This window comes from Musa acuminata, chromosome BXJ3-5, assembly GCF_036884655.1.
Source record: "Musa acuminata AAA Group cultivar baxijiao chromosome BXJ3-5, Cavendish_Baxijiao_AAA, whole genome shotgun sequence".
Taxonomy (NCBI): Eukaryota; Viridiplantae; Streptophyta; class Magnoliopsida; order Zingiberales; family Musaceae; genus Musa; species Musa acuminata.
The window spans coordinates 33,073,237-33,145,325 of record NC_088353.1 but is presented as its reverse complement, the minus strand read 5'-3'; the positions used below and the strand labels follow the sequence as shown (position 1 = coordinate 33,145,325).

Genomic DNA, 72,089 nt, shown 5'->3' with positions numbered 1-72,089 from the left:
GGTTTCTTCAAATGAAATGCAATTCAATGAAGTGTCATATTGATATCTTGAAACTTGGAATATTTTAAAATGTGATCTTTGATAAGAATGTTTCAAGTTGCTCTTTGTACTATATCTTTTCAAATGAATCATGAGCCTTGATATCATATATCTCATAATACAAGATTTCTTTGCCTTATACTTATCTTAATTTGGCATATAAAGACTAAGGCATGCTTAGATGAAAAAGAATCTTTTAAAAAAATGCTTTTCCCATTTGATCGAGATTAATGATTTCATGATATTTTATGAATCTCGAAATTAATTTTAATGACTTGATTATGAACTTCAAGTTAATGATTTAATTTGAATAAGTTTTATCTAAATCATAATCTTGATCTTGCAAAATTGAAGTCACAAATAATATCTTGTGGTAGTCATGAATTGATACTCACAATATGAAAACATTAATATTCATGACTTAAATTGGATTGAAACATTGTATGCTTAAATTAATCATTCTCCTATGTTTCAAAAATTTCTTGAATGCCTTATGTGATGATTGAAAACTAACTTGCTTTATGATGAATCACGAATCATGACTTGATCTATGATGTAAATGCCTTGAAATGATTGAAATATTTAACACTTTTATGCTCTTCCCCCTACTTTCTTCTTGTTTTCAATGATAAAATGGGGAGAAGTTTTGGTCATGCATGGTAGGATATAATTTGACAAAATTGATACCATCATGATATGAAACATTTATGATGTGCAATTATGCATGCAATACTTGTGCTTTCTAATTATGATGTGATGTATTGCATATAATGTAAATCATGATTTAAAATGCTATGAGTGCCAAGTTACACATTTTGAGAAGAAATTGTTATATTGAAACATTAATGTAATTATGAATGGTGATATGATATCATGCATGTAATACTTCAATAATGATGCATGCAATGATAAAACATTCATGATGAAAAATTGTCTTGACATTCATAACTTAATTATTCATCATTTGTCATGATTTTGAAATCGTTGTAAAAGGAAAAGAGACCTACAAAACTGTATTCTCTCTTTCTTTTTTACAATGACAAAGGGGGAGATAGCTAGCTTGTACAAGCCAAGAAGATGCAAAAACTTGATTGCTAGCTTACCTATTTTAAGAAGCAAAGATTGCTAACTTGCTTATTTCAAGAAGAAAAATTGTCTTCTTGAACATCACTATCTTGAATATCTCAAGAAGCAAAACTTGCAATTTGCACATTGCAATAGGAAGAAAGAATCATGAGCTTACACAAGAAATTTATCTTGCATTTGCTTTCAAAATTTTTGCTAGCTTATATATTGTGAAACTTGTATATCATAAAAATTGCTAGCTTGTTGGTCTAAAGAGAAGCAAAAAGTTGCTATCTCAAAAGAAGCAAATGTGCTATCTTGCCTATCTCAAGAGGCAAAAATGCTAACTTGCGCATCTAGCAAAGTGAGCAAAATTTTCAAGAAGCAAGAGTTGCCTTCTTGAACATCTCTAATTTGCTAGCTTGCATGATATAGAACTTGCTATCTTGAACATTACCAAAAGTGCTATCTTATATGTTATAAAACTTGAATATCTAAAACTTGATGGCATGAATGTTCTAAGCATGATATAACACTTGCTAAATCTTCTAGCTCCAAGATTGCATGATGATAAAACTTGATACTATGTTTTTCATGCAATGAGTTGAATCAATATCACAAACACTTGATTGTGATACTTCTTCTTTTTGTTGATGACAAAGGGGGAGAAGTATGTTGATGAAAGTATGTTGATGACATGACATGTGATGCATAAGTTTATGCATATGTTCATGTTGACGTGTTGCAAGTATTCATGATGAATATTGCAATAACTTGAATTCAGTTTGAATTCAAGGTTCTATCAATATGGCATATTGATAGGGGGAGTTTGTTTAAACTCCGGGAGTTAAGTTTAACTCCGTCATCAAGTGGTTGTCATCATCAAAAAGGGGGAGATTGTTGAATCTCGTATTTTGATGATGAAACCACTTGATATATGTTTATGATTTAATCTGCGTTTTGAGTGACGCAGGATGCTTCGATCAGGATGAGACAATTAAAGCAGGAAAATCATGTTGTGCCGAAGGAACATGTCAGAAGATTGGACGTCGGGCCGGTGGATCGGTCGACGTATCGACAGAAGGCTTCGGGCCGTGGACTCGGGCATCGGGCCAAGAAGAGCGGGTATTGTGCCAAGGATATCGGAGTTGCAGAGTCAACTGGCCGATTGGGCAATAGGCTGCAGAAGAGGACGATGCGCCGAAGAATCGGACGAAGCGTCGAGGGACCAATGACATGTCGGACAACTTGGTTAATTGCTTAGGATTAATTGTCTCGATCGAAGTTTTGATTTATTGTGCAGGATTAACTACGATGAGAGTAAGACAAGCAGCAGGTGTTGCGCCGGAGTCAAGATCATGATCACGTTGGGAGTTCGAGAGTTCGACGGAAGTTCGGACGGTCGTCGGAGGTTCAGCGAGAACAGATCCGAGAAGTCCAGAAGCTTGCCAAGCGAAGCTCGTCGGAACTCGCCAAGTGGATCGTCGCAAAGTCCAGGAGTATGCCGGATGTCCGCAGAAGGATCACCGAGGGTTTATCGGATGATCGACGGAAGTTGGCCGAAAACTCGCCGGAAGAAGCGATTGACGCATCGGAGCAAAGCTGCAGAAGTTGTCTTAGAGTTAATCGTAGTTAGCATGATGATTAAGCTTGAAAATGGGAGGTGATCCCATTAGCTTAATCTTGGGGCAATTGGGCCCCTGAAAAGATTCAAATTGGGCCGAATGGAGCGAACCATTCGGACCCTGATTGCACCAGGAGGTGCAACCGCCAGGGCTGCGAGGCTGGGAGGTGCAACCGCCCCAGCCAAGAGGTGCAACCGCCCAGAGCTCAGTCTTCGAGCTAGACTGGGCGGTGCAACCTCCTCTGTCAAGAGGTAGCACCGCCAGAGCTCAAGTTCCGAGCTCTGCCGAGAGGTGCAACCACCGAGCTCGGTCTTCGAGCTCTGGCAGAGTGATGCAACCTCCTTGGACAGGTGATGCATCGCCTGAGCTCGGTCTTCGAGCTCTGGCAGGAAGGTGCAACCACCCCTGACAGAGAGGTGCATCCGCCTGAGCTCAGTCTTCGAGCTCTGCCAGGCGGTGCAACCTCTCCAGTCAAGAGGTGCAACCGCCTGATCCCGGAATTCCGGGATTTGATGGTTTTGAGCTCGAATTTTGAATTGGGTTGGGGCCTATAAATACCCCACCCATTCAGCACTGAAAAGATACAGATCCACATCGAATTCTTGATCTTTTCAGTGATTCTAAGAGCTCAAATTTGTGTAAAGTCCTAAAGTTCTCCTCCTTCTGTTCTTCAAGTCTTGAGTTGTAAAGAGAGGAGAGAAAGGATCTGTAAAGGTTGTCTCCTGAGCCTGTCAAAAGGAGAGAAACTGTAAAAGGGCAGTTAGCCTTCGCCCATTGAAGGAAGGCAGCTAGTTGACGTCGGTGACCTCGTCGGAGGAGGAAGCCAAAAGTGGAGTAGGTCAAGACTGACCGAACCACTCTAAATCTCTGGTTTGCTTTTACCTTGAGCACTTTATCATTACTGCAAACCTCCTACATTGCTACTGCCCTCTGCGCCTTCACGAACAAGTTTCTAAGCTCTGATCTTTCAGAATCTGCATTCAAACGTAAATCGTGTTTTCGTACGATCTTCACACTGCAGTTTTCGCTTACATTCGGATTCCATTTATAACTGCAAATTGCTTTCTACGTAAAACGCTTTTCAAGGTTCAAAACTGCTTTTAGACGCAAAACTACATTTAGACGTAAAATTACGTTTAGACGTAAAACTGCGTTTAGACGCAAAACTGCGTTTACACGTAAAACTGCGTTTAGACGTAAAACTGCGTTTAGACGTAAAACTGCGTTTAGACGCAAAACTGCGTTTAGACGTAAAACTGCGTTTGGACGTAAAACTGCGTTTGGACGTAAAACTGAGTTTAGACGCAAACTGCGCTTAGACGCAAACTGTGCTTAGACGCAAACTGCGCTTAGACGCAAACTGTGTTTAGACGCAAACTGCGCTTAGACGCAAAACTGCGCTTAGACGCAAACTGCACTATGATTCTGCTTTTATATCGAAATCGATTTTTATCGGACGAACGCAGCTTTCGGTTTTTAAATCGCTGTAAGATTTCCGCTGCACTAATTCACCCCCCCCCCCTCTTAGTGCTCTCGATCCTAACAATGATCACGTTGGGAGTTCGAGAGTTCGACGGAAGTTCGGACGGTCGTCGGAGGTTCAGCGAGAACAGATCCGAGAAGTCCAGAAGCTTGCCAAGCGAAGCTCGTCGGAACTCACCAAGTGGATCGTCGCAAAGTCCAGGAGTATGCCGGATGTCCGTAGAAGGATCACCAAGGGTTTATCGGATGATCGACGGAAGTTGGCCGGAAACTCGCCGGAAGAAGCGATTGACGCATCGCAGCAAAGCTGCAGAAGTTGTCTTAGAGTTAATCGTAGTTAGCATGATGATTAAGCTTGAAAATGGGAGGTGATCCCATTAGCTTAATCTTGGGGCAATTGGGCCCCTGAAAAGATTCAAATTGGGCCGAATGGAGCGAACCATTCGGACCCTGATTGCACCAGGAGGTGCAACCGCCCCAGCCAGGAGGTGCAACCGCCAGGGCTGTGAGGTTGGGAGGTGCAACCGCCCCAGCCAGGAGGTGCAACCGCCAGGGCTGCGAGGCTGGGAGGTGCAACCGCCCCAGCCAAGAGGTGCAACCGCCCAGAGCTCAGTCTTCGAGCTAGACTGGGCGGTGCAACCTCCTCTGTCAAGAGGTAGCACCGCCAGAGCTCAAGTTTCGAGCTCTGCCAGGCGATGCAACCACCGAGCTCAGTCTTCGAGCTCTGGCAGAGAGGTGCATCAGCCTGAGCTCAGTCTCGAGCTCTGCCAGGTGATGCAACCACCGAGCTCAGTCTTCGAGCTCTGGCAGAGAGGTGCATCAGCCTGAGCTCAGTTTCGAGCTCTGCCAGGTGATGCAACCACCGAGCTCAGACTTCGAGCTCTGCCAGGCGGTGCAACCACCGAGCTCAGTCTTCGAGCTCTGCCAGGTGATGCAACCATCGAGCTCAGTCTTCGAGCTCTGGCAGAGAGGAGCAATCGCCTGAGCTCAGTCTTCGAGCTCTGCCAGGCGGTGCCACCTCTCCAGTCAAGAGGTGCAACCGCCTGATCCCAGAATTCTGGGATTTGATCGATTTGATCGTTTTGAGCTCCAAATTTGAACTGGGTTGGGGCCTATAAATACCCCACCCATTCAGCACTGAAAAGATACAGATCCACACCGAATTCTTGATCTTTTCAGTGATTCTAAGAGCTCAAATTTGTGTAAAATCCTAAAGTTCTCCTCCTTCTGTTCTTCAAGTTTTGAGTTGTAAAGAGAGGAGAGAAAGGATCTGTAAAGGTTGTCTCCTGAGCCTGTCAAAAGGAGAGAAACTGTAAAAGGGCAGTTAGCCTTCGCCCATTGAAGGAAGGCAGCTAGTTGACGTCGGTGACCTCGTCGGAGGAGGAAGCCAAAAGTGGAGTAGGTCAAGACTGACCGAACCACTCTAAATCTCTGGTTTGCTTTTACCTTGAGCACTTTATCATTACTGCAAACCTCCTACATTGCTACTGCCCTCTGCGCCTTTACGAACGAATTTCTAAGCTCTGATCTTTCAGAATTTGCATTCAAACGTAAATCGTGTTTTCGTACGATCTTCACACTGCGGTTTACGCTTACATTCGGATTCCATTTATAACTGCAAATTGCTTTCTACGTAAAACGCTTTTCAAGGTTCAAAACTGCTTTTAGACGCAAAACTACATTTAGACGTAAAATTACGTTTAGACGTAAAACTGCGTTTAGACGCAAAACTGCGTTTAGACGTAAAACTGCGTTTGGACGTAAAACTGCGTTTGGACGTAAAACTGCGTTTGGACGTAAAACTGCGTTTGGACGTAAAAACTGCGTTTGGACGTAAAACTGAGTTTAGACGCAAACTGCGCTCAGACGCAAACTGCGCTTAGACGCAAACTGTGCTTAGACGCAAACTGCGCTTAGACGCAAACTGCACTGTGATTCTGCTTTTATATCGAAATCGTTTTTTATCGGACGAACGCAGCTTTCGTTTTTAAATCGCTGAAAGATTTCCGCTGCACTAATTCACCCCCCCCCCCCTCTTAGTGCTCTCGATCCTAACAATTGGTATCAGAGCCCGGTTAACTCTCAAAAGGATTAAAACCCAAGAGAGATGGCATACGCCGGAAACCAAGAGGGGCATTCGATTACACGTCCACCCATGTTCAGTGGAACGGACTACACTTACTGGAAGACCCGAATGAGGATCTTTCTTATTTCTATGGATTTTGAACTGTGGAACCTTGTTGAAAACGGATTTTCAAAGTCTTCTCTTCCAATGATCGATTGGAATGAGTTGGAAAAGAAGGCTTTCGCTCTTAATGCAAAGGCTATGAATGCCTTATTTTGCGCACTTGATAAAAACGAGTTTAATCGTGTTTCAACTTGCGAAACTGCTTTTGATATTTGGCACACACTTGAAGTGACCCACGAGGGCACAAGTAGAGTGAAAGAGTCAAAAATCAATCTGTTGCTGCATTCTTTTGAACTTTTCCGAATGAAACCGAGTGAAACCATTGGCGACATGTTTACCCGTTTCACGGATGTCGTCAACGGTCTAAAAGGACTCGGAAAAAGTTTTTCGGATTTTGAACTCGTAAATAAAATACTAAGATCCCTTCCTAAAAGTTGGGATCCTAAAGTCACTGCCATTCAAGAGGCAAAAGATCTGCGCAACTTCCCTCTTGAAGAACTAATCGGGTCATTAATGACCTACGAAATGACTTGCAAAGCTCATGAAGAGCAAGAAGACATCCTTCCAAAGAACAGGAAGGATATGGCACTTAAAACTTCTGAATGCCACTTGAGAGAAAACTCAAGTGATGAGGACTGTGATGATGACTTGGCACTTTTGACAAGAAAGTTTAAGAAATTCTTCAAAAGAAACAAGTTTAAAAACGATGTGAAAAATAAACTTGAACCCAAGAAGGACCAAGTGATCTGCTACGAATGTAAAAAGCCGGGACACTACAAGAATGATTGTCCCCAAGTCAAAAGAAGAACATCAAAGAAGAAGGCTCTTCAAGCAACATGGGATGACGCAAGCGCATCTGAAGAAGAAGAGTCCAACACCGAGCAAGTTGCTCATTACGCCTTTATGGCCATCGAAGAGGAGGTAACGGATTTATTAGATGCTGATTTATCTTTCGATGAATTATTAAATGCCTTCCATGATTTATTTGATGAATGCAAAGTTATAAATAGAAAATACAAGTTGCTAAAAAAGGTACATGATAATCTTACTTGTGAGTTTGATAAGTTAAAAGTCGAACATCATGATAGTTTAAATTCATGTATCAAATGTCATGATTTAGAAACTATACAAAAAGAAAACTTGCTACTTAAGGACACCTTGAAGAAATTCGAGGTTGGTAGCAAGTCATTAAACATGATCCTTACAAACAAGGGTCATGCTCCCAAAAGAAGTGGGATTGGATTTGTGAGGAGTCCTCACCAAAATCCAACTACCTTTGTAAAAGGCTCCATCTTACATGTTCAACACCAAACCAAGTGCAACTTTTGTTGCAAATCTGGACACAAGACACATTGTTGTCCTTTCAAGAAAATAAGTCCAAACAAATTAATTTGGTTTCCTAAAGGAACCATGATAAACTCTATGCAACATGATAAAAAATGTAGATCTATTTATGAGGCACCCAAAAGCAAATGGGTTCCTAAAGATCATCCCTTCCTATAAAAACATTAAAAGTCTAGGCCGGAGCAAGAAATAATATTCTGCTCCTTGACTCTCAATGGTCATAAACCAAGAATCAAAAAGGAACTCGCAACGCTTAAGTAACAAGTGGAAGTTGTAAATACAATACAACCTTATTAGAAACGTATGATATCCAAATTCACATACCCCCCTGATCTTCAAAACCCGTTCATCTACGAATTAATTCTTGTAGAAACTAAATATGTCATGATCTTAAAAGGGATACCAAACAAACATACGTATGCACGTTAAAAGATCTATCTTGATCATACAAGAGCTTCTTCCTTAAATAAAAACTCATACGAAATCATGTAACAAACATTAAAACTCTCCTCAAGGCAAAGGCTCCCTAATCAAATCATATTAGGTGTTCACTGGCTGCAGGCGGTGGCACCTCTCCAGCTGGCGGTGGCACCTCCAGCTATCACGGGTTGCCAGAGGTTGCACCGCTCCAGCCAGAGGTGCAACCGCCAGCAGCTCTGCCCTTTAAACCCACACTAGGGCCGGCTATGGAACCGACCCCAACTCACCCCCATTTCCTCCTCTACTCTTCCAAGTCTCCTCAATTCCCATTTCACTCCTATAAGCCTTCCAAATACCTCCCATTTCGGAGCAAAACATCAAGAATCCTTCCTTCTCTTGAAGATTTCACAAAGGTACTCTCTAAGAAGCTCTTAAATTCTGTTTTGTTCTTCATTTACTTTAGCTCACCATCATCCCTCTAAACAGCAGTAGTTATGGGATCTAGAAGATCCTCAAGGGACAAGGGAAAGAGGAGAGTAGTAGAAGAGTTTGATCTCACTCTTTTTGATTCCAAAAACCATGCTGAAAAATTTCTCTCCTTCGAACTAAGAAGCATCAATAAGGGAAAATACGTAGATCTGAATGAACTAAGAGATGTAGAGACTATCCAATGGTTTGCAAACCTAAATCTACTTCCAATTTTGCAGATCAACGAACCCATTTATCCTAGACTAGTTAGATTGTTTTACAACAACATGCAAATAGATGATGAAGAAAGGATGTCAACCTATCTCTTAGGACAACACATCTCAATCACTGATAGATTCATTTGTGATATGATAGGTATTCCCATGAAAAGCATAGGACTTTACTTTAAAGGATCATGGGATGAAAAAACCATTGAAACATCCTACGTTGAAGCCTTAGGAACAATCCTTGCCAATCCTAACATAGAATCTGTTCCTAAAAGTTGTGAACATCTATTGCCCTTTAACACTAAGATACTTCATCATATCATGACTAGTATAATTCTTCCTAAACAATACCATCATGATGAAGTGAGTCAATTGGAATTAGGAATTATGTACCTAATCATGAAAGGACGTGACATTTGTCTTGGCTATCTGATCCAACAAAACATGTTAGAATTATCTACGAAAGATATGATGCTCCCATATGGTGGAATAATTACTAGAATAATGAAAGCTTACGACATTCAAATACCACTAGAAGAAGAAGTAATGAAAGCAGATAGATTCAGCATAATAAACAAAAATCTACTTCACCGACTAAGATGTCACTATAGAAACGGTAACTGGGTTAGAATGCCTAGAAGAACTGATCCCCCTCAGCCTGAACCTGAACCTGAACCAGAGCCGGAAACCCCAATCTTTAGGAGTACCCAATCTCCTCCGATCTGTCCCTTTGAGGAAACACATCCGGTTGAGCAAACTCACACATCATCTATCGAAGATATCGGGATTCGGATGGACCGATTTGAACAAAGACAAGAACGGCTTGAACTTCGACAAGATCAAATCCTAACCGAGCTACAGCAAATCCATCGACAATTTGACTCTTTACTTAGGCACTTTAATCTTCCACCCCATGAATGAGCTTGTATGAACATCTGCTGTTTTTGATATGACATGTTGTAAACTCCTTATGTTATTCATGAAGGACCTTGCTTTTTTGGTTACCTGATATGCTGTACATATGTTACCCTGATATGGTTATCTTTGTTTGTGTATGCATATTTGCAAACATCTCTTGTTGTTTATCTTGGATTTTGCACTGAAACTAAAAAAGGTTTAAAAACCTATGCCTTGAAAGATATGAAGCAACATACCTATGTAGTTGATAAGTCAGCAGTATGACATTGATATGGTTGCTATTACTAATATGATTGCTATCATGCCATGTATCAAGATATCAAACAAAAATTTGCATCGTACGAGCTGATATCTTACCATGTGATGCAATGCTACACTTGCTAAAATAAAAATCTTGCTATGCAATATGATGGAATGCTGCACTTGAAATAATTGTGTTACTACATCAAAAGCTTAACACTCAAGAATCAAACACATTGATATTAGACATCACTTTATACGAGATCATGTCTCTAATCATGATGTAACCATAGAGTTTATTGATACCAAACATCAACTAGCTGATATCTTCACAAAACCCCTATGTGAAGAACAATTTGATTACATAAGAAGAGAATTAGGAATGTTGATGTGTCCGAATACTTAAACTAGTTAAAATTATTTTTCGGATGTTATTACTATTACATGCCTTGACAACGCTTGATCAAATAACATGTTGCAAATAATATGACAAATATTTTTAACCAAATGCATGTAAGAAGTTCATTTTTCGGTTTGTATGCTTAAAATGGGATGTTCCTGTACACTCTTATGAAAACTCTTTGAAAAATGACTTTCCTCCGTCAAGCAACAAACAATAAAGAGATATATGTGTCATGACTTCCTTTATGTGCTTGATAATGCTATCATGCTTTTTGTTGATAACAAAGGGGGAGAAACATATGAATTGATAAACACTATGTCATAGCTGAATTGATAAACACTCTTATGAATTAAAATGGGATGTTCCTGTACACTCTTATGAAAACTCTTTGAAAAATGACTTTCCTCCGTCAAGCAACAAACAATAAAGAGATATATGTGTCATGACTTCCTTTATGTGCTTGATAATGCTATCATGCTTTTTGTTGATGACAAAGGGGGAGAAACATATGAATTGATAAACACTATGTCATAGCTGAACTGCCATAATCATGTCTATGTCATAGTTGCAAATACTTGAGTGATGCTATAAACAATGCTATAGTTATGCCATCCTTGCATCACCAAGAGATATGTATAGTTGCAAATACTTGAGTGATGCTATAAACAATGTTATAGTTATGCCATCCTTGCATCACCAAGAGATATGTGAACATGTTTGCATCATGTCTTGATTTGATATTCTATATTGTGAAGAAAATGCAAACTTGCTAGAAAATCTCAAATGTGTGCATCATGTAAAAAGTCCTTCGTAGCTTTATATGATTACATGATGAACAGTTACAAACACTATCATACAAACTTGATGATGTATGTCATGCCTTGACATCATTCTTGAAGAGATACATCATGATGGGCATCATGATGGGAGCATTGATAAGTTTAACTGATCTAACTTATCAATACGTCACTTGAATTCTTTGGTCTTGAATTCAAGGTTGACTTATCTCAACTATGGCATATAGATAGGGGGAGTTAAGGACAACTCCTTTATCAATTGATTGTCATCATCAAAAAGGGGGAGATTGTTGAATCTCGGATTTTGATGATGAAGTCAATTGTCATTTGTTATCTAATCTATGTGTTGAGATAAGTGTGCAGGATTAACTACGATGAGAGTAAGACAAGCAGCAGGTGTTGCGCCGGAGTCAAGATCATGATCACGTTGGGAGTTTGAGAGTTCGACGGAAGTTCGGACGGTCGTCGGAGGTTCAGCGAGAACAGATCCGAGAAGTCCAGAAGCTTGCCAAGCGAAGCTCGTCGGAACTCGCCAAGTGGATCGTCGCAAAGTCCAGGAGTATGCCGGATGTCCGCAGAAGGATCACCGAGGGTTTATCGGATGATCGACGGAAGTTGGCCGGAAACTCGCCGGAAGAAGCGATTGATGCATCGCAGCAAAGCTGCAGAAGTTGTCTTAGAGTTAATCGTAGTTAGCATGATGATTAAGCTTGAAAATGGGAGGTGATCCCATTAGCTTAATCTTGGGGCAATTGGGCCCCTGAAAAGATTCAAATTGGGCCGAATGGAGCGAACCATTCGGACCCTGATTGCACCAGGAGGTGCAACCGCCCCAGCCAGGAGGTGCAACCGCCAGGGCTGTGAGGTTGGGAGGTGCAACCGCCCCAGCCAGGAGGTGCAACCGCCAGGGCTGCGAGGCTGGGAGGTGCAACCGCCCCAGCCAAGAGGTGCAACCGCCCAGAGCTCAGTCTTCGAGCTAGACTGGGCGGTGCAACCTCCTCTGTCAAGAGGTAGCACCGCCAGAGCTCAAGTTTCGAGCTCTGCCAGGCGATGCAACCACCGAGCTCAGTCTTCGAGCTCTGGCAGAGAGGTGCATCAGCCTGAGCTCAGTCTCGAGCTCTGCCAGGTGATGCAACCACCGAGCTCAGTCTTCGAGCTCTGGCAGAGAGGTGCATCAGCCTGAGCTCAGTTTCGAGCTCTGCCAGGTGATGCAACCACCGAGCTCAGACTTCGAGCTCTGCTAGGCGGTGCAACCACCGAGCTCAGTCTTCGAGCTCTGCCAGGTGATGCAACCATCGAGCTCAGTCTTCGAGCTCTGGCAGAGAGGAGCAATCGCCTGAGCTCAGTCTTCGAGCTCTGCCAGGCGGTGCCACCTCTCCAGTCAAGAGGTGCAACCGCCTGATCCCAGAATTCTGGGATTTGATCGATTTGATCGTTTTGAGCTCCAAATTTGAACTGGGTTGGGGCCTATAAATACCCCACCCATTCAGCACTGAAAAGATACAGATCCACACCGAATTCTTGATCTTTTCAGTGATTCTAAGAGCTCAAATTTGTGTAAAATCCTAAAGTTCTCCTCCTTCTGTTCTTCAAGTTTTGAGTTGTAAAGAGAGGAGAGAAAGGATCTGTAAAGGTTGTCTCCTGAGCCTGTCAAAAGGAGAGAAACTGTAAAAGGGCAGTTAGCCTTCGCCCATTGAAGGAAGGCAGCTAGTTGACGTCGGTGACCTCGTCGGAGGAGGAAGCCAAAAGTGGAGTAGGTCAAGACTGACCGAACCACTCTAAATCTCTGGTTTGCTTTTACCTTGAGCACTTTATCATTACTGCAAACCTCCTACATTGCTACTGCCCTCTGCGCCTTTACGAACGAATTTCTAAGCTCTGATCTTTCAGAATTTGCATTCAAACGTAAATCGTGTTTTCGTACGATCTTCACACTGCGGTTTACGCTTACATTCGGATTCCATTTATAACTGCAAATTGCTTTCTACGTAAAACGCTTTTCAAGGTTCAAAACTGCTTTTAGACGCAAAACTACATTTAGACGTAAAATTACGTTTAGACGTAAAACTGCGTTTAGACGCAAAACTGCGTTTAGACGTAAAATTGCGTTTAGACGTAAAACTACGTTTAGACGCAAAACTGCGTTTAGACGCAAAACTGCGTTTGGACGTAAAACTGCGTTTGGACGTAAAACTGCGTTTGGACGTAAAACTGAGTTTAGACGCAAACTGCGCTTAGACGCAAACTGCGCTTAGACGCAAACTGCACTGTGATTCTGCTTTTATATCGAAATCGTTTTTTATCGGACGAACGCAGCTTTCGTTTTTAAATCGCTGAAAGATTTCCGCTGCACTAATTCACCCCCCCCCCCCTCTTAGTGCTCTCGATCCTAACAGTGTCCTGTGTCCAAACTTGCAACAAAAGTTGCATTTGCTTCTAACATGTAAGATGGGGCCTTTTACAAAGGTAGTTGGATTTTGGTGAGGACTCCTCACAAATCCAATCCCACTTCTTTTGGGAGCATGACCCTTGTTTGTAAGGATCATGTTTAATGACTTGCTACCAACCTCGAATTTCTTCAAGGTGTCCTTAAGTAGCAAGTTTTCTTTTTGACAGGTTTCTAGATCATGACATTTTATACATGAATTTAAACTATCATGATATTCGATTTTTAACTTATTGAAATCACAAGTAAGACTATCATGTAGCTTTTTTAGCTTTTGTGATTTCATAATTACCACTTGTTGTTGTATCCAAATTTCGTTTGGGTCGTGACTGTTGAGAATCAAGGAGCAGAACATTAATTCTTGCTCCAGCATAAGGTTTTAACCTTTTTTTTTATTTATTTTTTTTTTTTTTATAGGAAGGGATGGTTTTTAGGTACCCATTTGCTTTTGGGTTCCTCACAAATAGATCTACATTTTTTATCATATTGCATAGAATTTGTCATGGTTCCTTTAGGAACCCAAATCAATTTGTTTGGACTCAATTTCCTGAATGGACAATAATGTGTCCTGTGTCCAAACTTGCAACAAAAGTTGCATTTGCTTCTAACATGTAAGATGGGGCCTTTTACAAAGGTAGTTGGATTTTGGTGAGGACTCCTCACAAATCCAATCCCACTTCTTTTGGGAGCATGACCCTTGTTTGTAAGGATCATGTTTAATGACTTGCTACCAACCTCGAATTTCTTCAAGGTGTCCTTAAGTATCAAGTTTTCTTTTTGACAGGTTTCTAGATCATGACATTTTATACATGAATTTAAACTATCATGATATTCGATTTTTAACTTATTGAAATCACAAGTAAGACTATCATGTACCTTTTTTAGCAATTTGTATTTTCTATTTATAACTTTGCATTCATCAAATAAATCATGGAAGGCATTTAATAATTCATCGAAAGATAAATCAGCATCTAATAAATCCGTTACCTCCTCTCCGATGGCCATTAAGGCGTAATGAGCAACTTGCTCGGTGTTGGACTCCTCTTCTTCAGATGCGCTCGAGTCATCCCATGTTGCTTGAAGAGCCTTCTTCTTTGATGTTCTTCTTTTGACTTGGGGACAATCATTCTTGTAGTGTCCCGGCTTTTTACATTCGTAGCAGATCACTTGGTCCTTCTTGGGTTCAGGTTTATTTTTCACATCGTTTTTAAACTTGTTTCTTTTGAAGAATTTCTTAAACCTTTTTGTCAAAAGTGCTAAGTCATCATCACAGTCCTCATCACTTGAGTTTTCTCTCAAGTGGCATTCAGAAGTTTTAAGTATCATATCCTTCCTGTTCTTTGGAAGGATGTCTTCTTGCTCTTCATGAGCTTTGTAAGTCATTTCGTAGGTCATTAATGACCCGATTAGTTCTTCAAGAGGGAAGTTGCACAGATCTTTTGCCTCTTAAATAGCAGTGACTTTAGGATCCCAACTTTTAGGAAGGGATCTTAGTATTTTATTTACGAGTTCAAAATCCGAAAAACTTTTTCCGAGTCTTTTGAGACCGTTGACGACATCCGTGAAACGGGTAAACATGTTGCCAATGGTTTCACTCGGTTTCATTCGGAAAAGTTCAAAAGAATGCAGCAGCAGATTGATTTTTGACTCTTTCACTCTACTTGTGCCCTCGTGGGTCACTTCAAGTGTGTGCCAAATATCAAATGCAGTTTCGCAAGTTGAAACACGATTAAACTCGTTTTTATCAAGTGCGCAAAATAAGGCATTCATAGCCTTTGCATTAAGAGCGAAAGCCTTCTTTTCCAACTCATTCCAATCGATCATTGGAAGAGAAGACTTTGAAAATCCGTTTTCAACAAGGTTCCACAGTTCAAAATCCATAGAAATAAGAAAGATCCTCATTCGGGTCTTCCAGTAGGTGTAGTCCGTTCCACTGAACATGGGTGGACGTGTAATAGAATGCCCCTCTTGGTTTCCGGCGTATGCCATCTCTCTTGGGTTTTAATCCTTTAGAGAGTTAACCTTGCTCTGATACCAATTGTTAGGATCGAGAGCACTAAGAAGGGGGGGGGTGAATTAGTGCAGCGAAAATCTTACAGCAATTTAAAAACGAAAGCTGCGTTCATCCGATAAAAAACGATTTCGATATAAAAGCAGAATCACAGTGCAGTTTGCGTCTAAGCGCAGTTTGCGTCTAAGCGCAGTTTACGTCTAAGCGTAGTTTACGTCTAAGCGTAGTTTGCATCTGAGCACAGTTTGCGTCTAAGCGCAGTTTTACGTCCAAACGCAGTTTTACGTCTAAACGCAGTTTTACGTCTAAACGCAGTTTTACGTCTAAACGCAGTTTTGCGTCTAAACGCAGTTTTACGTCTAAACGCAGTTTTACGTCTAAACGCAATTTTGCGTCTAAACGTAGTTTTACGTCTAAACGCAGTTTTACGTCTAAACGTAGTTTTACGTCTAAACGCAGTTTTGCGTCTAAACGCAGTTTTACGTCTAAACGTAATTTTACGTCTAAATGTAGTTTTGCGTCTAAAAGCAGTTTTGAACCTTGAAAAGCGTTTTACGTAGAAAGCAATTTGCAGTTATAAATGGAATCCGAATGTAAGCGTAAGCTGCAGTGTGAAGATCATACGAAAACATGATTTACGTTTGAATGCAGATTCTGAAAGATCAGAGCTTAGAAACTTGTTCGTAAAGGCGCAGAGGGCAGTAGTAATGTAGGAGGTTTGCAGTAATGATAAAGTGCTCAAAGTAAAAGCAAACCAGAGATTTAGAGTGGTTCGGTCAGTCTTGACCTACTCCACTTTTGGCTTCCTCCTCCGACGAGGTCACCGACGTCAACTAGCTGCCTTCCTTCAATGGGCGAAGGCTAACTGCCCTTTTACAGTTTCTCTCCTTTTGACAAGCTCAGGAGACAACCTTTACAGATCCTTTCTCTCCTCTCTTTACAACTCAAGACTTGAAGAACAGAAGGAGGAGAACTTTAGGATTTTACACAAATTTGAGCTCTTAGAATCACTGAAAAGATCAAGAATTCGGTGTGGATCTATATCTCTTCAGTGCTGAATGGGTGGGGTATTTATAGGCCCCAACCCAGTTCAAATTTGGAGCTCAAAACGATCAAATCGATCAAATCCCAGAATTCTGGGATCAGGCGGTTGCACCTCTTGACTGGAGAGGTGGCACCGCCTGGCAGAGCTCGACGACTGAGCTCAGGCGATTGCACCTCTCTGCCAGAGCTCGAAGACTGAGCTCAATGGTTGCACCGCCTGGCAGAGCTCGAAGACTGAGCTCAGTGGTTGCACCGCCTGGCAGAGCTCGAAGTCTGAGCTCGGTGGTTGCATCACCTGGCAGAGCTCGAAACTGAGCTCAGGCTGATGCACCTCTCTGCCAGAGCTCGAAGATTGAGCTCGGTGGTTGCATCACCTGGCAGAGCTCGAAACTGAGCTCAGGCTGATGCACCTCTCTGCCAGAGCTCGAAGACTGAGCTCGGTGGTTGCACCGCCTGGCAGAGCTCGAAACTTGAGCTCTGGCGGTGCTACCTCTTGACAGAGGAGGTTGCACCGCCCAGTCTAGCTCGAAGACTGAGCTCTGGGCGGTTGCACCGCCCAGTCTAGCTGGGAGACGCAGCCCTGGCGGTTGCACCTCCTGGCCTGGGCGGTTGCACCGCCTGGGCGGTTGCACCGCCTGGTGCAATCAGGGTCCGAATGGTTCGCTCAATTCGGCCCAATTTAAATCTTTTCAGGGGCCCAATTGCCCCAAGATTAAGCTAATGGGATCACCTCCCATTTTCAAGCTTAATCATCGTGCTAACTACGATTAACTCTAAGATAACTTCTGCAGCTTTGCTCCGATGCGTCAATCGCTTCTTCCGGCGAGTTTCCGGCGAACTTCCGTCGATCATCCGATAAACCCTCGGTGATCCTTCTGCGGACATCCGGCATACTCCTAGACTTTGCGACGATCCACTTGGCGAGTTCCAACGAGCTTCGCTTGGCAAGCTTCTGGACTTCTCGGATCTGTTCTCGCTGAACCTCCGACGACCGTCCGAACTTCCGTCGAACTCTCGAACTCCCAACGTGATCATGATCTTGACTCCGGCGCAACACCTGCTGCTTGTCTTACTCTCATCGTAGTTAATCCTGCACACTTATCTCAACACATAGATTAGATAACAAATGACAATTGACTTCATCATCAAAATCCGAGATTCAACAAGGGCAAGGGCAAACCAGGTAAAGCAAAGGTTGCTAAGAAAGACCTAGCAAAGGACAAAGGCCAGTGCTTCCACTGTGGTAAAGATGGGCACTGGAAGAGAAACTGCAAAGAGTACCTCGCAGAAAGGGCGAAACAAAAGCTTGATGAAGCTTCAGGTACATTCATGATCAGTCTCCATTTGTCAGACTCTTATGATAACACATGGGTATTGGATACCGGTAATGCTTATCATATATGCAATTCGTTGCAAGTTCTGGCAAGGCCTAGGAGATTAGAGAGAGGCGAGATGGACATCAAGATGGGTAATGGAGCAAAAATTACTGTAGTAGCTGTTGGCGAGATCGCCCTACATCTGCCTAGTGGAGCTTTTATTGCATTAGATGCATGTTATTTTGTTCCTTCTATTATCAAAAACATTATCTTCATTTCATGTTTAACAGTTAGTGGATATAAATTTGTTTTTGAGAATAATGGTTGTTCGATATTATTAGATGATAAGATCATCACGAAAGGAACATTGCATAATGGTTTATGTATGTTAGACACTACTCCACATATCATGAATTTAAATGTGTCCAAAAGGAAACGAGATGAGTTGAACAATGCATACCTGTGGCATTGTAGGCTAGGTCACATCCATGAAAGAAGGATTTAAAAGTTGCTAAATGATGGATATTTAGATCCATTTGACTATGTGTCATATGCAACTTGTGAGCCTTGCATTCGTGAAAAACTGACCAACTCTCCATTTAGTGGAATTGGAGAGAGAGCCACTGAGTTGTTGGAACTCATACATAGTGATGTATGTGGACCCATGTAAACTCATGCCATTGGAGGTTACTCCTACTTCATTACATTTAATGATGATTTCTCAAGGTATGAATATGTGTACTTAATGAAGTACAAGTCCGAGGCCTTTGAGAAATTCAGAGAGTATAAGAATGAGGTGGAGAACCAGACTGGAAAGAGTATCAAAACTCTTCGATCAGATCGAGGAGGTGAGTACTTAAGTACAGAGTTTACTCAGTTCCTCAAGGATCATGGGATATTATCCCAATGGACACCTCAGCTCAATGGTGTCTCTGAAAGGAGAAATCGTATGTTATTAGATATGGTACGGTCCATGATGAGTTTCGTTATCCTACCCATCTCATTCTTGGGATATGCCCTAGAAACCGCAGCTTACCTTTTGAATAGAGTTTCAACTGAGTCGGTAGTGTCTACACCATATGAGATATGGAAAGGGAAGAAGCCTGATCTTAAGATTGTTAAGATTTGGGGCTACCCTGCCCATGTTAAAAGACACAACCCTGATAAGTTAGAATCAAAGATAGAGCGATGCAAATTTGTGGGATACCCCAAGGAAACTTGTGGGTATTATTTCTATCATCTCAAGGACTAAAAGGTCTTTGTAGCTAAGAGAGCAGTGTTCCTTGAGAAAAAATACATTCTTGGCGGAGATAGTGAGAGAATGATAGAGTAGAGCGAGGTTGGAGAACCAAGCTCAAGCACCACTCTACAGCCCGAGTCTGTTCAGGTACCTAATACACAAGTTTCAACTTTACGCAGGTCTGATAAAGTATCCCATCCTCCTGAGAGATATGTGGGACATATTAGAGGAGAGGATGTTGAGGATATTGATCCTCAGACCTACAAGGAGGCTATTATGAGTATAGACTCCGGGAAGCGGCAATAAGCCATGAATTCTGAGATGGATTCTATGTACTCTAATAAGGTTTGGAACCTAGTTGATGTGCCCGAAGGTATTGTACCCATTGGTTGCAAGTGGATCTTTAAGAAAAAGATCGGAGTAGATGGAAAGGTAGAGACTTATAAAGCAATGCTAGTGGCTAAGGGGTATCGTCAAAGGCAAGGTGTTGACTACGACGAAACATTCTCACCCATAGCAATGCTAAAATCCATCAGAATTCTATTGGCTATTGCAACACACTATGATTATGAGATCTGGCAGATGGATGTGAAAACTACATTCCTCAATGGGAACCTCGAGGAGGAGGTGTATATGATGCAACCTGAGGGATTCGTGTCCAAGAACTACCCAGATAAGGTGTATAGGTTGCTTAGATCCATTTATAGACTAAAGCAAGCTTCCTGAAGTTGGAACATAAGATTTGATGAGGCAATCAGATCTTATGACTTCGTTAAGAACGAAGATGAGCCTTGTGTGTACAGAAAGGTAAGTGGAAGCGTTATTACCTTTTTGGTGTTATATATGGATGACATCCTCATCATTGGGAATGACGTAGGAATGCTATCCACAGTAAAGTCTTGGTTATCTAGACACTTCTCTATGAAGGACTTAGGGGAAGCATCCTATATCTTGGGGATTAGAATCTATAGAGATAGATCCAAGAGGATGCTTGGCTTGTCCCAGTCCAAGTACGTAGAAACCATTGTCAAAAGGTTTGACATAGAAAATTCCAAGAGATGTCTCATACCGATGAGACATGGGATATCGCTTTCTACGAGTATTTCCCCAAAGACTCTAGAAGAAAGGGCGAACATGAAGATGATACCTTATGCCTCAGCAATAGGGTCTATCATGTATGACATGCTATGTACTAGGCCTGATATAGCGTATGCTCTGAGTGTCACGAGCAGGTATCAAGCGGATCCAGGCTTGGAGCATTGGAAAGCAGTAAAGTGTATCCTTAAGTACTTGAGAAGGACTAAGGATCTTTTACTAGTATATGGAGGTAATAGCCTTAAGGTTGAAGGCTACACTGACTCAAGTTTTCAGTCTGATGTCGATGATAGCAAGTCGAATTCAGGGTATGTGTACACCTTGAATGGAGGAGTAGTGTGCTGGAAGAGTTCCAAGCAAGATACTACTGCTAACTCGATCACAGAGGTGGAGTACATTACTGCATCAGATGCAGTAAAGGAGGGAGTCTGGGTGAAGAAGTTCATCACAGATTTGGGAGTCGTGCCGAGTAGCGAGGAGCCGACTTCCTTATATTGCGACAACTATGGGGCGATTACTCAAATAAGGAAACTCGGGTCTCATCAGAAGTGTTCTGAGGAGGTTCCAGCTTATCAGAGAGATCGTAACCCGAGGAGATGTAGCAGTGGAAAGAGTTCCATCCGAAGATAACATTGCAGATCCACTGACAAAGTCGTTGTCTCATTTTGTCTTTGAGCGTCATAGGGGTCTGATGGGGATCAGACACATAGGTGATTAGCTTTAGGTCAAGTGGGAGATTGCTAGTCATAGGTGCCCAGCAAGCCAATCACGTAAGTGATGGCATGTGTGACTTGATACAGAATCTTTTTGCTTATTATATTTTGGTGTATATCACTTTATAACTATTGCATATGTGCATATATATATATATATATATATATATATATATATATATATATATATATATATTGTGATGTCCTTGGATTTGTGCAATGGGAATCGGATCGTGATGAGATCACGATAATGAGATCGATTCACCTTTAAACACATATCCTAAATAATCCCGGTCATAGGTTACTCGAGAGGGACATCGTGATAATCGGACAGACTGGTGTGCTGTATACCCGTCCATATGATGGATGTAGTTGGTCTCATAGCTGCTCGTGTAGGGACACTAGGGATACAGTACAGGTGCTCATTGGAGAATGAGTTCACTGATTGATCCGCTTACGGAATGCTGGATGGTTGATGATGCCTTATTGTCAGACAGCGATTTCGTAGTCCTAATGGTGTATCTGGTCCTTAGACTTGAGACACCAAGGATGTCCTGTATGAGTGCTCCACTCTTTGATACCAGACTTATAAGTTTGGCTATCCCAGATCTAGTACAGTTGGTCATTGGGAGTGGTAGTCGACCCTACGAGGGATTTTGAGTGTCGATAGAGGATCATCCACTCTCGGCATCATGAGAGGAATATCCTATGTGTTCTTGCTCAGGCAAATCCCTGGCCAGGGTCATTCGAGTTGAGAGAGAAATAGTTCTCCGGGAGAATCCGATTAGAGAGAGACTCGAGTAGAAACCATATGGGTCTGACAGCACCATGCTCGATATACGGTCTCTAGGATATTAGATGGATGAGGGACTATAGGTACACGATAACTGAAGACAGACAAGTCCAATGGATTGGATTCCCCTGTATCGTTTGGGGACTACGGCATAGTGGCCTAGTACGTCCGTAGTCGATAAGTCGAGTGAATTATTACAGAGATAATAATTCACTGAGTTAGAAGGAGTTCTGACAGGTATGACTCACGACCAGCTCGATATTGGGCCTAGAGGGTCACACACATATGGTAGGCATTGCGATGAGTAGAGGTTCGGATATGAGATATCCGACGGAGCCCTTGTCTTATTGGATGCAGATCCAATACCCACTAGGGGAGGACCCATTAGGGTTTGACAGGGGACCTCTATAAATAGGAGGGATTCAGAGCCTCATAGGCTAGAGTCTTTGCTTGCCTTTCCTATTCTCCTCTCCCTCTCCACCTCAGAGCAGGCCTGGAGTTTTGAGGAGCGTCGTCGCAACCCTGCTGTGTGGATCACCGCTAGAGAGGAGGACGCTTGACCTTCACCCTCTCCTAAGGATCTACAAGGAAACATGGATATACGATCTCCCTAGGTAAGACAATCTACTCTATACGCAGTTTTAAGTTTCGCGGATTTTGCGCACCAATCTTCGCACGACAACGAACATCTATTTGGGAATCGGGGATTTTGTTTTCTTGTTCTTCCGCTGCGCATATGATGTCGCCCCCAAGATTTCCCAACAGGTCACGATGACCGAACCACTATAAAATTGGCGTGTTCTTCTCTAGTTTGCATTTCTATATTTAAGCAATTTACATTACTGTAAACTGAATCTTTACTTGTCTACTGCATTCACTTCATATACGAATGAGATTTCAAGCTATATTTCCGAGTTTAGTTTTTAACGTACAAAAGAGTTTTATGAAACCGACATAATTTACCGCTGCACTAATTCATCACCCCCCTCTCTTAGTGCCGACTTGTTCCTAACAGTTGGTATCAGAGCCTCGTATTTCTCATTTGGTTTAACACCCAAGAGAAATGACTCTTTTCAACTTTCAAGAGGGTCACTCTCTTATTCGTCCTCCCTTGTTCAATGGGACGGGCTACACTTATTGGATAACGCGTACGAGAGTTTTCTTGCTTTCCTTAAACCTTGATTTATGGAATATTATTGAAAACGATTTTCAAAGGTCTTCTCTTCCAATGAACCATTGGAATGATTTAGAGAAAAAAATATTTTCTTTAAATGCTAGAGCTATGAACGCTCTATTTTGTGCTTTAGACAAAACTGAGTTTAATCATGTTTCTATGTGTGAAACTGCTTTCAACATTTGGCACATTCTTGAAACCACACACGAAAGCACTAGTAGAGTAAAAGTTTCATAGATTAATCTTTTGATGCATAATTTCGAATTGTTTCATATAAAACTAAGCAAAACCATTGGAGACATGTACACCCGTTTTATGGATGTCGTCAATGGTTTAAAATCACTTGGTAAAAGTTTTTCGGATTTTGAACTTGTAAACAAAATTTTACATTCTCTTTCTAAAGATTGGGATTCAAAAGTAACTGCCATACAAGAGGCTACAAACTTAAACAACCTTCCACTCGAAGAACTAATTGGGTCTTTAATAACCTATGAAATGAATAATGTAGCAAAAAAAGAACTCGAGAACCACCTTTCAAAGAACAAAGAGGATTTCAGACTAAGAATAATTAAAAACCACTCGAGCATAAGCTCAAGTGATGGTGAACTTGAACTCATCACTATGAAATTTAAAAACTTCATTAAACAAAAATTAAATAACAAAAAGAACGAAACTACTTACTATGAACGCAAGAAGAAGTTGCCAAAAGATGAATCGAGCTCCTCCGAAGACGAGAAAAACAACAAAGGCGAGGTGGCAAACTACGCCTTAATGGCTTTTGACGATGAGGTAAACGAAACTCACTTAATTTATTTCGAAATTACATGATCCTTTTAATGAGTTATTTTTAATTTAGTTTAATTATTTTTCTTAAAAATTATATGTTTAAAAATAAAATAAAAATACAAAAATTATGATCATGCTAGTAATTTTAAAAATAATCATAAAAATTATATGTTTTATGATAAATAAATAAAATAATTTTGAATGCCTTATGAAATTATGCTTGATGTTTTAATGATATAATAATGTAATAAAATGTTAGATATACACTTAACAATATTAGTTTAAAAAGCAGTAATGTGTATCTTGATGATTTCATGATTTTGATTGAAGATGATTTATGTTTAATGAAATCATGTTTGATGATTTATTCTATGCATGAGACTTTGAAGTTATTCATGATGAAAAGTGGCTTTTTCGGTTTTGAAAAGATGATGAATGTTTTTATTTAGCAAAGGCATGCTTGTATGAAATAAAAGGGGAATACATTTCTTGAAAATATCTTAATTCCTATGTTATGAATTTTTGAACCATGAAATTGATTTTGATTCTTCACTAATGAATCCATATATATTATGCTTTTGTGAATCTCATGGATTATGAAAATGATTTAAATTTATTGAATTTTATCAAAATCATGATCTTGATTTCTCATGATTTATAACTTGAAAATTCTTTTTATAAATCAAGATTGTCTACTATGATTCTTTCTTTTTGCCATTTAAGTTATCAAAAAAGAATCATAATATGTCTCTTGATATTCATAATTTGTCTTCATTATTTGTGTATCTCATCATCAAAATTCTCTTGATATTTTTTATGTGATGATATGAAATTATGCATGAAAATACTCTTGATATTATTTTGATGCATACAAATGAGAAGTTATAATCATGGTAGGAGATAATTTGACAAATTGATACCATCATGATATGAAATATTTATGATTTGGAATGATGCAGGTAATACTTATGCTTTTTATTATGATGATGTATGTGATGTATCATATATGATGTGAATCATGATTGAAATTACTTTGATTTGAATTCAAGGTTTATCTCAATTATGGCATTTTGAAATAAAAATGAATACTTTACCTTTGTCATGATCTTAAAATCGTTGTAAAAGGGAAAAAGAACTACAAAACTATATTCTTCTCTTCTTTTTGACAATGACAAAAGGGGAGAAATATTGCTAGGTCAAGATGTAAAATTTGGAAACTTGCACATTGCAAAAGAAGCAAACTTGCTAGCTTGCTCATATCAAAAGAGAAGCAAGAAGTGTTATCTTGCAAATCTCGAAACGCACAAATGCAAACTTACAAAATTTGTAATTTTGCACATCATTAAAATTTATGATGATTTAGTGATTATGCATGTTTTAAAATATTGTAAGATTCACTAGCTTGCATGATGTAGAACTCACTATCTTGAACATCACCAAGACGTGCTATCATGTCTATCTCAAGAAGAAAAAAAAAATCTAACTTGCACATATAGCAAAATTTATATTTCAAGAAACAAGAGTTGGTTTCTTGAATATCTCGAAATTGCTAGCTTGCATGTTTTAAAATGTTGTAAAATTTTTGCTAGCTTGTATGTTGTAAACTTACTATCTTATTACCTAACATATCTAAAACTTGATAGCTTGCATGATGTAACACTTGCTAAATTTTCTAGCTCACAAATTGCATGATGATAAAACTTGATATTTTACATGCAATAATTTGAACTTATATCTCAAACACTTGATAGTTGGAACTTCTCCTTTTCGTTGATGACAAAGGGGGAGAAGTATGATCATGTTATGCATAATGATGTGTTGCAAATATTCATGATGAAATTTGCAACGACTTGAATTCAGCTTGAATTCAAGGTTCTATCAATATGGCATATTGATAGGAGGAGTTTGTTTAAACTCCAGGAGTTAAGGTTAACTCCATCATCAAATGGTTGTCATCATCAAAAAGAGGGAGATTGTTGAATCTCAGATTTTGATAATGAAACCAATTGATAAGTGTTTATGATTTAATCTATATTTTGAGTGACATAAGATGCTTCGATCAGGGAGAGACAATTAAAGCAAGAAGAATCATGTTGGGCCGGAGGAAAACGTGTCAGAAGATTGGACGTCGGGCCGGAGGATCAATCGCCATATCGATAGAATGCTTTGGGCCATGGATTCGGGCATCGGGCTAAGAAGAGCGGATATTGCGCTAAGGATATCGGAGTTGCAGAAGTCAACTGGCCGATTGGGCAATAAGCCGCAAGAGAGGACGATGCGTCGAAGAATCGAACGAAACATCGGTGGACCAATGACATGCCGGACAACATGATTCATGCTTAGTAATAATTGTCTAGATCAAAGTGTATTTTTGTGTGTGTAGAATTAACTATGATAGCAAGACATAAAGCAAAATAAAGTCCTAAGTCAAGAACGCGATTTCGTTGGGAGTTCGAGTGTTCGTCGGAAGTCCGGACATTCGTTAGAAGTTTTACCGGAACCAACCGAGAAGTCTAGGAGCTTGCCAAAGAAGCTTGTCAGAACTCGCCAAGAAGATCATCGTGAAGTCCAGGAGCTTGCCAGGAGTCTGTCGGAACATTACCGAGAGATCATCGGAAGTTCACCGGAAGATCGCCGGAAGCTCGTCGGAAGAAATCAGACTTATCTTGCTTAGATTATGTCTTAGGAATCATAGTTAGCATATAATTGGAGTTAGGATTGGGAGGTAATCCCATCAACTCTGTTAGGGGCTAACTTGGACCGAAGTTGGACTGGTTTGGGTAGGATTCAAGGCCCAACCAGGGTGCTGAAACCCTAGCCGACGGTGGCACCGCTTGGGGAACAATACCCCAAGAAACCTGGGCGGTGGTACTGTTGGCAGTAATGCTACCAGCGGTGGTACCGCCCCTGTTCGGCGGTGGTACTGCCCTTGTTCGATGGTGGTACTGTCCAGGAACGGCGATGGTACCGCTAGTACCCAGGAAATCTAGGATGAGACCTTTTTAGGCTCCAAGTTTGAATCAACTTGAAGCCTATAAATACCCCTCGCATCTCTGGTTAACAACACAAGTACAGAGAATTTAAAAGTGAGAAAACGCTACTGTAATTTCTTGAGAAATTTCCTCCTCCGCTCTAAGTTTAGATTTCTATAAGAGAGGAGTGAGTGCTTGTAAGGGTTGTCTTCTAAACCCGGTAAAAGGAGAAGAGGGGTGTAAGAAGGAGGCTGATCTTTGCCTATTAAATGAAGATCAATAGTGGATGTTGGTGGCTTTTACAGAAGAGGAACCAGAGGAGTGGATGTAGGTCACGACTATCGAACCACTATAAAATTAGCATGTTCTTCTCTGGTTTGTATTTCTATATTTGAGCAATTTACATTACTGTAAACTGAATCTTTACTTGCCTACTGCATTCACTTCATATACGAATGAGATTTCAAGCTATATTTTTGAATTCGATTTTTAACGTACGAAAGAGTTTTATGAAACCGACGTAATTTACCGCTGCACTAATTCACCCCCCCCCCCCTCTTAGTGCCGACTTGTTCGTAACAAAACAGACTTGAATTGATCAAGATCAATCTGAAATCATCTTGAACTAGCCTGATACAATTAAATCAATCTAGTTTGATCAACTTTAAACCAATGGCTAGGCTACAAAAGGGCCATAGGTTAAGGGGATCATAAGGTTTGGTGACTGCCTAGGTCACAAGGTGCCTGGGGCCTACCTTAAACTAGCTACGTAAGGCTCTACTAGGACTAGGTTAAATTAGCATACATGCACACAATAAGGGGGCCTCAACTTTAGGTTTATTTGGAGAGCCCACAAATGTCTTAGGTAAGTTGATATAGTGCTAACAAACGTTATAGGTTGGGCTTAGATTAGCTCGCATGGGCTCGAAAATGTGTCATATGGGTAGTAAATGTCTACATAAGGAAAAGAGTAATAGGTTAAGCATCAATGATGACGAGGAACGATCTCAACAACACTCAACTAGATTTATCGGCCCCTATGGAAGGGTCTCTTGAAAACTCAAAGTCCTATTTAAGTAAGCAAAACCCATATCACAATAGCTCACTTAGCTCGATCCCAATCCTACTAGGATTAGGATTAGGGTAGCTCTTACTCAAATAGGGACAACCACAGGGGAGAGTGACACAATTCCTAATAGAAGTAGAAATGTCATGCACCAACCCTAACAAGCCTTAAAGGCATGATAGACTCTTCATAACCTAAGGACATTAAAGACTCTCTAAGACCAAGGCATTAGGATTCTCTAAATTTTAACCTAACTAGGACTCCAACCCTTCCTCAGCTATAAAAGGAGGAGAGATCCATCTAAAGGATCCTAAGGGAAATAAAAAGAAGTCCCCAATAAGTACCTAACTTAGCACTAGCTGTACCAGCCTTAAAAAAGAGGAGAGAAGAGCAGAATTATGCAAGGTGGAGCTTGATACAATCAATCCTTCCAACTATAGCATTCTTCCTCGAGTTTTAAAAACTAAAACTCTACATCAAGCTCCTCTCAATTGTTGCAAAAAGCATATAAATCTTAAATCAATAGTAACACATAATTTGTTGAGAGCACCTAAGCAGTGTCCAAGGACAATTTGCATTCTTACATATCTATAAGTCTTCTATCATACTTTCAATTTCATTGTTTTGAATCTTTTAGTTAGTACTTCAACTTTACAAATAATAGAGATTATTTTGTTTTGATTTTACACCAGTTTCCTAACGATATTTCTTTCCTTCGTCAAAATTTTTATTCAAAAGATGGTATCGAGTGGAGAGAAGATTGTTGAACTCAGAACCTCGTATAGATCAAACGATAAGCTAAATTTAGGCCTTCTAATCTAGTTTATGCCAACTAGCACTAAGCTGATCAATGGTGTGCAATGTCACTTTGAAGTGTTGGATCGGCGACCTACTTATAAGCTCTAAGCTATATGGTGTCGAGCTATAGATTTTATTGAGTTGGAACCTATGCTAAGTTGGACGTTGGGTAGGCTCTTGATTGACTAAGTTAGACTTATGTGAGACCCAAGCCTAGCCAATTCAATCTCCTCGATTGAATTAATTTTATTTTTCTAATAGAATTTAAAAAAATCTAGAATAACAGTTTTAATCATAAGAATTATAAGAACAAAAATTTAAGACATGTGAAATTTTACATAATGCATATTTAAATATTTAACAAGTTTCAAAGAAATGAAATCTGAAACAACTTTTCTGGAATTAAAAATTAAGAAGCTAATATTTTCAATCTTAAATTTTAATAAATCATGAATATTTTGTATAGAAACTTTTGAGTTAATTGTAGATTAGATAAAATACAATATGATCAGAATTATAATCTGCAATGGAGTTTTAGAACCATTAATAAATCATAGATTTTGTGTATTTCACTCTAAAAATCACAAAATTTACAATTAAATCTAAACCCTATAAAATAAAATTATAAAATTACCATAATCATGAAATTAAGAGAGTCGGGAACTACAACATGATGGGGATGAGAGAGGAAGAGATTCCAATTAATTGTATCATAAGGTCATGAATTTAATAATTAATAATTTAATTTAATTTATTTCCTTCTTTGTAAAGTGTGATTAGAACTCAAAACTCCTTTTAAAAATATAATCACATCAAAATCTATTCGAATAAATATTCTAATTAAAATCAAAGCCTATATTTTTCTATTTTTAGTCCCATTTATTTCAAATTTAATTTTTTGGAATTAATTATCACATTCTTGGATTTTATATATTGAAAAAATGGATATTATATATTGAAGTTTTGAGTTATAAGGTTTTTAAAAATTAGTGTAACTGCTCCAATCTTGAGCTTATTGAGTTAAAATATACCCACCGAACTGCTTTATGCAGAATTTGAGTAAATTAATATTCAATTTAGTGATGATACGCTAAGTTACAGGTTTTCAGTGAGATTATCACATTTTGGGTTGTCCCAAAGAACACCAATATCACAAAGACCCACAATGGGGAAGATTAATAAAATTGGATATTACTTAATGAAGTTTTGGTTTGTTACGAGATTCTTGAGTATTTTGGTCTCAAAATAAAATATAACAAAAGAACCTCATCAGCATCACAAAGACTTTTCATGTACGTGGAAAATGGATAAATTAGATAACTTTAGTAAGTTAAAACTAGTTATAAGGTTTTGGGGAAATAGTATAATTGTTTTAATTTTGAGTTTGTGGCCTAAAATTTACTCACAAGACTTCTCTATCATAAAAATACAGCATAAAATTTAGATTAAGGTATGATCAGTTACAAAGTTTCATAATGATGAAATTATGATTAATTATACCGTTTCTAAGAAAACAAACCTTGTAACTAATCATACCTTTAATAACTTAAATCTAAATTTGCAAATTTTGCAGGATGTCTTCATAATAATAAAGTACTATGGTTATATCTTAGGCTAATAAAACCACAAGATCGAAGCAAGTGTCTTATTTTCATAATTTGTAACTTCTCAAAACTATACAAAATGATATCCAGTTCTATTCATCTTCCGCAAGAATAGTTCTTTTGATAATGATACTTATTAGATGCATTTTATGCTGAAAATATTCAAGTTTGAAATACTTAACAGTATTTGAAAAAAAAAAAAAACCGACCAAGACTTTCTATCCGATTTTGTTTATTATTCTGCGAAAGGTTCTTTGCTGTATGTTGGAAAACAGAAACGAAACTATTATAATATCTCCAAGGAACCTTTGTAAGTGACCACATCGTCACTAAATTAAATCTACATTTGCTCAAATTCTATAGGATGAGTTTTAAACTAAAAACTTATCTCTTTAGTAGTTATATTTTTAACTAAATACTCTTGATTAAAGCAATAACACTATTTTTTTTACTATTTAACAAAAAAATTATATTCAGTTTTGTCTATTTTTGTGATAAAGGAGATTAGTTGGTTACTACTTTGAGCCAAAAAAATGAGATAGTTATACTGTATCACGAAAATAGTATAATTGAAAAAACTATTGTTAAATGATATCAAATTTTGAGTATTTTGTCATAAGGAGGTTTTGTGTATATTTTGGATAAGAAAATTCTAAAAATGAGACAGTCATATTATTTTCTAAAGATCTTTTTAACTAGCTTCCGGGTCAGGCAAACCGGACCGCAACCTCTCAGCGAACCAGAATGCCGTGACATGGAAAAACTAAGAAAACCAGCAAATTGAACAGAGGAGAACGGAGGGTTTTACATGAAAAAATAATTTTACTATTTATAATTTTATTTTAAAAAATTTTAACCATCGATGCCTCTCTTAATTGAATATAAATATTCTTAATTTATTATTTAATTTCAATAAATTCTTTTAACTCTTTTTATACACTAATTTTCTTCTTCTTTGGGAGATGATCGGATCTAGGGTTTTGATGTCGAAGCAATGTCAATAAAGCTCAGGTTTCGAAGAGTAGAAAAAAAAAAAAGGGTTCTGATATCTATGCTTATGACAATGATTTATATAAAATAATAATAACTAAAACCTTAATAAATAAGAAAATAATTGACGGATTATATTTAGTCTGATTATATATATATTTTTTTTAAGGGATGATAATGAGTGAGGGTTGCTAAGGATTGCCCGTGGCAACCGCCTTTAATCATGAGATTTTAATATATTTATTGCCATCGTCGGTTCGTATCGCCTCTCTAAAGGGTCCTCTTTCAGGGTTTTGGCTCATCCTTCCTCTTAGGGTTTTGTCTCACCAAGCCTCTCTCTCTCTCTCTCTCTCTCCATCATGAATCTCTCTCGAGCCATCACTAGAGTGCTATCCTCCCACTGCCGCAGGTCCAACAAATGGCTATCGCTCCGCCAGTTTCCGTTCGCCGCCTTCCAACTCGCCTATCTCTCTGCTGACTCCGTCGCGCCGGCGAAACGCACCTATCGAAGAACCGCCAAACCTAACCCAGAGGCTGACCCTCTGAGACCCGTCGCTACGTCCCCTGCTTTCGCCTCCCGGGAGGAGGAATCGTTGGACCCGCGGTGCCCGAGCGAGATACCTTTCCAATCCAAGGTCGCCAACCAGGTTCATCTTATCGGCACCGTGGGCGTGCCGGTTGAGCTGCAGGCGTTGCCCAATGGCGCATACACTGCGGTGTCGATTCTTGCCTCCGAGAAGACCAAGGGGTTCCATCAGTTCTGGTACGCTCTTTTCTTGAATGGCAGTGGACCAAAACGTCCGTTCTAATCATTCTTTTCTCGTTTATTTAAAGAAGAAATACTTTTAGAAAAAGCCTTCATGTTTAGTGATTTGAGGACGTGAGGGGTTTACATTTGAGTAAAATTCAGCATGATTGAGTCTACCGTGAATGCTTGTGGTTGGAATGTGCGTATTGTCATTTTAGGTAGCTGTCACTTGGTACTTTTAAGTAATATCCTTCTGAGCAGAGAAAACTTCGGTGAAACGAATCATGCAGCTGCAGAAATCCTATACTTTAAGAAATGTACAAGGGTTCTAAAACAAGTAAATCGATGGATTGAAATGACACTAACAAAGTTTGAACTAGTGCTATCGAAGTACTTATGCCCTCGTGCAAATGGTTTTTAATAAACAAAAGGTTTTCAAGATATAATATAGCCTCAGCTAAATAAAGGAAAGCATGGTCGCGATTATTCTCAATGAGTAAATAACTTTGTGATATGATGTTTAGCACAATATACACGTTTATATTTAAGAAAAATGATTAAATAATCAACCAAGATAATAGAGAGAGAGAGAGAGTCAACTGTCATTTGATGAAATTGTATAAGGAAACCCACACAGTGTATATTCAAGATACCCGATAAGCAAATATAAGTAAGGAAGATAAGAGGATAAGATGGAAACTCAAACGATTTATATTGATTTAGGCAAACAAGCTTACATCCACTTTTAGGCTTCTTAACTCCTTTAGGCTGGCTGTTTCATTATTTGCTCCTCTTTGTCAGTGAAAATCAAATCAATTGCAATTGGTGTTATCCTTTATGGGATTAAAGGGCAATCCCTAACAAGTAACAGCACTCCTGGGAGGGTCCTCCTTCTGAGTTGTACGATCTCGACATGAGAGAGATCAACAACCTTTTTCTCGGGCTCAAGAGCCAATTCTTGCATCACCATCATGAAGCACAGCCTGCCAAGCCAACCTTCACAACAAGAGAAAAACCAAAGCAAGAGGAAAAAAACACTAGCATGTCGTTTAAACTTTTTTTTTCACTAAAAATGAGCACCACATAGAAGAATATGGTCAAGTGTAAAACTAAGAAATATCAAACAAAGCTCAAGAAGATATATTAAATAATGCTTTAAAAAGACTTTAAACTTTTTCTCAAAATGACTAGCTCCAGATATATTTATAGAGGGGAAGTAAGGTCTTAGATGTCTGAAACATTGCATCAAAAACTCCCAGCACTCAACTAATTGATAAACATTTTAAAGCATGTGGGCTTAACAATTATTTGGTGGCTCAGCTAGTGCCAAGCAAGACTTCCGCCCGTGCGATTGGTTGCGGGATTGCCACTGCTAGTGGCTATGCCTTTATTGGAGCTCGATAAGCGACCTTGGCTTGTGAGTCCCTCAGCAGGGTGACTGCCATAGGTCAGTGTTGTCTTCATTAGCATATGTAAATCTGCTAGACTTTTTGTAGTGGAAGCACCATTTAATTTGACAAAACCTTCGCTAGAGTCCTTTCTTAGCTCCAGTTAAGGCTATTGGCTCAGCTTTCATCGACTCCAATTAATTTGTTATCAAAGCATTAAATGCTTATATATTTCTATGTTTTGGTTATTTTTATTCATTTTTTTAATTCTAGTGAACTGGGTTCTGTCCACTTTCGTAACAGTCTATCATTCAAAATAATTGCATGAATTTATACAAATGAAAGTATGAACAAAAATGTGTTAAAAAATGGCAGTGAAACCAAAAATCTGACTAATAGGTCCTTGTTTCCTGTTGAGTTTTTGGAGTGTGCCTTTTGTTTTTTCAACGGTGCTTTGACTTGTTCCAAAAAATTAAATTCTTTTTAATATTTCTTTATTTGTGATCTCTGTTTACCAGATTGTTTTCTTTGACCTTGAGTTAGGTGTTATAATTTATACCTTTTGTGTTTAACTTGATTTGTGTTTTCTGTTTTATCAGGATCCCAGTAAAATTTCAAGGTGATTTGGCGCAGGTTGCTGCTTGTCACTTGAAGGTAAATGATGTGATCTATGTGACTGGACAATTAAGTGGAGATGCACCACCTCATGCAATTGAAGATGCCCATACTAAACTCCAGGTAGAAGTTAGTCATATTTGTACTATTGTATATCTACACTTAATGTGTCTGAATTTGTATGGGAATGTGTCAGTGTGGATGATGTTTCCATTGGAACCATAATGTTACCATTGGACAATTAAACTATTGCAATGAATAGTAAGCGGTGTAAAGAGAGTATTACTTGTTTGATGTCTATTTTGTTTGTGATGCTGTCATAACATTTTTTTAATTTCATTATAAGACGTCTTTTGGTTGATATGGAGATGCTATCTAGGTTACTAGGTCTAGTAAGGACAAATAAGCAACCAGCTGAGAAGTATGAAAACCTAACTTTGCAACATGTTCAATTTCTCTATGAACACATATTCTCCGACCTGTAGAAGGTAAAATAGTCATTAGATAAATGAAGGGTGACGCAGCATGTATTTAGAACTAAGTAAGCCTTTTTTTTAGTTAAATCAAATATCAGGAATTGGTTGAGTTTAATTGAAGGAATAATTTGGAATTGGACTGTAGATAGTAAACACGTCAATATCTCTTTTGAAATTAATTTGGCTGAAAAGCATAGGGACAATTGGGAAATTTTCAAGCCTTTCTTCTTTTTTTAGAATTTAATTTGTAGGGATGCGCAACATAGGTGACTCAACCTAGCTTTGGCTCGAGCCCAACCTGCATTATTTCATGGGTTGGACATGAGCTCCAGTCAGCAAAATAGTAGCCTGACAAACTCGGGTTGGGCTGCTACGAAGCAACCTGAGCCTGCTTAATTCACTCCCAGTCAAGTTAGGAAGGAAGAGGATAGATTGAGTCCCCTACTCTCCTTACCTAGTCCTAGTGGTGTTAGGCTTATATTTTCTATTTTTTATTATTTTCAGATGCAGTATTCTGCAAAGTCCAATTAATCTGTTTAAAGTTTAGAAGCCCTAATATGGTTATATATATTAGGCAATTTGTTTTGCTGGGAATCATATGCAGACAGATAGTTATGGGGTATCTAGTGTTGGGTTTTGGGAGGGTGTAGTAATCACAGATTGAGAAGTTCTTCTGCACAAGACATCTCATTTGTCAATATGTCTGAGAGGATGCAAGCCAAAGGTCTTATGTTTGAATGTGATATTCTTTTTATGCAATAAAGTTATTTAGGTTGGTAGATTACTTCTCTGATTGATAGATCGAAACACCCTTCTTGTCCCTTTGGATCAAAAAGTTCTAAAAAAGAAGGTCATGTTCTATCACTAACTTCCGTTGGGAGGTCTGGCAACCCAAGCAACTAGTATCCAGTTCAGCATCAAAGAGTATATATATATATGTGTGTGTGTGTGTGTGTGTGTGTGTGTGTGTGCGCGCGCGCGCGCGTGTACGTATGTATATACATATATGTATATATATATATATATATATATATATATATATATATACATATATGTATGTATGTATGTATGTATATGTACATACATGTATTATATATAAACTTTTTTTCCCTTGAATCTATTTTTTCTTCTAAAATTTCTTTCATGCATCACTAGCTATGTAGTTCCTCTTTGAAGTTTCTTTGTGTGCTGATCTTTGCTCTCAAAATTTCTTTGACGAATTTGTTCTGTGCATGGAACTATAAGTTCGACTTGATCATCCAACTATTGTCATCATGTGGTGGTGGTGGCATGATCTTGTATTTCCTAAATCCTATCATCATCGCATTGCTGTAGAGCATCATCTCCTCTGTCAGCATTACTGTTTTCTGTCAAGTCACCCCTTACCCATTGCTGCCTCACCACCATTTGCATGGAGGCCTTCCCACATTCTCTTGAATACTGACTTTACTTGAACACAAGTTGGTTGAGTATATGCCCAACTTTGTTGCAAGGAGTAGCCGCATGAACTGGAAAAGATTGATATGGCTGGTGAGTTTGTAATTTGCTCTGTTGACTCAAGGGTTGTTCCATTGAGTTGCCAAGTATGCAATATAATTTTTCTTCTTATTTATGGCTGGTATGCATAATGACATCCTCAAATTTTGTTTTTCGAACTTATTTTTTATCTTTTATTTTAATTCAGTAGCTTGAAAGGATTTATTTTTTTGCAAATGAAATCTGTATGAAGAGTAGATTTTGAACTCGAAGCAAGTCAGACAAACCACTATCAGACTAATATTTTAGGTAGGAACTTTATAGGATAAGATAATTGAACTTTATTGTCTATTTTGATCTTTGTTGTGATTGTCCTATCTTCTTCTATCCACATGAACTGCCACCATTTTGATTGTACCAAAGACTCCATTTTTTTCTTTTATGCCCATTCCTCACCTATTTGAGCCAGTGTGAATTTAAGCTATGCCATCTTGATGAGATCTATTATTGTTTGTTGCATGTCTCACAAAAGTCAGAGTGGGCACGAATTATATATACCGTAGCTTAGATATCCAAGTTTGTGTTGGTTTGGTCTAGGAGGTGCGGGTTGAAGGTTGGGTTGTGTGCTAGTTAGGCTGTCCACCATGGGTTGTTTAGGTTGTGTTAAACACAAGGTCTCCGAGCTTTTGAACTTAAGGAATAATTTAATATATTTTAAACATAAAGAATAAATACTTTTGTGGGTGATAGACAGGTTTGATATGATGGATTGTCATCATCTTAACTCTACATAAAGATATGATCTTAGGATGGATTCAATGTACATGCCTTTGGTAGAGGTAGCATTTGTTTACTAGAAACTTAGACACAATCTTCTACTTCTTCAACAATTGCAAAAATTTAGCTTTCTATTTTCATTGAAGAGCCATTATTGGATAAAAGTTTTATAGTAGGAAGGGATGTTTACATCTCATAGATTTGTGCTAATAAGCAGGATCACTGAAATGAGTAAACTTTTTTGTCTTCTTGTTATGTGGGTTTACCTTTATGTTTCCTTCACTCAATTATTGAGATCTTATTGAATAAAAGTAATGATTTCTTTTTTTGTCTCAATAAATTATTGAGGCTAATGATTTCATTAGTCTGAAAAGTTCAGTAATCTTATCATTTTGGAAAGCAATTAATTACTTGCCAATTTTTTACCATCTTATCTATGAATTTTTACTATGAATTTTTTAACATCAATTTTTTATGATGTTTATTTAATAAGCAACATCTTGCTTATTAAATGCTAAGATGATGACTATTGATGGGAGGAAATATCCTGATTTTCGATGCGATTAAAATACCTCTACCTGTATAAAGTTGCTTGCTTTAATTTCCCATGACATATAATCCCAAAGGTCTAATTGCATGGATAACATAAATCCATTCCTACTTCATTTGAAAGAAAAAAATTATTTTCTCAAACTAACCTTCACAACAGTTCCGAACAAGGCTAGAACCTAGTTGGAACCAGAACCGAATCGGCCGGTTGGTTTGTCGGTTTCAAACTGAACCGGGACCGGACCTGGGTAGTTCAATTACAGTTCCTAGTTTTTGAGAACCAAAGGCGGTAGTTCTTGAACCGAAATCGCTGGTTCCAGTTCCAATTCAAACCAATGGTTCACAATTAAAATATGTGTGATTTTTTCCGATTTTAAATTAATTTTTATAGAAAATAATAAAGTCGGTTCGAATTGGAACTGGCCCCTATATGGTTCGGTTTTGGTTCCCAAAATTTAGGAACCAGAACTGCCAGTTCCAGAACCGAGGTCAGGTCTATCTCAAACCTTATATATAAAAATGAGCTTATATTTGATATTGTCACCTTATCAATCCAAACAAGCAAATGCAACATTTTACACCCTCCTTAAAACTATTTCTTTCACATGTCATGTTGACTGGCCTAGTTGAGATGTTTTCATTTGCACATTTTAAACTTTATGTTGTTTCTGTAGTTATGCAGAACAACTCTTGCACTGCTTACCAACTTAGTTACTCCTGCTTTTCATACTGAGTGCTTATTGTAGTGGGTATTTCTTCTCATTTGTTCTTTTCATGGTTTATAGCCTTTTGTTTAGTGTGATACTGACTTTTTATTATGTGGTCCTTGACCAATGCCTAGTTACCAGGGTATTACCTGCCTTCAATTTGGTAGAAGATCTTTTGGACAGATATATTCCATATGATTCATAAACTTTGACATAAATTATAAATCCCCTCACCATCAAAGAAAAGTAAGTAAACATATATGGCCCTCAACCAAGATGGGAATTATCTAGTAGCCCTTAGATCCGTGACATGCAATGCAACAAGCAAACTACTAGAGGTCTGATTTCCTGCATAAACAACAGACATCTAAGAAAATTCACAAACTTATGGCCCTCAACCAACTCTATTTTGCTAAAATATTATGTAGACTCCTTAGATGTGATGATAAATACATTTATGAAAAACAAGAACTTTGGCTTCCAACACAAATAACATCTTATGCAAATCCTCAGTTAACATTCTAAAAAAAATTGAGGGTGTTTTCTTCCAAAAGTAATTATGTTTCTGTTGTTGGTAAAACTAAAAATGTGTCATTGCAGAAAATGAAAGGAAGCATGTAGAGACAAATGAATTAAGAAATTGAACAAATAAAGGGATAAAAAATCGAACAAGTAGAGGGACAGAAGAACTAATTATCTTGTGGATAACAATGGGCTACAGGTTTCAGATTAAGGTCACTTTGGAAAGTTCTTTTCCTTTGCATTCATTTCATTCCACTATATGTGAAATCAAATTCAATTTCTATTTTAGTTTCTCGTTGGAAAGTTAGGTAAGAATATAATGGTAGCAGGATTCTTGGAGTGTGTTTCTTTGTGGAATTAAATGAGCAAAGGGTCACCATAGTCGACCCAAGCTGTTGGAAATAAAAGCCTGTTGTTGATATGCCTTTGTAACTTTGTTTGCACTTGAATTTCCAATAATTTTATTTGTTTCTGAAAGTTATGCTCATGTCATTCAGTTTTACTAAATATTCTAATTTTAGACTTCACTACCATAGTTATATCTAGTAGGCTTTGTACGTCTGTCATCTCCACTTGTTTCTCATACATTTTTCTACACAAGGATTCAGATAAGTCTACAAGGTAACTAAAGTTTTGTCATGAATGCCATAGGTGCTAGCTCATAGCTTAAATTTTGTCCAAAGCAAGTATTCAGATAAGGCTGATGACAACATAAATGAGAAAGATGAACCATCTTTGGATTTGGGTAATTTTTTTATTTAATGCATAATTTATAGCTTTTGATAAATTTTGCTTTAATTGGCTGTATTCATGTATCAGTTTCTGACTTTTTTGTTTTTCTTTATGAATAATTTTTTGTTGCTATCATAAGATTGGGAGAATACCTGTGTTTTGGATCAATGCTTCTACATTTCCAGTATGTGATTTCAAATTCATGCTAGGAATACCTTTTTTTATAAGTTTGTAAAAAGATAAAATTTATTTCAAACTTAGCTTTGTTAGGCTTTTCTTTAAGCTTCTTATTTGTCTTGCTTCCTGTTATTATCTTGCGATCAACAATAAATATAATGCCTTTTTTAGATGATTAGCACATGACTAGAACTAATTCATCATTGCTTTGGTACGGGAATGCATAGTTTTCCTTCCTTTGGTAGGTCTTGCGAGTTATTGATTTGCATGGCAAGGTTAGCAAGTCTACTAAGGCCCCTTTGGGTTGCTTATGCTGGTCATGTGACCATATACATGGGCAGCATGCATGATACTGTTTGGAAGTGTGAAAGACTTTAAATCGTTGGAAGTTTTTTTTTGTGCTTTTCATGTGTACTCCCACTTCTATCTGATGCATGGAATCTCATTCATGAATTGGCAAAATCCAAGTGATTCTTTGCCTTGCTTCTATGAATTTTTCTTTTTTTGTCTCAATTTTATTGTTTGGAGTTAATTTCTTTTGATGTTGGACATCTTGATTTTTTATACTGTCATTGTTAATTATACAAGTTTAAACATTGACTTTTCTTTTTGCATTTTTGGTTCATATTCAGCTGTAAGATCATTGTTGTAGATTTCTTTACTCAATACTTGATGCATGATGGTCATTAGTCTGGTTTAGGCGAGGCCACCGAACTAAATCCTATTTAGCTTATATTGAGTAGACCGTAGAGTTTAGGTTTATATCAGAGTTTTTACTACTTTCTTGGAATTTTGTTCAGATTTTCTCGTTTATTTTTCTTTCTTCTGTCCTAATGTTTTAGGATTCTATTATTGGGTGATATCATTGTTAGAGAATCATAATTTTTTGTCTAGTGTAATTAAAAAAAGTGTTTAATAATATTTGGATGGACCGAGAGGAGTCTTTTGCTGTGATTTTGAGGAATTATGATATTTCCATAAAAGGAAACTATTTTCTTTCATAAATCATTGTAGTTTATTTAGGGTTAAGATGAGGTAATCAATGAAATTTGAGTAACTTCTGAGGTGAATTGTGGCAATATGTCAATGTTTTTTCCTCTCTTCATCTCTTCCTCTCCAATCTCCTATTATGGCCCTATACTGCATAAAATCTAGAGTTTTATTTGGCGAGATCTGGAAGACTTTTTGCTAGTTTTTGTGGAATTATGATATTTCATGGAAAAAGAAAGTTTTCTATTAAGTCTTCTGATAAGACCCTAAAGTCTTATCGTCGAAGAAAGGGGAGAAATGAGGATGATAATGATCACTTCGAGGGGATCGGCCTCCTTAATCGCTTCGAGGGGATCGGCCCTCCTTGATCACTTCGAGGGGATCGGCCCTCCTTGATCACTTCGAGGGGATCAGCCTCCTAGGGTTTGTCAAAAGACACAATAGTATTTTTCATAGATTACTGAAAAGAAGCAGTTACATTCCTATTTATAGAGTTCCACCCAAAGTCCATCAGGACTTGAACTCTAATAATAAATAAATATTAAAGAAACCTCTACTTGATTCTAACTGAACCAAACCGACTCAATAAACAATTGGACTAAACAGACTCAATAAACATTATTCAAAAGCTCATAAAAAGGGTCCTAACAATTCCTCCCTCTTCAAATCAGCCTTGTCCTCAAGGCTGAGCAGCATCAATCTCGGGGAGCTTCTCTTTCAGCACTTCAATCATAGGCTATCTGCAACGCATCACAACCCGTTGATCAAGTGATTATGGTCTCCACTTTTTGATAGTGTAAGCAACAGGTCGATCTTTTAGTGTAGTAATCATTGCAAGAAACTCCTGGCCTTTGCTATCACAAGTTAAAATCCGTCCATCAGTAATCTTTACTTCGAATCTGTCACAGCCTTCAATGCGGTAAGCTAATCGGGTTGCAACTTTCCTGTCCATAAAATTATTTGTGCTGCACGTATCAATCAACATAGTGACAGGCTGATGCTTCAAAGTTCCTTTGATTTTCATAATTTGTGGGTTTGCATAGCTAGCCAATGCATGCACTGTATGTGTGATGACTTCAATATCTTCATTAGTTTTTACACCTTCATAATCAGAGTCCAACTCTTCTGCTTTCGGTTCCTCTCCAATTGGCTCAATCATCATATGTTGCCCTTGTTTACATTGTTGCTCCATACTCCATTTTTCATCATAATACAAACCCCTTGCTGATCTTTCCTTGTTAATTTTTTTCTCATGTAGATTTGCAAATGAGATCGCAGCTATTATAGTACGGGGTTGACGAGCCTTAACTTGATACCGGATCTCTGGAATAAGCCCTTCAATAAATGTATCCAGAAGTTGTCGGTCCGACCAATCTCTAGCTTAATTTGACAATCTTTCAAACCTACTCTGATATTCTAACACTGTAGAAGTCTGATGAATTTTGGCGAGTTGGCACTCAACATTCTCATATTCGGATGGGCCAAAGCGAACAAGAAGCCCTCTTTTGAACCGCTCCCACGAAGGAACTCCGTGGAAAGTTTCATACCAATCTTACCATTGGAGTGCATCTCCCTCGAGCTGGATTGAGGCCACTTCTACCTTGGATTCTTCTGGGGTTCTGTGAAAACGGAAAATTTTTTCTACTTTAGAGATCCAATTGGTTGGATCTTCATCTTTCCATCTTGGAAATTCCACCTTCATGTGTGAGTAATTTGTGTCACAATCTTGGGATCCTTTTCTTGTATTTTCAGATCTGTGCAACGTAAAACTTGAGCCCCCAGTTTGTTGAAATTTGCTGAGGCTCTCCAGTAGGCTCTTTTTGAAATCAGTAAGTGTTTCTTGCAGTTGGTTCTCAATTCTGATTTCTAATGCTTCCATTTGTGCTTTCACCGAGTTATCAGTGGCCATTGCGTAAGACTGCAATTTTGTAATCTCAACTCCTGTTTTTGGTGTCGGTCAAGGGCATCAACACTATCAATGCGAAGTTGCCGAGGAGGTGGACTCCAAGGGCAGTGCTGCGGTCGCTGCGTTAAAGGAAGAGTAGCTACCCTGTGTTTGTGTCACTACGTGAGATGAGAGCACCAAGGCTGAAAGGCGACGGGTGCGATTGTTGTGACCCAAGGAAGCAATCGCCGAGCAGCCGTGTTGAGGCTGCGGTGATGGCAACCGACAACTACAGCAGCGGAGGCAGAACAAGAGGGAGGTGGCGTAGAAGCGGCCGGGATTGAGGCTGCAGTGGTGGCAACCGGTGGCTGCAGCAACGGTGCAGATCGAGGGGGTTGAGGTGAAGGCTGCGGTGGCTGGCAGCAGCAGTCGTTGCTGGCCGGAGCGCAGCGGCGGTGGTGGAGAAGGAGGTAGCGAGGGTCGTGGCAGGCTGGGCGGCGAGCGACGTCGTCGCTGGATGGGCAGCAGTGGCGATGGTGGTGGCAACCGACGTTCGCAGGAGCAAGGGGATCCGCGACTGCGGCAACAAGGGGACCCGCGACTGCGACGGTGGTAACTGCCCTGTTTCGGTCACGACCGATGCAAAGCAAGGGGAAGCAGCGATTGGGAAGCGAGCGGGAGCAGCGGCTGGGAGGCGAGCGGCGGTCGTCGCACGGGGGAGCAGCGGTCGTCGCACGGGGGAGCAGCGGCTGGAAGGCGACGGCGCTCGAGGCGATGGCGGCGGCTGGAAACAAGGGCAACAAATGTGAGTTGCCGTGATTGCCCTATTTCGGTTACAAAAGATGCAGAGCAAGGGGGATCAACTGCTGGGAGGCGTGCGGTGGTCGTCGCACGGTGCCTGGCAGCGGTGGTGGCTCGACAACGAAGGAGAGGGGTGGCGTTGAAGTGGCCGAGAAACAACACCGGCGGTAAAGGCAATCGGCGCCTGCGGTAGCAGAGGGATCGGCGGCTGCTCTGTTTCTATCGCACCACAGAAACAGCGACGCCGACAGATCGCACGACCGAAGCTGCAACCAAGGGAAGGCAGCAATGGCGGTGCGGCTAGGGCAGCGTTGTCGACGGTAGAAGCGGCGATGGGTGGTCCGTTGGCTGGGAAACAGCGACCGTGGCCCTTCTCGCTCGAGCGAGATGCGGGTAGCGAGGAGGCGAGGTAAGAAGGTTGCTGGCCGTGGCACAGCGGCAGTGGGGGGCGCTGGCCGGGGAGCAACAACGACAATGGTCGCCGAGCAGGAAGCAGGGGTGCGTGGCTGCGGTTGCTGTTGCTTCTTCTGTCTTTCTTTCTTTCCTTTTTTTTTTTTTTATAGCTACGGCAGCGAGAACGCTAAGGATTGCCGCTCTGATACCGAATGATAAGACCCTAAAGCCTTATCGTCGAAGAAAGGGGAGAAATGGGGATGATAATGATCACTTCGAGGGGATCGACCTCCTTGATCGCTTCGAGGGGATTGGCCCTCCTTGATCACTTCGAGGGGATCAGCCTCCTAGGGTTTGTCAAAAGACAGAATAGTATTTTTCATAGATTACCGAAAAGAAGCAGTTACATCCTTATTTATAAAGTTCCACCCAAAGTTCATCAGGACTTGAACTCTAATAATAAATAAATATTAAATAAACCTCTACTTGACTCTAACTGAACCAAACTGACTCAATAAACAACTGGACTAAACATACTCAATAAACATTATTCAAAAGCTCATAAAAAGGGTCCTAACATCTTCCTAGTTTACTTGGGGGTTTTAAGTTCTAAAGGAGTCTCGTTACAAGTATTATTTGCTGTATGATCATTGAATATTATATCTTTTGGGATTGGTTACATCAAATTATCATTGTTTTTTGCTTCTCTTCTCTTCAGCTCCCCCTCGTATTTGACAGAGAGATTAGAAAGAGGAATACAGAGAAGGGAGAATAGAGGAGCAATGAGTCACAATTTGAATTTTGACACATTTGGACATCCATTCTCATTCCCTGCTTGCATACAGGATTCTTTTAACTTAGAGTAAATTGCTGAAAAGAATGGCATTGAGTTGAGGGCATTTATGTGACAATGGGCTCTGCATGTTAGTTTTGAACATATTAATTCATCAAGTGCTCAAGATCAAGAAAAAGAACCTATTAAACTATTAAAGTACTTCAAATGATCATGAGTGTGATGTTGGGCAACCAAGAGGAGGATAAATTTTAGTAGGTTGACTCTTTTGTTTGAGTTGTGTCCATTATTTTTTGATAGGTATCTGGATGGTGAAGTGACTAGTGGTTGAAAGGAGGCGAATTGCACCATTTACAAGATACTAGGTATGTAGTTTTGAATAATACTGGGCGATACGTATTAGTCCGTCAGCTGACTGGTACACGGGCTGCCCATTACCGGACGGAATATATATATATATATATATTTTTTATAAAAGACGACGTCCCCATGCGTGGGAGAAGGAAAAGGCGATGTCATCTCGTTGAGAGAAGAGAGAGGCGACATTGTCAAATTATATATATATATATATATATATATACACACACAGAGTGGTATATCGAATGGTATACCGCTCGGTATACAGTATTGTACCGTACCGAGCGAATGTCGAAACCCAATACGGTACGATATTTCAATCATTATAAGATTGAACAAGATTTTTCAAGGAAAGACTTAATAAAAGTTGCTTTGGAAAAGAGCCTAATGAGCTAAAACTATTATGGCTGTGTTTGGGAATACATTTCTATTTTTAATGTGCGATTAAAGAAAGAGCTTGAATGAATGTGTAGTTGTGGAATGCTTTGAGTGCTTGATAAACAATATATAAAAATTGTATTTTAAATGTGAATTTACATAGGTTTTGTTTGGTAAAATTGTATTTTAAAAGCCCATCAAATTTTTTATGGCAAATTGACCCTTCTAATATTTTTAATATTTATTCAAAAGTGAATACATATTTTTTTTATTTAAATTAAAAATAAATAAATAATTAAATAAAATATTATAAAAATTTCATATGGCCCAAATATATAATAAATAAAAATATAATAGTATAAATAAATATAAAATAATCTTTAAAAATAAATAAATAAATTTTGACCTATAAAAAATATAAATCATATTGGTTTCTCATTAAATCATTTTGGCAATCTTGTAATTTTAGATAAACTCATAAGATATTTTCAGAATTTAAAAAATTATATTACACCCTACAAATGTTGAATTGTTGATGCTACCCTAAGATAGCGCTAAAATTTTGAGCATTTCCAATGTAGCATCCAGGCCTGATGCGATTTGGAAAGAATTTATTAAATACCAATTCACATTTAAAATATTCATTGAGCCCTCAATTAACATTTCAAATATGTTCCCAAATGCAACCTATATAAACTAAACTTATCTATAATTTGTCTTTATTTTTTCCTTTTAAAGAGTATTGTGAGTGAATCACTAACAAGTACTTTTTATTAAATAAAATACATCTTTGGAAAAATTTAAAAAATATTGATTTTTGATTTTTTATAAATGAAATTTTTTTTCTTGGCCACATGGCATTAGTCATATTTTCTATTTTTATATGTCTTCATCCTGTATTGTGCTGCTTTGCAAGTAATCAAAGATTTGCCAATGCAGTCTAAGTAGAGTTAGTGTAGAAGGCTTTACTCTTGTGAGTGAAGAGGAGGTTTTCACATCTTGAACTCCAGTCATCATGTTGCAAAGCAGCAATTTATCATGTTGCCAAGGCTTGCCTCTTAAATAATAAATTATCCAAAATGTTTTCAAGGGTAAAAAATCTTATCTACTGTCTAAATGGAAGATGCCTTCGTGTAGATCTTGTGAAGAAAGGAGATTCTTCTGTATAGCCTCTGTGTAGATCTCATGACTAACTACAAAAATGAGATCAACGACTCTACAGCTCAAGTTTGTGATATGGGTTCAATTAACAAGTTATTATGTTTACAAGCATTGGACCGTTGTCTTTATAGAGATGGTGTCCTTGCTTTGCAACATCATATGCTTGATTCAAATGCCTCTTTACTAGAGATGGGTCCTCTTTAACATCAAATGTTCATGATATCCTCCTAATAAGCTCCATTCAGACACCTGGTTAGTTTGTGTAGCACAAGTCATTAATGTTTTATTAGAAACATTTTTGTACAAGCATTTACTTCAACTTAATTTGGATGTGGATTCCATGTTTATCAAAATTGCATTATGAACATAACATTATAATGTCATATTATATATTTAGTTTTCTGTTTAAAACAGGAAAACGACACTGGGATGGGCATCAAAGACAACATATGGCCATTGTTTTCAATAACCATAGTAAGTAACATTTTGTTTTCAAATGGTCATTCGTGTGGTCATGCTGTAACCTTTTTTTATAATTTTCTTCATCTATTCTCATGGTTGCTATCTCCTACTGGTTAGAGGCCCAACAAATGTTTTGGGGTTTTTATTGGAAAGCACACATTCCATAGCTTCTATTCTACTTGTAGAAAATGAATTGAATCTAATAGGTTTAGTGAATAAATGAAGTTTAGACAAACCAAAAGAAAATGTCTTTTATTGATAGCATATGTTTATTGAATACTTGAAGTTTAGACAAACCAAAAGAAAAATGGATCTTATTGAATCATATACTCAAATCTAAGTAGATTCCAAAAATATTTAAATAGTAAGCTTATGCCCTTAAGTATAAAATAACTAAACCTGGGCTTGAAGAGTTATTGTGTTACAAGATTGAGTTTCCATGTGGTGTAATAAACCTTAAATATTGTTGAGGAATCCAATATATGACAACTTCCATGCATATTTAGAAAGATGAAAATGTGATAGTTGATCTTTTGATACTAAAAGATAAACAACTCGAAGGGCCTCACTAATGCCATTATAATAAAAAAATTAACATTGGTAGTTCCTTTTCTTGCACATAACATGTCGGAGAAGAGATGTATGTAGCAAACTTTGAAGTATTGATCCATTATCTCTATTTTTGGATACCAAGGATTAAAATCTTTTATCAGTATCAGTATCAGTCAGTGGTCTCAGACCAGCATGATGCCGATATACCTAATGTATTCGAGTGTCAGTATGGTTTGGTATTGGCGGTTACTAGTGGAGACGCCTACAGCCTTAAGAGTAGAGAGATAAAACTACACTTATGGTGGAGGGAGGTCAGGTTGTTGGCCGACTGGGTTGTGGACTAGGCGATGATGCTTGAGGATGAGGGCCTTACAGGTTGTGGTGGAGGGAAGGAGGTTGTCAACTAAGGAGAAGACATGGACAATGTGGCGACACCCAAGGGCGAACCCTTCGCTAGTCAAGAAAGTGATGTGGACGAGGCAGCTGCAATTAAAGGCGAGTATTTTTATTCTCAAGGTGATGCCATGGACGATGGGTAGTGATACAAATGGTGCTTTAGAGGAAGCTCGGGTTTATTTTTATAGCGGGCAGTAGGCTTACTCCTTTACACAACTTGGTGCTGGTTGTTGAGTGGTTTTTTTGTATCAAGTCATATTGCATGAACATGCTTGGCTTGGATTGGTAAATATAATACTGATCTCATGGACAAAACTAGAATCTTTGCTAGTCATGGTATTGTTTGGTACCAGTTGAACCAATTAATACTGATCTCAGACCCAATAGATCCCTATGAAACTTTGTTATTAGTTTTTTGCACTCGATAACGAATGAATATATTTTTAAAAACATAAGATAGACTATATGTCAAGAACATCTCTATAGAACTTTTAAAAGTGCATGAAATTTGTACATGATACATGCATTACAAATCTATAGTTCTAAAACTTGTATATGCACGTACTTAAAAGGTTCTATGGCTACCAGTATTAAAAGGTTTGTTATGCTAGATTGGAGGTGGGTCAAGGTGTGTAAAGTATGTTGGTTGGTTATCTATATTATATTGATGAAGAATCCATTGATAATATTGTCATGACAGTTAATACTGAATGTGAAATAGGCTTTAAATAGTTACCCTTGAAGGAAACATATGTAATAAGTTGGTTGTTTAAGTGTTTTAATTGAAAGTATACAAAAAACAATAAAGTATTCCTATACCTCACTAACTGAATGAGTTGTACTTGAGAAATCTAGTTATAACGTAGTTCTGACATTGTGAATGACAACCAAGTTATCATCCGTTGGTAGGTAGTACTGGTATTGGTAGGCATGGTTGAGGTAGTAATTGACGACATCAGACAAATGATATGATATCTATTAATGTTTCAAAGTTTAAAAACAATGAAAACTTCACATGTCATATGAAGTTCTTCGGACATCTGAGTGTTCTATCACTGGTCATTTATATGGAGGAAGTACTTGGATATCTTCATATTAGTGAATCCCTAATGGAACTCTACCCTAGCAGTGCATATAAGGTGGTACACCTGGTCCATGTGCCATCTTTTTTCTTGTGTCAGTCTAATGTAGGATATGCATAATGGTTCTACAACCACAATGATTTTGGAGGATAGATTGTGCTTCTCTAAGGTCTTCTCATCAGATAATCTAGCAAAAAGGGATGGATCTCTACCCTAGCAGTGCATATAAGGTGGTACACCTAGTCCATGTGCAACCTCTTTTAAAGTGTCATCCTAATGCAGGATATGCATTATGGTTCTGTGACCACAATAAATTCAGAGGATAGATTGTGCTTCCATAAGGTTTTCCCATCAGATAATCTAGCAAAATGGTAAATGTATCCTTCATTCTGACACCTAGTTGTGGGAGCCTCCCCCATGGCAATTTCAGGTTGCATTCACCCAATATTGATGATTATCAACAAAATGTTGATGCTTAGTGCCTTCACCACTGGGACTGTGGGATGTCATTAATATTCATCATTATGTCTTTATAATGGGTTGTTCATGGTGTTCAAAAAACACACAAAGATGTGTCCATTAGTTGTTCACTTGCCTCGAAATTAGTGTCAGGATTAGACAAAGCTTATAATATGTAGATCTGTTGTGGAAGATGATCCTTTTGTGGAAATTTATGATACCCATCTTGATTTGGTCAGACCAGTTGTCACATAAAGATTCCGTTGCTTCTTGAAAGACTTGATTAAGTTGTGGGTGCTTATGACCTCGCAAAATAATTTTAGCCTCTGCAAATGGAGGTTGTGCCTCTTGACTGTGCCGAATGGTGGAACCATGGATCAGTAATAAGTAACCTGAGCATCATGTGAAGGGGTGTGGTTGAAGTAATATATTGACTACAACACCACTTGATCTAGTTCTTCAGTGGGAGTGCTCAAGGTCAAGGATTTTGAGAAGGTTGTATGTGAAGTATCATGCTTATATTGAATTTTAGTATCCTATAAAGGTGCTACGATACATAATATATCCTTACAGTTGTACAGTATGTAATATATCCTTTCAGTTGTACAGTATGTTACTGCTGCATATCAACTATGCTTGTGGATTAGAAGAGTTGATATGCTCTTCTACATGGATGCATCTTCTTGTTCATGATTTTTTGAATAAACTAGGGAATTAAGTTTTGTCATTTAAATCGCTATATTTAAGAATAAATTTAGAATTTCCTTTTTCATGTTTATTTGATTTTTCACTTGATTAAGAAAAAACTCAAGAAAGGACATAAATATTGGTAGTTTTTCTTAGTGACTGTTGTAAATTTCAAATGGAACTCGCTCAGATCAAATCCTAATGCTAGAAATTGTCTCCTTCAGAAAGTGTCAAGAAAATGGAGAAGTCTGCTGAAAACCTATGGGATGATCTTGTTCTCAATCCACAAAATTGGTTGGATAATCGGCTGGCTAAGAAGAAAGGATCGGTTGCTACTTTTTCAATCATATTATGCCATTTAGCACTCTTTCGAAGAAATTTGTCATAACTAATAATTTACTCATCCTGCTACGCAGTTGCACCCCAACTTCCCAGATTTTAAGCACAATGAGACTCAGAAAGCATTATGGCTTAATGATGCGCCAAGTTGGGTGTCAGCAAAACTGGATGGTTTAGTGTTTAGAACTACCAGGATGGGTGAAAAATCAGACGGAGAATTGCCTGCTCAACAAAAAGGTAATGGTATATGTGAATTCTTTTACATCTTGATTCTCATCCTTGATTTTTTCTTCTTTTTTGTGCATGCTTTCTTTAAATAGGTAAATATATTCAAAACTCTGGTAAAGCTAAACAAGAAACTGGTGGGTATAGCTATGAACTTTTGGTTGGCTAGTTAAATTTTCGACACACTGTTGCATAGATCTCTTCTTAATAGTCCTTTTCCACATGCTAATGATATTTAATAATATATATGTATATATATATATATATATATATATATATATATATATATATTAATAATGTTTCAGTACATGGACTTTGTATACATTTTTCAACTGACATCTAGCATAATTTTGTTTGGATAAGCAATGCTTTTTTTTTTTTTGATTTTGACTTCCTTGATTCTGATTTATGTTTTATGCCTGAGGTCCTGAAAAAGATGTATCTTTTAGTAATAGTGGCCTGATCATTGATAAACATTGTTTTATCCAACTGCATGAACCAATTTAGCTTATTATTAGAAGCGAACATAATATCAACCACCTCTAATGTCTCAAGTCGTCACCATTTTTGGATCATTTGCATGAATCTATCTTCACCACTGAGCTTTGAATAAGTGTATTATCCCTATTTAAATCAATAGTAGTTAAATCTCTTTTTATTGTTTTCCAAAATCTCTTTTTAAGTGTATTATCTTCACCACTGGGCTTTCTTTTACCTTTCTTCTTCTACTAATTTAACTAATGTAGCTCCTTTAATAATTTCGTATGTAAATTTCTGTTGAACATGTATATACCATTTTAATTTTTTTGTTTTATTCTTTATTGGAGCTACATCAAATTGTTTGTAGTGAAAACATTGCAGTCTATCATTTTCATGAATTCCACACGACCTCCTAACATTCTCATCTCGGCTTTACGTTGTAGATTTTTTTTGAACATGTCCATGTCATTTTAAATTAAAATTTCTTATGTTATTCACTATTCTACATTAATTTTTTTGCAAATGAAAACATTTTTATTCTATATTTTTCTAGTAACCACACATTTTTATTTCTAGAATATTATCTCGACTACACTAACCTTTCATGAGTGTTGTTTCCAACAATATCTAACATGATGGTTCATAAAGCATACAACTATCTTGTAATTTGAAGGAACAAATGATGATCACACAAATCGCCCAACAGCTCTCCCTACTTTAACTATAAAATTTTCATTATTATCAAAGTGTCATCATCAATCTTATTCTTGGAGAATAACAGATCTAAGATTTTTAAAATTTTTGCTTACAAAAACTCCATAATCGTCTATGGTAATTACAACCTTAGTTTATCTCTTAGCAATTCTCAAATTGTATTTCTATTTTTGGTCTTAGTGTTAATTAACTCAATGCTTCTAATTTCTAACCTTTGTCTCCATTGAAGATAGAATTTCTCTATGTGGTAAGAGAATTACTTCGCCAATTCATAATGCAAAATTAAGATAATGTGATTACATGTGACTTATCATAGCATCGTTTCATGTATGCTCATTGCATGTGTGCATAGTAGTTAAAAAGGACTGGAAACGCGTTTGATGGAATCATGTTTTGTTATGAAACATTTGCTCTTTTGAAGATTTTAATGTTAGAGAAAAATGTTTGGCTAACTCTTTTCTTTGTAAGACATCATAATATGCACCTATTCTATGAGAATTCCTTTTGTAATTTTTTTTTTTCTAATTCTATGATTGTTTAACTATGAAAGTGATAGTTACCACATAGGAGTTATTAATAGTTATTGAGGTTGGTTTTATCCCTCTAGGTGTCCCAACTCCTGGGACATTGATGCAGTTTGTGAGTAAATAGGGTTCAAATCACTAAACTATTTCCTTAAACAAGGAATCTTGTCGTTGTGCTCTATAATGGGCAATATTATCTGTAATGATCACCGAAGTGCCTTTAGTAGTTTCTATCTCTATTGGATCTCAGATACACCTTAAAGTTGTTTTTATCTTTGATTGACACATATCTCTGATTGTTGATGATTCCCATGGGTATTGTAAACATGATTTAGACCTTAAAATTGCACGATCTTGCAACCTATATCCAGCTTGGAGTTAGCCTAGTTACTGAACCTGATTGCTGATGGGCTTAGGTTGTAAAAATTGTTTGACCCATATGTGTTGGCTTGAGTTTTTTGAGTTCCCTCAATAGTGCTTATATAAAAGGCCAAAAAAAAGAAAAAAGAATATACTTCTTGTGCAACAAGGTATCGAGCCCTCGCCTCTTCACTTCCTACATGTGCTTTATTGCTCCTTTGGTATTCTTCATTCTGTTCTCTCTCTTCCTTTCTCTTCCCTCCTGTTCTCTCTTCTCTTTCCCTTTCCTCTTCTTATTCTCTCCTCTGCTCCCCTCTCTTGTCTTGTTCTCTCCTCTTCCATATCCTGGTCCTCCTTGTTGGGAAACCTTGGAGACCATCGCATGCCCAACGAAAAAATAGAACAAAAATCATTTTCCTCAAAACAGATTTATATTGAATCGTGTGCAACGATAGGGAACGAAAAACTCGTGAAATCGAAAATTACATGAGATTCGTGAGACACTCTCACTTAAGGGAACTTGTATATTCCTGATTTGCAGATACCTGATCTGCAGATCCCAGTTTGTGGATGAATGTGATCTTGTGTTCTCCTCTCTAATGGTGATCTACACGACAAATGAGGTGACGACACACCTCCTCTCATGACGCGTTCTTTTCTCACTTTTGCACACCACACCACGCAGTAGAGGCAATCCTTCTTGCTGCCGTCTCGCATCAGAGAGGGGGGTAGTCTGTTGAGGAAGAATCATGGAGAGAAGTCTTGGAGGTGACAGCTATGGGGTCTAGCCTTGTAACCCTTTTAGTCCCATATCCCTTTTATAGAGAGCTCTTTTTGCTAACCCTAATGAATCTTGCTCTAGTAGGTATTGGATCGCCATTCAATTACCCTAGTATATTGGATATTGGATCTCCATCCAATAATCGCTAGCTTAATGGAAATTGGATCTCTATCCAATTATCCACTTTAAACTTTTATTGGGTCACTCAACGGATTCAATAAAATAGGGGCTTATTGGATATCACATATTCAATCCTCTATTCGTCGCGTCATCCACCATATATATGTGACTCTTTAGGCCCAAAATCGAGCTGGCCGTGAGTTGCACCTGTCAGAACCTCTTCTGACTCAAAACTCTTTTTGATTCAGTGAGAGCATACGCTATATCAGGCTTGGTATATAGCATAGCATACATGATATATTTTATCGCAGAGGCATTGGGTATCCTATCCATGTGTGCCCTTTCTTCAGAAGTCTTTTGGAACATATTCTTAAAAAGTGATATTCCATGTCTCATTGGTATGAGGCCTTTTTTGGAAATTTTCATGTCAAATTTTTTGATAATGATGTCTATGTACTGGGATTGGGACAAGCCAAGTATCCTCTTAGATTTATTTCTATGGATCTGAATTCCTAAAATATAGGATGCTTCTCTTAAGTCCTTCATAGAGAAGTTTTTAGATAACTAAGTTTTAACTGTGGAGAGCATTCCTATATCATTCCTAATGATTAAGATGTCATTCACATATAGCACCAAGAAGGTGATAGCGCTCCCACTTACCTTTCTATACACACAAAGCTCATCTTCGTTCTCAACAAAATTATAAGATTTGATTGTCTTATCAAATCTTATGTTTTAACTTCGGAAAGCTTCCTTTAGTTCATAGATGAATTTAAGCAATCTGCACACTTTATCTGGACTTTCTTTGGACACGAATCCCTATGGCTGTATCATATACACCTCCTCCTCGAGATTGCCATGGAGGAGTGCGGTTTTCACGTCCATCTTTCAGATCTCATAATTATGGTGTTCTGTAATGGTCAACAGAATTCGGATGGATTTCAGCATGGCTACGAGTGAGAAGGTTTCGTTATTGTCAAAACTTTGACTTTGATGATGCCCTTTTGCTACTAGCCTAGTCTTATAGGTCTCTACCTTTCCATCTACTCCGATCTTCTTGAAGATCCACTTGTAACCAATGGGTACAATACTCTCAGGTGCATCAACTAGGTTTTAAACTATGTTGGAGTACATAGAATCCATCTCGAAACTTATGGCCTATAGCCACGTCTTGGAGTCTATACTCATAATAGCCTTATCGTAGGTCTGAGGATCAATATCCTCAATGTCCTCTCCTCTGATATGTCCCACATATCTCTCAGGAGGGGGGTATTCTGTCGGACCTACGCAAAGTTAGAACTTGTATGCTAGGTACCTGAATAGACTCGGCCTACAGAATGGTGCTCGAGTTAGGTTCTCCTACCTCGTTCAACTCTATCACGTTGTCACTGTTTTCACTAAGAATGTGTTCCTTCTCAAGGAACGCTGTCCTCTTAGCAACAAAGACCTTTTGGTCCTCGGGGTGATAGAAATAATATCCACAAGTTTTCTTAGGGTATCTCATGAACTTGCACCATTTTGTCCTTGATTCCAACTTGTTGGGGTTGTGTCTCCTAACATAGGCAGGGCAACTCTAAATCTTAACAACATTAAGATCGAGCTTCTTCCCTTTTTATATCTTATATGGTGTAGGCACTACCGATTTAGTTGGAATTCTGTTTAGAAGGTAAGCTGTGGACTCTAGGGCGTATCCCTAGAATGAGACAGGTAGGTCGGTGAAACTCATCATGAGCTGCATCATGTCTAATAGCGTGCGATTCTTCCTTTTCGATATACCATTGAGCTGAGGTGTATAAAAAGGGGTCCATTGAGACAAGATCCCATAGTCTTTAAAGAATTGGGTGAACTCTGTACTCAAGTACTCACCTCCTCGATCTGATCAAAGAGTTTTGATACTCTTTCCAGTTTGGTTTTCTACCTCATTCTTATATTCCCTAAATTTCTCGAAGGTCTCGGACTTGTATTTCATCAAGTACACATGTCTATACTTAGAGAAGTCATCAGTGAATGTAATGAAGTAAGAATAACCGCCTATAGCCTGAGTTGACATGGGACCACACACATCACTATGTATGAGTTGCAGCAACTCAATGGCTCTCTCTCCAATTCTATTAAATGAAGAGTTGGTCAATTTCCCTTGAAGACAAGACTCGATAGTTGCATATGATTCGTAATCAAATAAATCTAAGTATCCATCCTTTAGTAATCTCTAGAATTTTTTTTCATAGATATGACCCAGCCTATAATGCCATAAGTATGTATTGTTTATCTCATCTCGCTTCATGACATATGACGCATCATCTAATATGAATAAACCATTATTTAATATTTATTTATCGATGTTCTCATCATTTAGGATCAATGAATAATCATTGTTTTAAAAAACTAATCTATATTCATTATTTGTCAAACCTAAAATAGAAATAATATTTTTGATAATTAAAAGAACAAAATAGGAAACATTTAATGCTAAAAGAGATCCACCAGGCAACTGTAGGGTGACCTTCCTAACGTCAACCTTTACATCATTCTCCATCCTAAGGTCCATCTCGCCTCTTGCTAATCTCCTAGCCTTGCCAGAACCTATAATGAATTGCAGATATGAGATGCACTATCGGTATCTAATACCTATGCACTATTATAATTTTTTAACAAATGAAGATCAATCATGAATGTACTTGAAGCTTTTCTAAGTTTTTGTTTCGCCTTTTCTACAAGGTACTTTTTGTAGTTCCTCTTCCGGTGCCCGTCTTTGCCATAGTGGAAGTACTGGCCTTTGTCCTTTGTTGGGTCCTTCTTTGCAACCTTTGCTTTGCCCGATTTGCCCTTGCCCTTGTCCTTCTGCAGGGACTTTTCTGCCTTCCTTTTCTTTTGGTCTTACCAGGATAGAGAACTGACTTTTTTTTCTTGGTGGTGCTCTTAGCCTCCCTCAATATATTAAGGAGCTCAGGGAGTCACCTCAAGCTTGTGTATGTTGAAATTTATAATGAACTGCGAAAAGGAATCTGGGAGGGATTGAAATACAAGATCCACACACAAGTTATCCTCTAGGACCATTCCTAAATCCGTGGGTTTTTCTATCCACTCAATCATCGTAAGGACATGGTTCTGAACGGATGTCCCCTCAGTCATCCTAGCGTGGAAGGGACTCTTGGATATTTTATATCGTTGAGTCCTTTCCTGTTCCTTAAACAATTTGTGGAGATGTAGGAGAATGAATATAACATTCATCTTTTCATGCTGCCTCTGTAACTTGGGAGTCATGGAGCCCAACATGTAATATTGAGCAAGAGTGGAGTCATCAATGTACTTCACGTAGCGAGTGATCTCATCCTCACTTGCCATTTCCTTGGGCGTAGATATTACTATGTCAAGGACATATGTGATTTTCTTTGTCATGAAAATAATTCTTAGGTTACAGAGCCAATCCGTGTAGTTTGGACCAGTGAGACGATTGATATCAAGTATATCATATAAGGGATTTGAAAGCGACATTTTCTAAAAATTAAAGATGTAGTTGAAAAGTAAATAATATGCAGATTTTGGATTTTGCAATTACAATTAAAATATGGTCTTTTATCTTAATCTACTCTTATTTTCTCGTGAAACACATAACTCCCTCCGATATGTGAATCGAAAATCCCCGACGATTTTTTAGTGGGGATTGGGATCCAATCGACATCTTAGTATATGACCTTGAGGGACTTGACCAATCACATTAAACCCAAATGGTAGGCAACTCTTGCCGATCATAACTTGTGATTTCCATCATGTTCGGCCTCTGAATTATTATGGTCTCTGAGGACTTAACCAACTCAGCCTACGTCGAAAAATGATTTCCGCCTATAATGTTGGAAGGACACGTGGGTCAATATTATTTTAGAGGGGTTTTTTTAATTTAATTCGGTCTCGTGGTTAAATGTTATGTGTCACACACATATATTTAATATATTATTGATATCTCATGTGTATATATATATATATATATATATATATATATTACTTAGTAGGTGTAGAAATATATATCATATATATGCACATACATCCACACCAGATAATCATGGACCAGAGTCAAAGTGATCAAAACCGAGCCAAAGGCTTGATCACAAACAAAAAGATTTAAGTGTGCCTCGGCGCATCTTTATGCTCGGTGATTATCTGTCTCGCCCTCATCGGTCCTATCGGCACTTCGGTGCATCTCCATGCCCGATGATCATTCGCCTCGTCCTCTTTGGTCTCGCTAGTATCTCCAAACATTCATTGCGCCTTCTCGTGAAATTACAACTTAATTACAGGCACATAGGCCCACAAATACACATATCACATAATGAGAAGCTTTGATCTCAATTAAGAGGAAGTACAATACTGAGAGAGATAGAATTACATGTCGGATACATGGGAAGGAGAGGGAGGCTCGTAGGTCCCAATAATAATAATCACATACACATCATCACACATGGCCCATGATCATCTGTTCACATCATACATCATATGTACACAAAGGTATAGGACTACTAGGTAATAATTAATTAAATTATTTAATTAATTAAACTTGGATTAACTTTTAATCCAATTAGGAAACTCTATAGTATCCATACTACTGAGTATCCCATACGACTAGGAAATCTTGGCCGCACGGGTTGCTTGGGTGGCCAGGAAACCCTAGCCGCCAGGGACCCCTTTGCAACGAAGAATCCCTGGCTATAGGGGTTCTGCTTGGCCATGCAACCTTTGGCAAGGCCGAGAGCATCAAGTTCTACTCTTGGCCAAGGTTGCAAGTAGCCTTCCGCTAACATTGCAGGGCTGCAACAGTTGTTGCCCTTTTCCCAGTTTTCTGTCAATCGTTTTGATGATAAATCAGTGGTCGACATGACCTTTTAAATGCCAAAACTGATGCAGTTCAAATCTATGATCGGTATCAAACGTAACAACTTTACGTAAACATCGATTTTACACGATTCAGCACAACACACGTAATTAATAACCAATCGTTGCACGAACAACCTGGCTCTGATGCCACTGTTGGGAAACCTGGGAGAGAATCACATGCGTAGCGGAAAAATAGAATGGAAATCGGTTTCCTAAAAACAGATGTATATTGAATCGCATTCGACGATTGGGAGTGAAAAAATCGTGAAATCGAAAACTGTGTAAGATTTGTGAGACGCTCTCACCTAAGGGAACTCGTATATCCCTTGTCCGTACATCTTAGTCTATGGATGAAGTAGATCTCGCGTTCTCGTCTCGCGACACGGCGGATGAGGCGACGATGCACCTCCTCTCGTGACGCGTTCTTTCCTCACTTTCGTGCACTACCACCATGCAGCAGGGGCAGTCCTTCTTGTTGCCCTCTCTCACCAGAGAGGGGGGTAGTCGGTTGAGGAAGAAGCAGAGAGTGGTCTTGGAGGTGGCGGCTATTGGGTCCAGCCTTGTAACCCTTTTAGTCCCGTATCTCTTTTATAGAGAGCCCTCTTTGCTAACCCTAATGGATCATGCCCTATTGGGTATTGGATTTTCATCTAATTACCCTAGTATATTAGATATTTGATCATCATCTAATTATCCCTAGCTTAATGGAAATTGGATCTCTATCCAATTATCCACTCTAAGCTCCTGTTGGGTTTCACTCAACGGATCCAATAAAATAGGAGCTTATTGGATATCATATATCCAATCTTTTATTCGTCGCGTCATCCACCATATGTGTGTGACCCTCTAGGCCGAATACCGAGAACGGATCCAATAAAACAGGGGCTTATTGGATATCATATATCCAATCTTTTATTCGTCGCATCATCCACCATATGTGTGTCCCTCTAGGCCGAATATCGAGCCGGTCGTGAGTCGCACTTGTCAGAACTGATTTAGTGAATTATTATCCCATAATAATTCGCTCAACTCATCAACTATGGATGTACTAAGCCACTATGCCATAGTCCCCAAACGGTACAAGAGGATTTAATCCATTGGATTCGTCTGCTCTCTATTACCGTGTATCTATAGTCCTTTATTCATCTAATATCCCAATAACCGTATACCTGACATGGTGTTGTCAGGTTCCTACGGAATCTACTCGAGCCTTGCTCTAATCGGATTCTCTTGGAGAACTCCTCTCAATTTGAATGACCTTGGTTAGGGATTTGCCTGAGCGAGAACATGCGGGACATTCCTCTTAGCGGATGATCCTTTATCGACACTCAATTGCCCTTGTAAGGTTGGCTACCACTTCCGATGATCGATTGTGTTAGATTTGGAACTTCTAGACCTTTAAGTCTGGTATCAAAGAGTGGAGTACTCATACAAGACATCCTTGGTGTCTTAACTCTAAGGATCAGACACACAATTAGGACCACGAAACCATTGCCTGACGATAAGGTATCATTAATCATCCAGCATTCCGTGAGCGGATTATTCAGTAAACTCATTCTCTAGTGAGCACTTGTGCTATATCCTTAGTGTCTCCACACAAGTAGCTATGAGACTAGCTACATTCATCATATGGATAGGTATATAGCATATTGGTCTATTCAGTTATTTCGATGTTCTTCTCAAGCAACCTATGATGGGGAATATTTAAGGTATGTGTTTATAGGCGAATTAGTCTCATTATCATGATCTAATCATGATCCAACTCTCATTGCATAGATCTAAGGACATCACAATATATTTATCAACCAATATAAAGTGTGAAAATGTCATAACCAAAAATACTATGCAGCATGTTACATATGTCATCACTCACGTGATTGCATTGCAGGGCACCTGTAACTAGCACTCCCTTTTCTTGTTCTCTCCTTTCCTCCCATTCATCTCCTTTGGTACTCTTCTTCCTCCTGTTCTCACTCTTCTATGTCTCCTGTTCTCTCCTCTTTGCACCTTTCCTGTTTTCTCCTCTCTCCTCCTGTTCTCTCCTCTCCTGATCTTCGAGAACTTGTGTCGTGTTGTGAGGCTCTTTGTTCACTCTCAAAATTTGTTTCTTCTTTTTTCCTCCAGATTGTCTTCTATTTATGTCCGTATAGACTGCAACATGTTGGGTAACGCACCTAAAGAACCAAAGTAAGATATCTAGTGTCATTTAGTTTAATTCTTGTTCTTTAGCATTGTCTGCTACTTGCAATTTGATAACAGCAAATCTTACTCGAGGGGTGAGTGGTGTGAGCTCATGATAAAACCATTACACTGGGAGAATGAGACCAGAAGATGGTGTTAACAAGGGCTCGACAAGGGACATACACAAAAAGAGAGAGGCTCCTCAGTTGATTTGTCCTGTTTTGTCAACTTTATCCATCCTACATTCCACGCAACCAGTTGGTCTTGCATTGCATGACGTGTTTGATTGTTGTCTAGACAATGATGATGATGATGACGGTGAAGTGGTAATTAGCATGTCTGTAAATTATCCCCAATATGTAGAAACGTGCCCAAGGACAGTGGAGTAGTGCATGAGAAACTCCTAAAGAAAACAACATTTCTTTCCATTTCTTGGCGATGCATTGCTGTTCTTTTTTCTTAATTAGTCCCATTCCTTCAAAATTTTGCTCTCAAGGTTGAGATTAATTTAATTTAATTTAATTGTATTATTCGGTGGAATGTGATTATGCATGTTCATATGGTATTGGCATAACTTTATTCGTCCTGAATTTAAAGAATGATCACAAGTGCAAGTTCATGGACTTTGTTATTTTATGGGTTTCCTAGACTTTGCATACTAGCAGGTCTTACCAATTGAATCTTTAATTTACTGTTCTCCTTTTTTAGTTCTTTAAGTTACAACTGGTAAAAAGCTTATTTTACTTTATCAAAAGAAAATTTTCACCAAGGGTGTTTTGACAAATCGTCAGGGTGCTGGAATTATGATTGGAAGTTTATGACTTTTTTCTCCAGTTGTGTTTTAAATATATGACAGCTTTTGATGATTGTTGTTGAAAAAATAATTATCACTTATTTATTTCTTATAAGTTTACCTTAGTTAAACATTTCCTTCGACTTACTATGATAGTATAATTTGGTCTGGAATATATTTTATGCTTTCTTTTAACATTTTTCGATTGCCATTGGCAGAAAATTCATGGAAGAGCCTTGTGGATAATCCAAATGATTGGTGGGACAACCGGGCAAACAAGGTATAACCCTGATATTCAACAGATATTTTAACTAAGATGACATCAATTTATTTGACTGCTTGATATTACTTATTTGTTGTTTTTTCTTACATATGCAGTTCAATCAGAAATCTCCTGATTTTAAACACAAGAAAACTGGTGAAGCCTTGTGGCTAAGTTCTACTACACCTCAGTGGGTTCTGACGAGCTTGCCTCCAGTGAACACAGAAAAAAAAATTTAAAGGAGAATGGCATCTTCATCACCGGCTACTATCCTTTCTTAATCTTCGCAGGTAATCCTTTTGATTTTGATCTATATATGTAATTTGAAGTTCGTTATTTAATCATCATTAGACACCATTTTGCTCATGTGGACATTTTTCTATACTCCTGATGCAGGTTAAAATATCATCCTATGTTGTGGCTCACCATTTCTGATAATTCCTTGGATATCATGAACACGAGACTGAGAGGATTCACTTTGGAGTGGTCTATCGATATCACTCAGATGCCACAAGGCTTTTTTTTAGTTGTATCATTTACAGTGTTTGCTGATAAAACTACTATGATAAAATTTATTTCTGAGTTTATAAAACTGCTGGATCATAGCATGATTAAACAATGTTGTTCAGTAGTGCTAATAGGGGTTTGCATGATCAATTGTGTGCTTATTTGCTTTTCATCTGGCTGATTTCAGTGATTCCTCCCCAAACAGGAGGAATCCAGAGATCTCCCACTCCACGCATCAGTGTGTTCTGCAATGCATCTTGTTTCTTTTTTTGCTTGCAATTCATTCCTTTGTTCTGGGTTTAATTAGTTTCTGTTCTGACATATATTAATACTAGGTCCAGTTTACGTGTTGTTAAAGGACATTTCAATCTACTCCCGGCATCAAACAGCCAGTTTTGTAAGCTGCAACTCGGCTTGTGACAGGTATTAACTTAATAGGTTTGAACCATAGATAAGAAATGATGTCTGACTTCAGTTTTGACTTATGGACTGGTCATCTGGGTCATATTTTGCATGTGTTGTTGTCGGTTATCATACAATTTCTTTTAGAATTGTATTCAATTCTAGTGCATGCTGGGACATATATGTTATCGTCAAAATCAGCCCAGTCTAGTGCACGTGGCTCACCATTTCTGAGAATTTCATGGATATCATGAACACAAGACTGACAGGATTCACTTTGGATTGGTCTATCGATATCACTCAGATGCCATAAGGCTTTTTTTTAGTTGTATCATTTACAGTGTTTGCTGATAAAACTACTATGATAAAATTTATTTCTGAGTTTATAAAACTGCTGGATCATAGCATGATTAATCGATGTTGTTCAGTAGTGCTAACAGGGGTTTGCATGATCAATTGTATGCTTATTTGCTTTTCATCTGGCTGATTTCTGTGATTCCTCCCCAAACAGGAGTAATCCAGAGATCTCCCACTCCATGCATCAGTGTGTTTTGCAATGCATCTTTTTTCTCTTTTTGCTTGCAATTAATTCCTTTGTTCTGTGTTTAATTAGTTTCTGTTCTGACATATATTAAGACTAGGTCCACTTTACGTGTTGTTAATGGATATTTCGATCTGCTCCCGGCATCAAACAGCCAGTTTTGTAAGCTGCAACTTGGCTTGTGACCGGTATTAATTTAATAGGTTTGAACCATAGAATAGAAATGATGTCTGACTTCAGGTTTGACTTATGGACTGGTCATCTGGATCATATTTTGCGTGTGTTGCTGTCGGTTATCATACAATTTCTTTCAGAATTGTATTCAATTCTAGTGCATGCTGGGACATATATGCACTAGAATTTTATTCAATTCTACAATTCTAATATGCACTAGAATTTTATTCAATTCTACAATTCTAGTGCATTTTGTGTTACGTGACATTTATAACGTGTTTGCATATGTTTCGAGCAGTATCTTCACACGTACGATTGCACTTCTCGGTCAGAGTACATGAGATGCATATATATCTGCGGAGTCTTTTCATGTTATTATCTTATGATTTTTCAGTGTGAATCAACGTTACTTGTTTTCCTCGTAAATGCTGACCGACTAATTGCTATAGAATGTAGGTGTCAGATTGGAAAATTTGGTCGACTAATTCACTTGACCGACTAAATCGATCGACTTTGTTAAACAAATGGAATGAATCGCTTGACTTACTGAATTTTAGTTAACTCGCATGAACCATATCCGATTTTATAAATATAGCTAAGATTACTTAAATATTATTAACTTGAATCGTTGTCATTATTTTTGAGAGGATATTTATGTCAGTCTTGAAATTTGGATTACAATGAGAACAAAAGTACATCTCTAATGCAACCGTTTCTGTTTGTCACCCTTTGTCTTTTGACTATCGTTCTTCATCCCTCCTCTCCCACGTCTTCTCTTTATTCTTAATTGATTGTCATCAAAATGGAACTGAGGTGAATGAGCAAAATATTGCACCGAAAGAAGAGTTTGAAAATTAAGATACGATACAGAATTGGGGAACCAACAATGATGTTTTGATGACTAAAAAAATGTACATATTTGATCTCTAAGAAATTCGTATGCCGCTTGTTATTTGGGGAAATAAATTTTTAATAAAAACCTCCTCCTTTTGAATCTTTTCTGTGAGGTATCTCTTCTTTTCATATTTCTCTTTACTGTGCCCCATCTTTGAGTTAATCCCCAAATTGCCCTCCTGACATTGGTAAGTGTAGCAGCTCTCGTCCTTTCGTATGGATCAGTCGAAAAGAAAAATCCGTCCACCAATTTAAACCTAACCCAAAACCCCAAGGACGCCTTTGCCCTTCGAAGCAGTATAATTGCGTCCTGCCCTTTCCTCTCCCCTCCGTACCCTTTTCTCCTATCGATCATCGTCGGTTACCTATGTTTTACTTCCGTCTGTCATAACTGTTCATCTCCACTGTACTTCCATCGCCACCCCTTGTCCTTTCCTTGACCCTTGACTACCTTTGGTTCTTGACTCCAACTGAATACCTCAATCATCAGACTTTTCTCTTGTCAATTCTATACTACCATCACCTTTCCTCTCCTCGTTTGATTTTTTTTTTCTTTGCAATCATGAATTCTTTTGTTTTCAGTTACTTGAACTAAAGTTAAATGATGCAAATAAGATGACAATATTTGTTCAAAATTAATAGAAATAAATAACCTAAGTTACAATTTATTTGCATGCTTGCTGAATTGTTGTCATGAAACTAAAGTGGGTCCATGGTGAATCTTCGATGTGTCTTAGTATACAATTCTATTGTTGCTTTCTAAACAGTAAAAGTCAATAGGGGTGAATAGACTCACTAAAAATTCCATTTCTTTCATTTAGCTTTTAATGTATTACGGTAGAATATGCAACTTTGATGTTTTCTTAATTTGAGAGATTTCATAATGTTAACAGTGCTATTTCTAGAGTTTTAATATATTTCTTAGATATGGAGGTAAGACGCTATAACAATAGACATTGGTCATGATTTTGCATTTTTCTCTATCATTGCCATTTGAGGTATCGAGGTGATAAGACTCATAAGTTGATCAATTTTCTTGAGGTCGTGCTAAGATGCCAATTAAATCATGATCTCTATTACGAATCTTCTATTGGAGATTTTCAATTCATATATCGGAGGATGTCTTGAATTTTATAAGAAAATAATGGGAGTCCATTAAGATAAAAGTCTATATCTTAATTAATTTTTTATAAAATTTAAAATATATATGTTATTTATTTATTTTTGTTATATCTTTATTTTTGTTATATCTTTATTTTTGTTATATCTTTATTTTTTAAAAATATGTTGCATATAGATCTCTTACATGACATACTAGATGTTAACCATCTCACTGGTCCAAACTATATGGATTGGCTCCGTAACCTGAGAATTGTTCTCATGGTAGAGAAAATCACATGTCCTTGACACAGATGTGCTTGTGCTTGCGAAAGGAGTAAGTGAGGATGAGATTGCTCATTTTTTCGTAAATTATTTGAGGGACAGGGAAGAACTTAACAATATGAGATATCCAAGAGTCTCTTCCACACAAGAATGACTGAGGAGACATAAGTTCAGAATTATGTCCTTAAGATGATTGAATGGATAGAGAAGCTTAGGAGTTTAGGAATGGTCCTAGAGGATAACTTGTTTGTAGATCTTATATTTCAGTCTCTTTCAAATTTTTTTTCATAGTTCATAATGAATTTTAATATGAACAAACTTGAGGTGACTCTCCTTGAGCTCCTCAATATATTGAGGGAAGTTAAGAGCATCATCAAGAAAGAGAAGCTAGTTCTCTATGTTGGTGAGACCAGAAAGAAAAGGAAGGCAGAAACGTCTCTTAAGAAGAGTAAGGGCAAGGGTAAGCTAGGAAAGATAAATATTGTTAAAAAAGACCTAGCAAAGGACAAATGATAATGCTTCCATTATGGTAAAGATGAGCACTAGAAGAGGAACTATAATGAGTATATTGTAGAAAAGGTGAAACAGAAGCTTGAAGAAGCTTTAGGTACATTCTTGATTGATCTCCATTTGCTAGAAAGTTATGACAATGTATGGGTATTGGATATTGATAGAGCATCTCATATATGTAACTCATTGTAGGTTCTAGAAAGATTAGGAGATTGGCGAGAGGTGAGGTGGACATCAGAATGGGGAATGATGTAAAGATTGCTGCTATTGTCGTTGACGAGGTCACCCTATAATTGCTTAGTAGAGCTATTCTTGTATTAGATATATGCTATTTCGTTCATTCGATCATCAAAAATATTATTTCTATTTCTAGTTTGACAAATAATAGATACAAATTAGTTTTTGAGAACAATGCTTGTTTACTGATTTTGGTTAATAAGATCATAAGTAGAGGAATATTAAATAATAGTTTATTTATACTAGATATTGCTCCACATGTCATGAATATTGGTGTGTCTAAGAGAAAGTGAGATGAGGAGAATGATATATACTTGTGGCATTGTAGGCTAGGTCATATCCACAAGGGAAGAAGTCAAATGTTGCTAAAAGATGGATACTTATATCCATTCGATTATGAATCATATGTAACATTTAAGTTTTGCCTACAAGAAAAATTGGCCAACTCTCCACTAAGTGGAACTTGAGAGAGAGCCACTGAGTTGCTAGAACTCGTATATATTAATGTATATGATCTTTTGTCGACTCAAGCCATAAGTGGTTTTTCATACTTCATTATATTCACTGATGATTTCTCTAGATATAAACATGTGTACCTAATAAAGTAGAAGCCTTTGAGAAATTTAGGGAATACAAGAATGAGATAGAAAACTAGATTGGAAGGAGAGTATTTGAGTACAGAGTTCACCAAATTCCTCAAAGACCATGAGATTCTATCCCAATGGACTCATCCTTATACATCTCAACTTAATGATATATCAGAAAGGAGAAACCACACATTGTTGGACATGGTGCGGTCCATGATAAGTTTTGCTAACCTACCCATCTCTTTCTCGGACTACGCCCTAGAGTCTGTAGCTTACCTTTTGAACAGAGTTACATCTAAAACTATAATATTTACACTATATGAGATATAAAAAGGGAAGAAACCTGATCTTAAGGTGGTTAAGATTTGGGGTTGCCCTACCCACGTCAAGAGACATAACCCCGACAAGTTGGAATCAAGGATAGAACGGTGCAAATTCATGGGTGATAGGGATGATTTTGCCACAAGCCAACTCATCTGTCACCGAGGCTGACAACATCATAGGATGTCATGATGTGCACCATATCAATAACTAGCGATAATCGTCATACCTTATCAAGATCAGAGAATGATCAGGTAGTTCACCTAATCTCATCTCGAACCGGTCAGTGAGAAGGCCCAGGGATCATGTAAAAAAAGGAACCTATCAGCTCATACTTGGGGGGGGGGGGGGGGGTGGTTTGGGGGGGTGCATTTCTCTATACACTTACTCACTCTTATAGTTAACATTACTATTTTCTCCCCTTTATGTTAGGAAAAGAGTCCGGACTTCCGATGAACTCTCAAACTCCTAACGAAATCACGTTCTTGACTCCGAGACTTCATTTTGCTTTATGCCTTGCTATCGTAATTAATCCTGCACATATAAAAACACACTTCGATTTAGATAATTATTACTAAGCTTGAATCATGTTGTCCGGCATGTCATTGGTCCATCGATGCTTCGTCCGATTCTTCGGCGCATCGTCCTCTCTTGCGGCCTATTACCCAATCGGTCAGTTGACTCTGCAACTCTGATATCCTTGGCGTAATATCCTCTCTTCTTAGCCTCATGCCCGAATCCATGGCCCGAAGCCTTCTATCGATACGTCGACCGATCCTCTAGCCCGAGGTCCAATCATCTGACATGTTTTCCTCCGGCCCAATATGATTCTTCTTACTTTAATTATCTCATCATGATCGAAGCATCTTGCATCATTAAAAACGTAGATCAAATCATAAACACTTATCAATTGGTTTCATCATCAAAATACAAGATTCAACACTTCGCTGACTTAAGCATCGGAAGGACTACACCGGGCAACCCCTAGCACTAGCCCGTCATGCAGGATCATCGACGGTCAGGAGAAGACCCCGTTATCAGGATGCGACCATGCAACCACGAGATGTTGTTGGGAAATCTAAGGGGGGCGACATCACATGCATAGCGGAAGAACAAAAAATAAAATATCCAATTCCCAAAGATATGTTCATCATCGTGTGAAGATTGGTGCGTAGAATTTACGAAATAGAAAACCACATGTGAGATAGATTGTGTTACCTAGGGAGATCGTATATCCCTGAATCCCTATAGATCTCTAGGAGAGGGTGAAGGAGGTCAAACACCCTCCTTTCTAGCGTGATCCACATAGCAGGGCTGTGACGATGCTCCTAAAAACTCTAGGCTTGCTTTAAGGTGGAGAGGGAGAGGAGAATAGGAGAGGAAGCAAAAAGGCTCTAGCCTACGAACCATTGAATCACTTATATTTATAGAGGTCCCATATCAACTTAACCCTAATGGATCCTCCCCTATTAGGTATTGGATCTCCATCCAACTACCCAAGCCTCTTAGATTAATGGATCTATATCCAATAATCTCTCATGGACTCTTATTGGATCTCATCCACATGATCCAATAATTCAGGGGCTTATTGGATATTCAATAAGATATGGGCTCCATCGGATATCTTATATCCGAACCACTATTCATCGCAATGCCTACAATATGTGTGTGACCCTCTAAGCCCAATATCGAGCTGGTCATGAGTCTTGCATGTCAGAATTTCTTCTGGTTCAGTGAATTATTATCTCCATAATAATTCACTCGACTCATCGACTACGGACGTACTGGGCCACTATGCCACAGTCCTTAGACGATACAAGGGAATCTAATCCATTGGACCTGTCTATCCTCATTTACCGTGTACCTATAGTCTTTCATCCATCTAATATCCCAGAGATCGTATACTGGGGATGGTGCTGTCAGACCCATATAGTTTCTACTTGAGTCTCGCTCTAATCGGATTCTCCCGGAGAACTCTTTCTCTCTCAATCCGAATGACCCTACCTAGGGATTTGTCTGAGCAAGAACACATGGGACATTTCTCTCATGACACCGAGAGCGGATGATCCTCTATCGACACTTAATAGCCCTCGTAAGGTTGACTACCACTCCCGATGATCGGTTGTACTAGATCTAGGACATCCAAATCTATAAGTCCGGTATCAAAGAGTGGAGCACTCATACAGGACATCCTTGGTGTCTCAAGTCTAAGGATCAGATACACCATTGGAACTACGGAATCGCTATCTAACAATAAGGCATCATCAACCATTCAACATTCCATAAGCGGATCAATCACTTAACTCATTCCCCAATGAGCACCTGTATTGTATCCCTAGTGTCCCTACACGAACAACTATGAGACCAGTCTATCCAGTTATCTCGATGTCCCTTTCGAGTAACCTATGACAGAGATTCTTTAGGATCAATGTTTAATGGCAAATCGGTCTCATTATTGTGATTTCATCACAATTCGATTCCCATTGCATAAATCCAAGGATATATATATATATATATATATATATATATATATATATATATATATATATATATATGCAACAAGCAATATAAAGTGATAAATACCAAATTATAATAAGTAAAAAGACTGCGTGTCAAGTCACACGTGCCATCACTCACATGATTGGTTTATAGGACACACGTCCCTCTTTTGCTGCCTCTACTGCAGCAACGTACTCTTCCTCTATGGTCGAGTCAGTAGTAGTATCTTATTTGGAACTCTTCCCGCACACTACTCCTCTATTCAAGGTGTACACATACCCCGAATTCGACTTGCTATCATCGACATCGGACTGAAAACTCGAGTCCGTATAGCCTTCAACCTTGAGACTACTACCTCCATATACTAGTAAAATATCCTTAGTTCTTCTCAAGTACTTAAGGATACACTTTACTACTTTCTAGTGCTCCAAGCTTGGATTCACCTGATACCTGCTCTTGACACTTAGAGCATGCGCTATATCAGGCCTGGTACATAGCATGACATATACTGTATCCATGTTCGCCCTTTTTTTTGGAGTCTTTGGGGACATACTCTTAGAAAGCGACATCCTATGTTTCATTAGTATGAGACCTCTCTTGAAATTTTCCATGCAAAACATTTTGACAATGGTGTTTATGTACCTGGACTAGGACAAGCCAAGCATCCTCTAGGGTCTATCTCTATAGATCTGAATCCCCAAGATATAAGATGCTTCCCCTAAGTCCTTAATAGAGAAGTGTCTAGATAATCAAGCTTTTACTGTGGATCACATTCCTACATCATTCCCAATGATCAGGATGTCATCCACATATAACACCAAGAAGATGATAGCGCTCCACTTACCTTCCTGTAAACACAAGACTCATCTTTATTCTTAACGAAGTCATAAGATCTGATTGCCTCATCAAATCTTATGTTCAAACTTTTGGAAGCTTACTTTAGTTCATAAATAGATCTAAGTAACCTACAAACCTTATTTGGGCAGTCCTTGGACACGAATCCCTCGGGCTGTATCATATACATCTCCTCATCGAGGTTGCAATTTGAGAATACAGTTTTCACGTCCATATGCCAGATCTAATAATCATAGTGTGCTGCAATAGTCAATAGAATTCGGATGGATTTTAGCATGGCTAGGGGTGAGAAGGTTTCGTCATAGTCAACACATTGTCTTTGACGATACTCCTTAGCCACTAATCTTGCTTTATAGGTCTCTACCTTTCTATCTACTCAGATTTTTTTCTTAAAAATCTACTTGCAATTGATGGGTACAATACCCTCGGACGTATCAACTAGGTTCTAAACCTTATTAGAGAACATAGAATTCATCTCATAATTCATGGCTTCTTGCCACTTCCCAAAGTCTATACTCATAATAGCCTCCTCATAGGTTTGAGGATTAATATCCTCAACATCATCTCCTCTAATATGTCTCACATATCTCTCAGGAGGATGGGATACTCTACCGGACCTATGTAAAGTTGAAACTTATGTGTTAGGTACCTAAACAGACTCGGACTATAGAGTGGTGCTTGAGCTAGGTTCTCCAACCTCACTTAACTATATCATGCTCCCATTGTCTCCGCCAAGAATGTGTTCCTTCTTAAGGAACACTGCTCTAATAGCTACAAAGACCTTGGTCCTTGAGATGATAGAAATAATACTCACAAGTTTTCTTGGGGTATCTCATGAACTTGCATTACTCCGTTCTTAATTCCAACTTATCGGGGTTATGTTTTTTAACGTGGGTAAGGCAACCCCAAATCTTAATAACCTTAAGATTGAGCTTCTTCCCTTTCCATATCTTATATGGTGTAGACACTATCGACTTAGTTAGAACTCTGTTCAGAAGGTAAGCTGCGATCTCTAGGGCATATCCCTAGAATGAGATTGGTTGGTTAGTGAAACTCATCATGGACCGTACAATATCTAACAGCATACGATTCCTCTTTTCAGATACACCATTGAGCTGAGGTGTATAAGGAGGTATCCATTGGGATAGAATTTCATGGTCCTAGAGGAACTGAGTAAACTTTGTACTTAAGTACTTATCTCCTCGATATGATAAAGAGTCTTGATACTCTTTCCAGTTTGATTTTCCACTTCATTCTTTTACTCATTGAATTTCTCAAAGGCCTCGGACTTGTACTTCATTAAGTATACATGTCCATACCTTGAGAAATCATTAGTAAAGGTAATGAAGTAGGAGTAACCACCATTGGTATGAGTTGACATGGGTCCACATACATCACTATGTATGAGTTCCAATAGCTCAATGGCTCTTTCTCCAGTTCTATTAAATGAAGAGTTGGTTAGTTTTTCACGAAGGCAAGGCTCGCAAGTTGCATATGACTCATATTTGAATGGATCTATATATCCATCTTTTAGTAACTTTTGAATCTTTCCCTCATGGATGTGACCTAGCCTACAATGCCAAAGGTATGCATTGTTCACCTCATAACGTTTCCTCTTGGGCACACTTACATTTATAATATGTGGAGTAGTGTCTAGCATAAACAAACTATTATGCAATGTTCCTCTCGTGATGATCTCATCAT

General features: G+C 38.4%; 1 protein-coding gene across 3 annotated transcripts; it reads left to right on the top strand.

Annotated features, from left to right (window-relative positions):
* The first annotated feature begins 31,530 nt into the window (after positions 1-31,530).
* Positions 31,531-62,132, top strand: LOC135638002 (protein OSB3, chloroplastic/mitochondrial-like). 3 transcript variants are annotated; one of them, XM_065150922.1, is made up of 9 exons: positions 31,531-32,027; positions 34,000-34,138; positions 39,174-39,267; positions 46,604-46,663; positions 50,052-50,155; positions 50,244-50,403; positions 61,432-61,493; positions 61,592-61,765; positions 61,872-62,132. In XM_065150922.1, exons 1-8 carry the CDS (start codon positions 31,624-31,626, stop codon positions 61,712-61,714), a joined length of 1,146 nt encoding a protein of 381 aa, XP_065006994.1. In that variant the 5' UTR covers positions 31,531-31,623; the 3' UTR covers positions 61,715-61,765; positions 61,872-62,132. The 3 variants fall into 3 exon arrangements, with proteins under 3 accessions (XP_065006994.1, XP_065006995.1, XP_065006996.1); XM_065150923.1 differs by lacking the exon at positions 46,604-46,663; XM_065150924.1 differs by lacking the exons at positions 50,052-50,155; positions 50,244-50,403.
* The last annotated feature ends 9,957 nt before the right edge of the window (positions 62,133-72,089 follow it).

Excerpts from the sequence above, each read along its gene's own strand:
- LOC135638002 (XM_065150922.1), top strand. The coding sequence starts at position 31,624 with ATGAATCTCTCTCGAGCCATCACTAGAGTGCTATCCTCCCACTGCCGC. Across the intron at positions 50,404-61,431 it reads ATTGCCTGCTCAACAAAAAG|AAAATTCATGGAAGAGCCTT; the intron begins GTAATGGTATAT and ends TGCCATTGGCAG. Across the intron at positions 61,494-61,591 it reads GGGACAACCGGGCAAACAAG|TTCAATCAGAAATCTCCTGA; the intron begins GTATAACCCTGA and ends TTACATATGCAG.